The 72,089-nt window shown below is 42.6% G+C and overlaps 4 protein-coding genes and 2 long non-coding RNA genes across 7 annotated transcripts; 3 read left to right on the top strand and 3 right to left on the bottom strand.

Moving 5' to 3' along the window:
- Positions 1-4,175: 4,175 nt before the first annotated feature.
- Positions 4,176-5,299, bottom strand: LOC132451069 (nuclear apoptosis-inducing factor 1-like). Its single transcript, XM_060043348.1, has 3 exons — positions 4,781-5,299; positions 4,515-4,692; positions 4,176-4,432 (listed from the first exon to the last, which is right to left on the bottom strand). The coding sequence occupies exons 1-3, from the start codon at positions 5,006-5,008 to the stop codon at positions 4,191-4,193; spliced, it is 648 nt and encodes a 215-aa protein (XP_059899331.1). The 5' UTR covers positions 5,009-5,299; the 3' UTR covers positions 4,176-4,190.
- Positions 5,300-25,785: 20,486 nt separating this feature from the next.
- On the bottom strand, positions 25,786-28,177 carry LOC132451064 (uncharacterized). Its single transcript, XR_009523963.1, has 2 exons — positions 28,037-28,177; positions 25,786-26,683 (listed from the first exon to the last, which is right to left on the bottom strand). It is a non-coding gene; the product is annotated as an uncharacterized LOC132451064 (long non-coding RNA).
- Positions 28,178-37,722: 9,545 nt separating this feature from the next.
- hoxb9a (homeobox B9a) lies at positions 37,723-45,354 on the top strand. The gene is made up of 2 exons (XM_060043308.1): positions 37,723-38,740; positions 45,014-45,354. Exons 1-2 carry the CDS (start codon positions 38,140-38,142, stop codon positions 45,247-45,249), a joined length of 837 nt encoding a protein of 278 aa, XP_059899291.1. The 5' UTR covers positions 37,723-38,139; the 3' UTR covers positions 45,250-45,354.
- A 10,510-nt stretch (positions 45,355-55,864) lies between these two features.
- On the top strand, positions 55,865-60,806 carry hoxb8a (homeobox B8a). The gene is made up of 2 exons (XM_060043244.1): positions 55,865-56,934; positions 59,566-60,806. The coding sequence occupies exons 1-2, from the start codon at positions 56,502-56,504 to the stop codon at positions 59,946-59,948; spliced, it is 816 nt and encodes a 271-aa protein (XP_059899227.1). The 5' UTR covers positions 55,865-56,501; the 3' UTR covers positions 59,949-60,806.
- Positions 60,807-61,811: 1,005 nt separating this feature from the next.
- LOC132451056 (uncharacterized) lies at positions 61,812-66,244 on the bottom strand. The gene is made up of 3 exons (XR_009523959.1): positions 65,209-66,244; positions 65,078-65,132; positions 61,812-63,426 (listed from the first exon to the last, which is right to left on the bottom strand). It is a non-coding gene; the product is annotated as an uncharacterized LOC132451056 (long non-coding RNA).
- On the top strand, positions 63,322-69,788 carry hoxb7a (homeobox B7a). 2 transcript variants are annotated; one of them, XM_060043285.1, is made up of 3 exons: positions 63,322-63,463; positions 63,857-64,083; positions 68,612-69,788. In XM_060043285.1, the coding sequence occupies exons 1-3, from the start codon at positions 63,405-63,407 to the stop codon at positions 68,866-68,868; spliced, it is 543 nt and encodes a 180-aa protein (XP_059899268.1). In that variant the 5' UTR covers positions 63,322-63,404; the 3' UTR covers positions 68,869-69,788. The 2 variants fall into 2 exon arrangements, with proteins under 2 accessions (XP_059899268.1, XP_059899260.1); XM_060043277.1 differs by lacking the exon at positions 63,322-63,463 and having other exon boundaries at positions 63,472-64,083.
- The last annotated feature ends 2,301 nt before the right edge of the window (positions 69,789-72,089 follow it).

The raw sequence follows: 72,089 nt of genomic DNA, 5'->3' as shown, positions 1-72,089 counted from the left end.
ACACAGTCAACGTTTTTTCTTTGCGACTGGGTTGAATATTAATATCAAATCTGCGCGCGAAAAATCCCCCCCTCGACAAATGTCGATATTTATCTTATATCGATATTCTGCTTGAAGATATCGAGATATGACTTTTGGTCCATATCGCCCAGCCCTAACTCACACTAGGCCATCTGGCCGTGGCCGTGGCCGTTTTCACACCTAACCGTGCTCAAATCTGCCAGTGTGAGTGTGGCCAGTCTGGCCAGGCCAGGCCAACTTGGCCACTTGGGAGAGGTGTGCTGCTACGGTACGGGCCGCCACGGTACAGATGCTAATGAGCCGATACGCGCACACGCACAAGCTGGATGACGTATAGTCCATGCGACGACCATGGACATAATAAAGGCAACAAGCCTTCTTTCCCATTAAACGGTAAACATGGCGTCAAGCGGTTCAACGGTTCACGTTGGTCCCATAGAGAAGTCGAAAAAGTACTCGAACTGTGTTCTCTCTGTTGTTGTCCATTGTTGTTAAAACTCTGACTGGCGGCAGACTTTATTATGGTCCATGCAGCGGACGCTTGGTGATGACGTGTTACGACATGATGACGTATGTACAAGAGCCTACCGTGGCCAGGCCACAGTTGCGACGGCCAACGGCCAGATGGCCTAGTGTGAGTGCAGGCCAGAGAACAATGGGGCCAGTTGAGCACGGTTAGGTGTGAAAACGGCCAGATGGCCTAGTGTGATCGCACCCTAAGTTACTCAAAGTGTAACACACCCTTCTCCTCTCTACAGCAACAACCAGCAGCACAACAGATGCTGCTGCTTCCTTGGCCAGGAAGATAGAGACGCTGGTTGTGAGTGTAAAGAGACGCTCCCAGCGACTTTACAAAGACCAGGGGTCTCATTTATAACCGTTGCGTACGCACAAAACGGGGCTGAAAGTTGCGTACGTGACTTTTCACGCCAAGGTTGTGATCTATAAAAAACTAACTTGGCGGGAGAATGTGCGCAGCCCTAAGCAAACTCTGACCCATGCGTACGCATGGTTTGGAGGAAAAGGAGATTTGGCGACACAGATGGTGTGGTGGTGAACTGAAGTCAGACTGAAGAAATGTAGAGGGAGTAGAACGATTATGTTTTATCATCCCCCTTCATAAGTTGAATTTCAACCCGTATCATGTGTTAAATCATAGTAGGGCCTAATCAGAATAATTTTAGCCAACTGCGTTATTTCTCAGTTATAACTCCAGAAACATCTCCTTAGAATCTAAATTAAAATTAAAATTCTCTATAGGCCTATTTAATCCCGTCACTCCATACTGTCCACTCCTGGATCGCAGGAGGAGGAGAGGACGGCGTGACTGCATGGAATAAAGCATCTGTCCACATGGACGCTGGAAGTGGGGGGGCTGGGGGGGCTGCAGCCCCCCCTGGTGGCGAGAGGCTGAATGTGAAATGCAAAAACCCCCGTGGAAATAAATAAATACATAAATCTATCAGACTATTATTATACTATTGACATTTTATTTACATAACTCAAACAACATATTTGACTATAAATGTCACAAGCATGATTTGATTCACAAAATGTAGTACCACAAACACAGCATAACGACCGTTTAAAGTGTTCTACTCTGGACGTCATCAACTAGGCTAGCACTAGCATTTTGAACAGAGCTAAAAACAGAGCTAAAAAGTATGAGTCAGAAAAGAATTTCGGATTTTTTCAAAGATCCTGTGGGTCATGGTTCCACCAAAAGGCAAAACACTACGAATGTAGAATGTGTCAGTATTCAAGTGTCTTTACCAGCATTACCATCAAAGGATCACCCCCCAATCAGACCGGAGGAGGAGAGCTTGGATGAGCCGGCGATGCTAACTGCTGCGGCGCCGTCGGTGGATTCTGTTGCTGCTACTAGCGGGGAAGCTAGCACTAGCTACAGTCTGAGTGAGGAGCCTTTTCAGCCAAAAGATTTTTCGTTCCCAGCCAGGCGTTTTGCTAATGAAAACTTCTCCAGATAGCCTCATCTAGGCTATGTTACTTGTTCATAACACTGTCTAATGCATAATATCAGTACCTTGTGCGTGTATTTAAATATTTGAGGTCTTATGGTGCGTTTTAATATCCATCCGTCTCGGAGGTCCGAGGACGTTGCCTATCGACACGCACAAACACGCCCCTTTGACTTGACTTGAGGGCTATAGGCTATAGGCTATAGGCCAATATAAGTAGGCCTATAGCCTACTTATATTGGATCGCCTGGTCCTCTGCCAATGCTACCGCGACAACAGCTTTCCGGGTGGCGTCCATGTTTTCCTCCAACGACCGAGCGAAATAATAAAACGCTTGAAGTGTGGGCGTGGCATCAGATCCGAGATCCGAGTCGGTTCGCAGAGAATACTCGAACGCACCATTAATTAAAGACATATTCTGAGAAATACTTGCATTTCATGTGTGATTCAATGAAGCACATTCACAAGTTGGCCTTATGGTGTATTCCTAAAACCTCTGGTCTAATACAGGTTGTGATGACATCTCATTATAGCCTTTATCACATGATTACTAGGCATATAAATAACCAAGTGTAACACCCTATCGAGAACGTTATTTATTTATGTTTGACATTTCGCATTATGACGTCATCGGAACGTTTCTCAGCCCCCCCAACTGTGAATTACTTCCAGCGTCCCTGTCTGTCCAACATGTGTCAATAACATAATATTTTTATGTTACAAGGTAAACACATAATCAAAATCAAATGTCAATTAAATCCCAAGTGTGGAAAATCAAGCCACACCCTCATCACAATCGTTATATTATAGTCCGTTCCTCTTGATGCTTTTCATGACAAATCAGGCATTCAAAAGGGGTTATATTTAAGAACATTTTACGTGGGTGATTACAAACTGATTAACCAAGCTGTTCTCGGTCAGTCTTATTACTGTAACCCTATAAATACAGCGGTGAGCCCAGTGCGTAATGCTGCACCATGGCACTGCTGGCACTGCTGGAGGACCATGCAAATGGCATGATTCGGAGGGAGAGGGTCTTCAGGGACCATAACGATTTATTGGCCCATGATGATGACTGGCTAATGAGCCGTTTTAGATTCCCTAGAGCTATGCTCTTGGATCTATGTGCTGAACTGGGTCCAGCATTGGAAAGGGCAACACGTAGGAACCACGCAATCCCGGTGCAGACGCAGGTCCTCACCATTTTGGGGTTCCTGGCAACCGGCTGTTTCCAACGGGAATTGGCAGACAGGTAAGTGTTTCATATAGCTGCATCTTACAACCTGCTTTCACATTTAAGCATAATTGTGCTAATTTTGTTTGTTTTCCACCCTGTAGATCCGGTATATCACAGCCATCCCTCAGTTCCCTAATGCCCAGCGTTTTGAATGGCATCATACATATGGGCAGTCGATACATAAGGTTTCCCTACACAGTGGAAGAACAGGCCGAGATTAAAAGGCAATTTGCAGCAATGTCCGATTTCCCAAACGTAATCGGCGCAATTGACTGCACTCATATTGCTATAAGGGCTCCATCTGAACATGAGTTCGCTTACGTCAACCGCAAGCACATGCACACTATTAATGTTCAAGTTATATGTGATGCCCATATGAACTTGACAAACATAGTGACACGTTGGCCTGGTGCAACACATGATTCCTTTATTCTGACGCACAGTAGTGTAGGGAACAGACGACAGGCAGGCGCGGGGCGGGATGGCTGGCTTCTAGGTGAGTTTTTTTTTAAAGAGGAATGTAACATTGTGGTTCTTGACATACCTAATGATTTTCTGCATTGCAGGGGACAGTGGATACCCCCTGAGACGCTGGCTCCTCACCCCAGTTTTGAACGCGCAAAGCGCAGAGGAACAACGATATAATGAGGTCCATGGCCGTGCTCGTTCAGTGGTGGAGCGTGCCATCGGCCTCCTGAAGTGCCGGTGGCGCGCTCTGGATGCGTCGGGGGGGAGGCTTTTATACCAGCCTGCCAAAGTGTGCCGCATTATAAGGGCTTGCGGCGTGCTGCACAATTTGTCCCAGAGGAACGGCATCCCTCTCCCCCCCGACCTCCCTCCCCCCGAGCTTGACCCGGAGGCCCAGCCCCCTCCGAGGCAAGTCGGATTTCAACAGGGTGCAAGAGTACGTGCGGATGTCATGCGGTGTTTATGAAATGAAGACGACTCAAGGTTCATTTTTTCACAGTATCTTTTAATATTGTGGCAATTTCAGTGATAACATTTCGAATCTGCCTCATCTCCTCAGTCAAGTTGTTGACTGCATCTATCGTTTCCCTCTGTTGCTGCAGAACTGCGTCTGTGAGGACCCGACCAGCGGACTGACGCTTGGTGCTGGGGGTGGGGGCAGCCGGATGACCTGCGGCCGAGGGCCCCTCGCCGGCATCATCGTCCTTCTCCCCACCGACCGCTGACTCTGGAGGACGCACAAGCAAAATAGCTTGCACTAGGCCTACATGATCGATAATAAATCTATAAAAAACAGAAATCAGCTTTACCTTGTTCTTCTGTGTTGTCAGTGTCTCCTTCCCTTTCGGACACGATGCCACTCACGCTTGCGGTGCCAATTATGGATGCAACTTTCGTGTCAATTGGTGTTAGGTCAGGAGTCCTGGGTCCCCCTCCAGTTGCAGTCACGCTCTGGCGGTGTGAGGACAGCCTCTGCTTTGCACCCACCTGTAATTAATGATCTTCACTATACGACCAGTAACATTTGAGCAATTAATTATAAACATGTGCTGTGCGTGAGGAAATAAAAATGTACCTTTATGTCGGACCACTTCTTTTTCAATTCGGGTACTGTGCGCTCCGTACCACTGACAGCGTTCACTGCCGCAGCAACATGTTGCCACTCATTCTGTTTTTTAATGTTGGTGATCCCGATCCCGTGACCGCCGAACAAAATTTCTTTTCGGGCCTCCACCTCACCCACAAGTGTCTCCACCTCAACCTCCGTGAAGTTTCTTTTTTTGGCTTTTCTCTGTCCTGCCATTGTTTCCAACAAGACATAATACCGGCATCTGAGTCTGTTTTATATGCAGATCGCATTCATGAGGTCATTTGCATTGACCATTTATGGTTAAAAAGGGGCGTGTAGAGGGCGGAACGTGAAGCTGATTCAGCTGCGCACAATTGTAGTCAGTATGTGATTTATAAAGCAAAGATTGCGTACAGGTGTGCGTACGCAGTGTTTTATAAATCCGAATATTTTTTGGCGCACGCAAAACTTGGCTTCTGGGCGTACGCACATTTTTAGTAACGATCCCACGCACAGTTTTATAAATGAGACATTAGTATATAATAACACCTCTCTGGGTCAATTCATATTAATAACCACTTCCGGTTGGGGGGAGGGGGGTGGTGTGGTGTTTATGATGGGTCATAAACCATAAAACCCCCCTGCATTGTATGACTTGTATAATGTCTGTGTTGAACCAGTAGGGGGCGCTGGGGTGCGGGATCTGTATGGGACATTGTGTGTGTAATTAGTGCAGGGGGTGTGTGTTGTGTGTGTGTGTGTGGGTGTGTACCTCAAATAGTTTAAAAAGGGGTGAGACGATTGCTGTAGGGTCATAGCATTCAACAGGTTGTCGGCAGTGTTCTTTTCGTCCAACATGGACTGCTCATCAGAAGATACCCACGGATCAAACAGCGCTAATTGGATGTATAGGGACCCTCGCACCCTGTCGCCCCTGTCTTCTCCCGCCAAGGACTACTCTGCATCGAGCATTGTGGACGCTGAAAGCCAGTTGTCTGAGGGTACGTCCAGCTTTAGTACACCTGTGTCTAACTATGTCAATAGTTATGGAGATGCGGCACTGCTTAATCCTCCGCTCAAAAGAACGTGGCCTGTTTCAGGCTTGAGAGACCGGAGTGCTGGGGATTCATTCACACACGTTGGCGAATACGGCTTGGAGTACGTAATATCATGGGTCGATGGATGGGTCATTTTGAAAGTTAAAGATTGTGCTACAGAGTGGCAGTTGAACGTTCATGAGTGGAATTTTTTCTTTGAGATTTTATGCCCCATGCTAGACGGTGTCAGGGGCACTTGGCATGCAGGAACTAGGGCTGAACGATCTATCGTTTTCGACCGAAAATCGCGATCTCAAGCATTACGATTTTGGGATCGTCAAAGCTGCGGTTTTTCTTGGTGCATAATAATAGCCTAGGCCTAATAATTTCGTCAAAAAATTCCCATGCATGCTCAATGCCGGTGTAGAAAGGCTCTGTGTCAGCTACCAATCACAAAGCTGCAGGCTGCGCGTGACCAGGTGACGTTTGCTCCACTCCAATCAGTGTAGCTCGACATTCAACTTCAAGCATGGCTGAAGCGGGAGAAGGCGCAGAGCCGACAAAATTATTGTCAAAGAGAAACAGCACGTCGGTCATTTGGCAGTATTTTGGATTTGAGGCCACTGATGAACACCAGAAACAGGTGATTTGCCGAACATGTCGTGGAAAAGTGGCTACATCGGCTGGCAATACCACCAATTTATCTCGCCACTTAAAGTGTAATTCCGGCACAAATTGAACCCAGGATCTTTGTTTTGGCATTAAAACCCATCAAATAAGCCTCCCAGATACCTTTTTCATTGAAAATCGAGTATTATAGTTTGCCGGGCGCAATGTTTGGCGTCCATGTTGTTGACTTGGGGCATAGTGTTTCGCTTCTAAATCCGCATTTCTGAACCACTAAATAGCACCAAACCTCTGCAGTAGCATGACTAGGGTCACTACACATAAAACGAAGCACAAACAACTTAGTTTGCAAACCCGGAGTTTATTTTAAAAGACAGTTTAACAAGCATTACCGGGAGGTCCGTGTTTACAGGAAGTCCACACAAGTCGATTGCCGAATGCGCCGGAGTTCAGTTCAAGGAGGAACGTTTTGGAATTTATAATTTATATAATATATATTTATAAATAATATATAACAATTGTTGACACGTAAATTAAAGGAATTGCATGTGTAAGTTACAGTTACAAAATAATTGTTCGCTACAATCAAGCATGGCACGTTGTTGACGGAAGACGCACTGCACACGTGATTGACGCATAGAGTGAAGGACAGCTCAAGCACCGGAGAAGACGACCCATCCACAGCTTGAAGTCAAGAGAGAGATGGTTCGTGTTTGCGTCAAGAAACAAAGTTATAAGCCCTAACTTCATTCGAGGAAGTGAAAGATGATCTTGTGAGTTGTCCAGGTAGGTTAACCTCGATTTATTGTGTATAAGGATTTGTGGTGGGAATTTACGGACCACGTCAATCGTTTTCTGCGTCAACCGGGTAGAATAAAGTCATCAGAACGTTTAACAATTGCGGTCATATTTGTGTAAAAACGGTACAAGACCATACAACAAACAATAAAACAAACGTTGCAAGGAGAAGTCCATTATCAGCTTCAACTGATAGATTACCATTTTATTAACCAAATGGTAAGGTAGTATTGGGGGGCAATGCTGTCTTGGCAATGTGAATTCCTGGCTTTAGCCAATGCAATGGAGTTCTCCTTGCAACGTTTGTTTAATTGTTTGTTGTATGGTCTTGTACCTTTTTTACACAAATATGACCGCAATTGTTAAACGTTCTGATGACTTTATTCTACCCGGTTGACGCAGAAAACGATTGACGTGGTCCGTAAATTCCCACAACAAATCCTTATACACAATAAATCGAGGTTAACCTACCTGGACAACTCACAAGATCATCTTTCACTTCCTCGAATGAAGTTAGGGCTTATAACTTTGTTTCTTGACGCAAACACGAACCATCTCTCTCTTGACTTCAAGCTGTGGATGGGTCGTCTTCTCCGGTGCTTGAGCTGTCCTTCACTCTATGCGTCAATCACGTGTGCAGTGCGTCTTCCGTCAACAACGTGCCATGCTTGATTGTAGCGAACAATTATTTTGTAACTGTAACTTACATATGCAATTCCTTTAATTTACGTGTCAACACTTGCTATATATTATTTATGAATATATATTATATAAATTATAAATTCCAAAACTTTCCTCCTTGAACTGAACTCCGGCGCATTCGGCAATCGACTTGTGTGGACTTCCTGTAAACACGGACCTCCCGGTAATGCTTGTTAAACTGTCTTTTTAAATAAACTCTGGGTTTGCAAACTAAGTTGTTTGTGCTTCGTTTTATGTGTAGGGACCCTAGTCATGCTACTGCAGAGGTTTGGTGCTATTTAGTGGTTCAAAAATGCGGATTTAGAAGCGAAACACTATGCCCCAAGTCAACAACATGGACGCCAAACATTGCGCCCGGCAAACTATAATACTCGATTTTCAATGAAAAAGGTATCTGGGAGGCTTATTTGATGGGTTTTAATGCCAAAACAAAGATCCTGGGTTCAATTTGCGCCGGAATTACACTTTAACCAAGTCGCCATCCCACAGCTGTACGGAGAATGCAAGGCCAAAGTTGTAAATGAGCTGGAAAACATGGAGTTTTACGCGTCAACTACGGATATGTGGTCAAGCAGAACAACCGAGCCATACATGAGTTTGACGGTGCATTTCGTGAACGAAAACTTCGAGTTGTGTAACCGCTGCCTGCAGACAGCATACTTCCCCACTGACCATACCGGGGAGAACATTGCAGCGGGGCTTAAGGAGTGCTTGGCAAACTGGGGCCTGAAAGAGGAGGCCCAGACCTGCATTAAGGTACGGCCACACCAAACGCGTTACCTGCGTACCACGCATATAAAATCGGCAATTTTTCCATAGGGAAGCATTGGTTTACGCGCGTATGAGGTGCGTACACGCGTATCATGCGTACCAAGCAACATTTTACTCGCTGTAGGGGCGTATGAGGCGCGTACATATACGCGCGCACATATACGCGCGTACATGTACGCGAGGAGTTCAAAAAATTGAACTTTTTACGCTCATACGCGCCGCAATAGCCAATCAGCGTTGAGCTTGACCCGACGTCACTGGCAGAGAGTAGTGAGCTTGGACAGAAGCATACGGCCGACATCTTTCTTTATTCTGTGTGGAAATAGTAACATAGTTACGCCATTAAATGCTTTTATGGAAACATTTTTAGCGAGAAATGTGCATTTTACTTTCATAATGTTCGCTCGGTGAATGTGAAGGATGTTTGGTTTGATAGTTATGACGAAGAGGGAACGCTCCGTTCACTTGCATGGACAGAGTCTCTGGTTACTAAGCAACCTCAACGTCTTGGCGGACTATATATCTGCTGATCAACACTACGAATGCTGGAAACACACCAGACACACCATGTGAAGTTATTTAACCCCGATTATTGTTATTTATATCCGAGATTATTTAATCTAACCCGATCTAAACTCTATCACCCAAACACGGCGACGTTTGGGTTTCCTACCTCGGACTCCAGAGCAGCCATGTCCATGGCAGCCACGGCCGGCAACTTTCTTTATTCTGAGTGGAAATAGTAACATAGTTACGCCATTAAATGCGTTTATGGAAACATTTCTAGCGAGAAATGTGCATTTTACTCTCATAATGTTCGCTCGGTGAATGTGAAGGATGTTTGGTTTGATAGTTATGACGAAGAGTGAACGCTCCGTTCACTTGCATGGACAGAGTCTCTGATTGCTAAGCAACCTCAACGTCTTGGCGGACTATTTCTCTGCTGATCAACACTACGAATGCTGGAAACACACCAGACACACCATGTGAAGTTATTTAACCCGATTATTGTTATTTATATCCGAGATTATTTAATCTAACCCGATCTAAACTCTATCACCCAAACACGGCGACGTTTGGGTTTCCTACCTCGGACTCCAGAGCAGCCATGTCCATGGCAGCCACGGCCGGCAACTTTCTTTATTCTGAGTGGAAATAGTAACATAGTTACGCCATTAAATGCGTTTATGGAAACATTTCTAGCGAGAAATGTGCATTTTACTCTCATAATGTTCGCTCGGTGAATGTGAAGGATGTTTGGTTTGATAGTTATGACGAAGAGTGAACGCTCCGTTCACTTGCATGGACAGAGTCTCTGATTGCTAAGCAACCTCAACGTCTTGGCAGACTATTTCTCTGCTGATCAACACTACGAATGCTGGAAACACACCAGACACACCATGTGAAGTTATTAAACCCGATTATTGTTATTTATATCCGAGATTATTTAATCTAACCCGATCCAAGCTCTATCATCCATCCAAACCAGAGGTGTAGCCATGGTTTCAACATTGGGGGGGACAAATGCCTGGGGGCGGGGTCCGGCCCCCCCAGGCAAAGATTTTGAACATGCATTAATCTGGTGCACTCTGAGAGCAAAATCTCAATACCTAGCACCTAATTTTGAAGACCTTTCTAGGGATGGATGTTTAAAACACTTTAATACTGGATGTGACCAAGCAGTCTGGGAGTGTGGAAGACTTTAAATTGGGAAAAGGTTGACACACAAATACTTCAGAGCTCAGTTTTTCCTTTACTTTTTTAATTAAATATAACATTTTGTGCTCCTCAATATTTCAACCAATCCAGTCAGTTCCTTTTTTCCCCACATTCAATTCATTGATGTTTTGTCTTTTTTACAAAACACACACAAACAAACACCTGCACCACCACAACAAGGACACAAAATCCAGCCAGTACTTCCATTACATTTTTTATTGCATAACCATCACATTTGCCAATGTTGAGTAAAACCCACCCAGGTGCATCTATCTCATGGACCTAAATAGAAGTCACCCCAAAACTTTTGTTACCCCTCAGAAAACATAAGATTTTCAGATATTTTCAACCACTTGTTTAATAAGTACATAGATGAGTTTCATGAGAGAGCGCACTGAGCTAATCTCATGGTGAAACCATTAGCCGTAATGAATGATGCACTGTTAAAGAATTGGACAGGTCAAGGACATAACCTAAATGTTTTCTGATTAGTTATGGATTAATCTATGAATACATACATTATACAATGTTTTGTAACTTTGAATGACACTTGACTTAATAATTATTAGATTGCTATATTAGCAACTGCAACGCTGCTGTGTAAAGTTGTGTGTCAACTGAAGGAGGCGAGAAAAAAAAAAGAGATGAAGATGATGAAGACAGCGGTTTTAGTATCGATACTGTTGCACATAAGTATCTAATCCGTCATTATTTTTTTTATTTTAATCGATTAGTATCTGACTATACATTTTTTTGACAACCCTACACTATATACATGTGTGTTAACAGGATTCTGCTTGAATGTCATGATTCGGTCTTAACCTTTCATATTTACTCCTCTCTTAGGCGACTCACCTTTATGCCACCACTAGATTGACAAACTCTCCCTGTGCTTTCATCCTCCAAACTTTCTGTCTCTCCCGCTGGCTCACTAGCTCTAATCTGAACACAACAGAGGAAACATAGAAGGAATAATATCACAGATATCAGCAAACTATTTACCAGCAGACTACTGAAACAGGATTCTGCTCTAATGTCACAATTCGGTTAAAACCATTAATATTTACTCTTTGACAATCATTTTGCAGACGCTTTTAACCAAAGTAACTTACAAATTGCATTGAACATAGGAAAAGCCAAGGCTCTACTAGTTTCCAGAACTCCTCTCTAAAGGTGCGAACACACCAAGCGCGTACCTCGCGTACCATGTACGTGCGTAACGCAGCGAAAATGTTGCTTGACCATTTTGTGTCAAAAATGGTCAGATACGCGCGTATCTGACCATTTAAGGAGTCCGAGGATCAAGGAGTCCGAGGAAGGAAACCCAAACGCCGCCGTGTTTGGATGGATGATAGAGCTTGGATCGGGTTAGATTAAATAATCTCGGATATAAATAACAATAATCGGGTTAAATAACTTCACATGGTGTGTCTGGTGTGTTTCCAGCATTCGTAGTGTTGATCAGCAGAGAAATAGTCCGCCAAGACGTTGAGGTTGCTTAGCAATCAGAGACTCAGTCCATGCAAGTGAACGGAGCGTTCACTCTTCGTCATAACTATCAAACCAAACATCCTTCACATTCACCGAGCGAACATTATGAGAGTAAAATGCACATTTCTCGCTAGAAATGTTTCCATAAACGCATTTAATGGCGTAACTATGTTACTATTTCCACTCAGAATAAAGAAAGTTGCCGGCCGTGGCTGCCATGGACATGGCTGCTCTGGAGTCCGAGGTAGGAAACCCAAACGTCGCCGTGTTTGGGTGATAGAGTTTAGATCGGGTTAGATTAAATAATCTCGGATATAAATAACAATAATCGGGTTAAATAACTTCACATGGTGTGTCTGGTGTGTTTCCAGCATTCGTAGTGTTGATCAGCAGAGAAATAGTCCGCCAAGACGTTGAGGTTGCTTAGCAATCAGAGACTCTGTCCATGCAAGTGAACGGAGCGTTCACTCTTCGTCATAACTATCAAACCAAACATCCTTCACATTCACCGAGCGAACATTATGAGAGTAAAATGCACATTTCTCGCTAGAAATGTTTCCATAAACGCATTTAATGGCGTAACAATGTTACTATTTCCACTCAGAATAAAGAAAGTTGCCGGCCGTGGCTGCCATGGACATGGCTGCTCTGGAGTCCGAGGTAGGAAACCCAAACGTCGCCGTGTTTGGGTGATAGAGTTTAGATCGGGTTAGATTAAGTAATCTCGGATATAAATAACAATAATCGGGTTAAATAACTTCACATGGTGTGTCTGGTGTGTTTCCAGCATTCGTAGTGTTGATCAGCAGATATATAGTCCGCCAAGACGTTGAGGTTGCTTTAGTAACCAGAGACTCTGTCCATGCAAGTGAACGGAGCGTTCCCTCTTCGTCATAACTATCAAACCAAACATCCTTCACATTCACCGAGCGATCATTATGAAAGTAAAATGCACATTTCTCGCTAAAAATGTTTCCATAAAAGCATTTAATGGCGTAACTATGTTACTATTTCCACACAGAATAAAGAAAGATGTCGGCCGTATGCTTCTGTCCAAGCTCACTACTCTCTGCCAGTGACGTCGGGTCAAGCTCAACGCTGATTGGCTATTGCGGCGCGTATGAGCATAAAAAGTTCAATTTTTTGAACTCCTCGCGTACATGTACGCGCGTATATGTACGCGCGTATATGTGCGCACGTATATGTACGCGCGTATATGTACGCGCCTCATACGCCCCTACAGCGAGTAAAATGTTGCTTGGTACGCATGATACGCTGTACGCACCTCATACGCGCGTACACCAATGCTTCCCTATGGAAAAATTGCCGATTTTATACGCGTGGTACGCAGGTGACGCGTTTGGTGTGGCCGTACCTTAAGGATTCCCCCAAATACCACAACAGCAGTCGATGGATCAATTAACAGAAATGCTTTATTAATACAATTTCATAAAAACAAAGAGCACAAGTAAGTCAAATCTACCTATCACTTAATATGGGAGGGAGAAAGCCAGGGGGTAGGCTGGTACTCTGAATAACCGTAACCATACTTTCGTGAGCCAACCTCGACACACTACACCGCACACGTTGCACACCCTGCCCCCACTGCAAGCCTATAGACACAGCAAACGTTGAACTCTGCACACGCTGAACGCTACACACTGCACGCTACACACTGCACGCTACACACTGCGAACACTGAACGCTGAACGCTACACACAGCACACGTTGAACACACGTGAGGGGGACCAACCTCAAGAACACAGAAGGAAGGGCTCGCTGAACAATTCAGCCTGGTATCCAACAGGGCCTGCCGTAGCCACCCCCTGGTTTATAGGGGTCCCATACAAGGAGGACAGACTTGTTGATAAAATATCCCTATAACAGACAACAAACAGTAAAAGAGTATAAAATCGTTCGTTCCAACTCGCGCCAGACCAGTCCCTCAAACGGCGAGTTGGAAAAACAAAGCAAACCAAATAAACAGTGCTCTAGGATGTAGAGTGGAGATCCGTCCGCCGGCGCCGTCCCTCGCTGGTCACGGAGGCCGGAGCGGACCAGAAGACCTGCACCAGATCCTCTAGACAGAACAGACTCACGGAATCCGACTCACTCTCGCTTACGCTAGAGTACGTCCCTTTCTGACGGGACTCGCAGGCGTTGTAGGGAAACGACGGTACGTCCGAAAGGTCCTTCCTGGCTTGCGAAGTCTGGTCGCGTAGTCCTCCGGAGGTAGCGGGTAGTGATGAGCGGTCCGGGTAGTGATGAGCGGTCCGGGTTCAGTTGTCGGCGTCCAGGCATAAATCCTTGTGTCCTCGGGCTGAGGAACGCCTCGAACTCCATGTTTTCGCCCCTTTTATTTCCTGGTCTCTTCTTCTGTGTACAGGAAACACTGAAAACACAACGTACACCCCAACCCACAGTGCCCCTAGGGGCAGGGAATATCGGCTCTAGCCAGAGTCTATTGTTCGGGATCTGGGGGGGGAAAAGCAGTCTTTTTAGTTAATATACTGTTCCCCCCTTTAGTCGCCTTCCGCGACATAGGCATTGCCGCCCAGCGCAGCTAAACAGTCGGCTTGATGCGGGAGCGGATGTGCATCCTTAAGGGTGCGCGCGTTTAGCCACCTAAAATCTGTGCACAACCTCAAACTCCCATCTTTTTTCCAAACCAACACTAGCGGAGACGCATACTCACTAGTACACTTTTGGATAATCTCCTGCTCGACCCTCCTGCAGTAGGTCGAGGAACTGCTCACACTGCTTGGGTACACCGCCTTGGGACACCATGCGCCAGTAGTCATCGGTCGACTTCAGCTGGTGGGTAAGGTACCGGATAACGTTCGATCCGATTATCAACTCGTCACGCTGGCCTGGTACTAAAAGAATGGGCACTATGCATTTTACACCATAGAGTTCCATCTCTACCTCATACATGCGCTTCGCCGTAGTCTTTACTCCCCCACAGCCTACCAGCACTACCTCCTCTTTCATTGCAGTCTCCGCGGGCAGCAACTCGTTGACCAACATCTGCTGTTCCACTTGCTCACTGAGAGTACACGCCATGGAACCTGAGTCTAGCATACCCTTGACCTGATATTGGTTGATCCTGACTGGGGTATAAAACAGCTCATCATAAGGCCCAATCCTCTGTGTGTTCTGTGCGATAATGTGTGCACCCGCCGGAGCCCCGGCGCATGCCTCCAGGTAGTGCTGTCTAATATCATTGATGGGGTTCTCGCTGACACCACCCGCACCTGTACCCCCGAGGCACGGGCCTACTAGTTTAACTCAGCCGAGTCATGTTGAGGCAAGGTATTCTGACCGCGGCGAGGGGGACGGTTTGGGCAGTTTCGAATCAGGTGGTTTGGCTGAAAACACGACAAGCACAAGCGTTCTTTCCTGCAGTGCTCGGTGGTGGTATGCTCAGCGGACTTGCAGACTTTACATAACTGAGCCTGCATCTGATATGGGGCACCAGGTCCATGTGTCTGTGTGTTTATGGGCCTGTTGGTTTCTTGTTTGTTTTGAGAAAGAACTCGGTCTAAAATGTTGACCAGCATTTCCATACAGCCCTCATGACATCTCGACTTTTCCATCACCCCACTTTCCTTTTCCATGTTGCCGTTCCTGTCCTGCTGAGCATCCGAGCCATTGAACGCTGGTGCTTGGGTGTGAATCCCCACATGCCTAGTGTGTGGGGTCCCCATCTCAATGTGATGGCGGCCGAGGTGCTCTTGTATTTCACCGGCTGTCCATTGCTGGGGCGCTTTGAATTTATACACGGCGGAGAGCGCAGGGTCTGGGCAGTATTTAACAAACATCATTGGTAACTCCTGACATGGGTCGTGAGTACGTTGGCCCGATCGCTCAAGAGCCTCCGCGGCAGCATCAGCTGCTTTGTTCAACCTCAACCAGTAAGCCATTGGAGTTTCGCCGGCAACCGGAATTGTGTTGTAAAAATTGGCCATAGGCATAGCAGATGATGAGTACCCACCGAAATGTCGCATAAGCACATCAAAAATTTGCTTTGGGTCGCTTTGTGTTGTTAACCCCACGCTGCTCCACAGGGTTATTTTTACAACGTCTCTAGCTTTACCCATCAACCTGCACATTACTTCAGTGTGCTGCTCGGACAGGGGCACTGCTCGTCTCTGGAGATATACCTCCATCATCTCCTGCCAATCATCAACTGTGAATTTATCTGACCCATCTCCCCGGAACACGGGTGGTTCTTTCACATCCGCCTGCATGACCAACCGAGCACCAGTCAGGTTAACATAGGTGGGCTCACTGGCTGTTTGGTCCGCCCCATATTGTACCCGGGCGCCACTAGCTCCTCCCACCCCCGCACCGCTCAACTGGTCTCTGATTTCCTGGCCTACTTGCTGCGCAATATTTGAAATCAACACACCCATGGCCGGGTCTCCTGCGTTGGGAACACATGACAATGTTGGTGGATTGCTGATTGGCAACTGGCCTCTAGCGCGCGTTGAACAAAAAGCTGGTGTCCCAACATCACATGTAGACACGCCCCTACGACCCTGTGGAGCCCCACCACTCTCATCGAGCTCTCTGTCCCAGCCGAGATCACTTGAGCTACCGTTACCGTCCATGTCAATGAAAACACTCATTTGGATATATTCCACCAAGATCGATGATAATAATAAAATGAATAAACCATGTGAAAAACTGAATTTCAATAAAATAGATTATTCTTAAATCAGTATTTGAAATTGTCCACGCATCACAACAATGTTTTCTGAATGTTACCACACCTGGAGATCAAACAAAATTATATATAGTATCCCTTTAAGAGTCCTACTTCTTATCTGCGTTGTGTTCTTTTTTCTTCTATTGTACAACCTCCTGTGACCGAATGGCGTCAGTCCACCACTCTTGCGATGATGATGCTGAAGAGCAGCGACGATCCGGGTCACGGCACCACTGTAACCGGCCTCATTCAAGCAGCCTCCATTATGTGACGACGGAGAAGTAGGACACAGGGTTGATCTCCACACGAACACTTTTATTTTAGTGACCCACCTGTGTCACACAGAAACAGTAGGGGGCGCAACCGCCGTCAGATTCACTTGTGGAAACCAATTATCCGGTTGACGTCAGACCACCGCAAGCATTTATAATATAAACGTTTACAAAATCTCAATAAAAAACACAGAAATAAAACATACAAAGAAACCCCTAATGGGAAATGTACATACAGTGACCCACCTGTGTCACACAGAAACAGTAGGGGGCGCAACCGCCGTCAGATTCACTTGTGGAAACCTGAACACAACGTGGTCGGATGAGATATATCAACGGGCATCCCACACATCAGCTGACACTACCCCCCACCCTCGCAATGTACATTGTCATCCATCGTATAAAACACATTTCAATGACAGTATGGCGGCAATATGTACAATTAAACAGAATAATATCAACATATGACACAGGAGCCACGAGGAGCGCGACTTACCAATTATCCAGTTGACGTCAGACAACCGGACGTTGCGTCAACCGGCGTTACAGACACAGCGCGAACTTCCAAGACTTTTCAAAATAAAAACACAATACAATACAATAAATGAATTGGGGCGGAATCTATAACACAACATACAACACTTGTTACATAAATAAATAAATAAAAATTTAAAATACACAGTAAAACTTAAATACACAGTAAAGACTACCTACAGACAACAAACATCAGTGCAGATCTGAGTTCAGTATGTTGACAGCTTTGGGAAAGAAGCTGTTCCTGAGTCTATTTGTTCTGGCATATATGGACCTGAAGCGCCTGCCAGAGGGCAACCGGTTGAAGAGATGGTAGCCGGGGTGGGTGGTGTCCTTCAGGATGCCTCTGGCCCTGCTGAGACAGCGGGAGCCGTATATGGTGCTTAAGGAAGGCAGAGGGCAGCCAATGATTTTTTGCGCGACGTTTGCCACCCTCTGCAGTCTCTTCCTGTCGGCCTCCGTGCAGCTGGAGTGCCACACTGACACAGCGTAGGTCAGCAGGCTCTCGATGGTGGAACGGTAGAAGGTCACCAGCAGCTGTGCGTTTAGATGCTCCCTCCTGAGCACCCTCAGAAAGTGTAGCCGCTGCTGGGCCTTCTTGACCAGCGCTGAGGTGTTGACCGACCAGGAGAGATCAGCAGAGATGTGGACTCCGAGGAATTTGAATGACTGCACTCGCTCCACACCTTCACCGTTGATGTACAGGGGGGCAGGGGGGGCTCTGTTCCGTCGGAAGTCCAGGATGAGTTCCTTGGTCTTGGTGATGTTCAGTGCCAGGTTGTTAGAAACACACCACTCACCAAGTTTCAGGACCTCATCTCTGTAGGCCGCCTCGTTTCCCCCCGTTATAAGGCCCACCACCGTTTTGTCATCAGCGAATTTGACAAAGATGTTCTCTGGGTGGGTGGGACTGCAGTCGGATGTGTAGAGGGAGTAGAGTAGTGGGCTCAGCACACAGCCCTGGGGAGAGCCATTGCTGAGAGTGCGGGAGGAGGAGAGGTGAGGACCCAGTTTCACCTGCTGGGGTCGCTTGACCAGAAAGTCTTTAATCCAGGAGCAGGTGGGTGGTGGGAGCCCCAGGTTGATTAACTTGGGGATCAGAATGTCTGGTATTATGGTGTTAAAAGCTGAGCTGAAGTCAATGAAGAGCATCCTGACGTAGCTTCCCTCTTTCTCCAGGTGACTCAGCGCTGAGTGGAGAGTGATGGCTATTGCGTCGTCGGTGGATCTGTTAGTCCGGTATGCAAACTGGTGCGTGTCCAGGGTGGGGGGGAGACAGGCTTTGATGTGTCTCAAAACCAGTTTCTCAAAGCACCAGTTTCTCAAAAAGGTGATGACTGGGGTGAGTGCTACGGGGCGGAAGTCATTGAGGCTGGTAGTGGGTGACTTTTTAGGGATTGGGATGATTATGGCAGATTTCAAGCAGGATGGGATGACGGCTTGTTCCAGAGACAGGTTGAAAATGTCAGTGAAGACCTGTGATAGCTGGTTGGCACATGCCTTGAGCACCTTCCCTGGTACTCCATCTGGGCCTGCAGCCTTCCTGGGGTTAACTGCACTGAGCACCCGCCTCACGTCCTGTACCTCAAGAGTGAGTGGGGGGGTGCTGGAGGCTGATGGGGGTTGTAGTGGTGGTTGGAGTGATGTGGCTGAGTGCTGTGTTGGAGACTCAAAGCGGGCAAAGAAGCTGTTCAGCTCCTCTGCCAATGCCGCATCTGAGTCCCCGGGTGTCACAGCACAGCCTCTGTAATTGGTGATGGTCTGTATGCTCTGCCACACCTGCCGGGGGTTGTTGAGCTGTTCCTCTACCTCCTCTTGTATTCTACTTTGGCCCACCTAATGCCTCTCCTCAGGTCGGCGCGAGCGGCGCTGTACAATGCTCTGTCACCTGATCTGAAGGATGAGTCACGGGCCCGGAGGAGCGTGCGGACCTGGCTTGTCATCCATGGTTTCTGGTTTGGGAACACCCGGATGCACTTTTCCACAGTGACATTCCCAATGCAGTACTTGATGTAAGACAGTACTGTGTCTACGAATGTAGCCAGGTCTTCATGGTAGAAGGCTTCCCATTGTGTTTTTTCAAAGCAGTCCTGCAGTCGGGGGAGGGCATCCTCAGGCCAGGTGGTAATGGTCTTCTTTGTGGGCTTTGTTTGTCGACAGAGGGGGGTGTATGCGGGGGTGAGGAGCAGTGAGAGGTGGTCTGACCGGCCCAGGTGGGGGAGGGGTACGGCTCTGTATGCACGCTTGATGATGGAATACACATGATCCAGAGTGTTTTCTCCTCTTGTTGGGCATTTTACAAATGATAGAATTTTGGTAGAACAGTCTTGAGATTTGCTTTATTGAAGTCCCCTGCAATAATGTGGGCACCATTGGGGTGGGCGCGCTGGTGGTTATTGATGGCATTATGCAGCAGAGAGAGGGCCGTGTTTACATTAGCGTCCGGTGGTATGTAGACTGCAGTGACGACCACAGCAGCTAGTTCTCTAGGTAGAAAAAAGGGTCTGCATCTCACTGACATGAACTCCAGGTTAGGAGAACAGTGTTTGTCCAGAATAGTGCTGTTGTTACACCAACCTTCATTCACGTAGATGCAGAGTCCTCCTCCTCTGTTCTTTCCGGAGTCACTGTTCCTATCCCATCTGTGTAGCGTGCGTCCTGCTAGTTGTACCGTGGCATCAGGAATTTGTGTATGTAGCCATGTCTCTGTAATGATGAGCATGCAGCATTCGCGGACATAGCGATTTCCAGCCAGCTGTATTTCCAAATCGTCCGTTTTGTTTACCAGGGATATGGCGTTTGTAAGGTAGAGGCTCGGCAGTGGAGGTTTGAGAGGCTGTTTCCTTAGCCTAGCCAGTAGCCCAGCCCTGCAGCCCTGTCTTTGTTTTCTCTCACGTCGCCATCTGCGTCGCCTGCCAGACCCGATAACAATCCACGGAGATCCCGCTGGTCTCGCTATCTCTTCAGGAATGTTGTGAGGGTGATGAAAGTCACTGGAGATGGTCATCTTATCACCGATATCCAGTAAATCCAGATGACTGTAGTGTTTAGTAGAGAAAGTAAACGCTGTGTGCCTGCGCCGCCATGGCAACCAATTTGCAACAATTTGCAACTGTTTTACCGAAAAACGAAAAGACAAATGTGATAAATGTGACAAACCGACGGGCGCCCTGCAAAGGTCTGCTCCACAAACCGATATTCAGTAAGTCCAGACGACTGTAGCGTTCAGTAGAAAAAGTAAATGAACGAACAACACACGAAAAAAACACAAAAAAAGGCACAAGTAGGGAGAGCTGTGAGCCGCTGCGTCTGTGCGCGCCGCCATGGCAACTCATTATTTATCTATGGGAAGAAAATTAAAAAAAATTATAGCAAGGGCTATTCTAGCTGTAGTACCAATATACTGTATACGAAGTTAATGTAATATGTAAAAAAAAAATAACTTACCATAATTGATTGGGATTTTGAACCGAATAACTTCTTCTGTGAATTACTCGACGTCTACGGAAGGCCCGACCAATTGGGTCAAGATGTTGCAGGCAGCGTCGCACACGCCACCGCTGTATTCTAAGGTTGCGTGTTTGAAGGCTCGAACTGACATACCTTTCCCCTGAACCTGGAGTGGTTTGAAGGATCTCTCTGATGACGTTACACAAGGCCTCATCAGACATTGCTGTATAGCTGAGGGTACCAATTTGTAGCTGCTGTCTGTGACGATACAGTGTCCTCCTGCTGATTCCAAAGCATACAGCTATTCGTTCCCAATTCATGCCAAATGACAAACAGTAGGCTATTTGTTGATGGAGTATATTGTATGGAGGGCGACCAGGATGACCAGTTCTGATAGTAGGTAGTAGGTACTCCTAAGGTCAACATGTTCCTTCCCACTGACCTTGGGTTTTGATAGGAATTTTTGACATATTGAAAACATGCACGGAGCGCCTCCAGGTCACCAAAGCTCATGCTGCTGGTTAATCGAGAGCAATAAAGAGATTGTCTGAGTATAACCATCAAGCTCAGAAATCAATCTGTCCAAAATTACACTGTCATGTCCCAAACTGTCAGTTTCCCTGACAATTCTCTGAACACACTGCAGTGCGTCAGTTTACCATTTACCTCCACAAACAAAAAGTGGCCGTGGAAAATAAAGTAAATAAGAAGAAATACCACTGACATCTTTTTGCCACGGTTGTTTCTGCTGCTTGATTTAAATGTTCCTTGTTACTCTTGAGTTGGTGGTGCTAGCCTTACTTTCAAAGCAGCAAGCCCACTAGATAATATAGGCGGCGTGCGCGGAGCCACATAGGGACCAATGTGGGCCAGTGCCACTATGATTGACAGGCGGCCCACCCCATCAGGAACCGAGGAATCAAACTCACTTCCGTTTCATTCAAACTCACTTCCGTTTCATTCAAACTCACTTCCGTTTCATTCAAACTATTAAACTCCTTTTACATGTAAGTATGAGAGTGTATAGTCGTGTATGTGAGAGAGAATAGTAGTGTATGTGAGAGAGAATAGTAGTGTATGTGAGAGAGTATATAAGTGTATGTGAGAGAGTATAATAGTGTATGTGAGAGAGTATAATAGTGTATGTGAGAGAGTATAATAGTGTGTGTAAGACCAAGTATGAATTCTGTCCCAGGCGGCCCCTCATATTTTAGAACGCGGCGATTTAACTATTTCTCTTCAGCCAATCACAGCACAGAACAACTTGTGCGTCACGGTACTTGTACTTACTCCGTCCCGGTACCGTACTGTCCACTCCAGCATAGAAATATCCGATTGAAATATCCGATATCCGGAGAATGACAAAATACAGTAACTCTAGCCTACTCTCAAGCAAAATAAAAATAAAACGAATTGCCAACCTAACTAATCACAAACCTAACTAATCTACCTAACCTACGCAAATAATGCTGTTGCGGCTCTCAGCTGTGCCAGAGCGTTCACAGTTGCTAGGGAAACCACCTAGCGTCGCAGCCCGTTGCAGCGCGTTGCAGCCAGTGTGAACGGCCCAGTTTTAGAACGTCGCAGCCCGTCTCGTCGCAAGGAGTCGCAAGGAGTTGCGAGTTGCAAGCCGTTGCAAGGTGAATCTTTGATCTGAACTGGGCTTAAGGATTAGAGGGGGCGGTCGATAGCAACCACCATATTAACCATGACAGTCAAGTGACGTGGACGCAGCCCTGTTGAAAAAAAATAGAATACCACCCTACACACTCACGAGATTAATTATATTTAAATTATTATGACCATGGAGCCTTTATTTGCATGGGTTTACATTTCGTTCTGTGTAGCATGGAAATATCGGAGAAACACTCACATTCAGAATGCATTGGTTTACATTTCGTCCTATTTTTATTTATTTTCAGTTTTTGAGAAGGTGCTTCAAAAATGCAAAATGTTCTGCAATAATCCAAAATCCAATGGAAAAACCCGTCGGCTTGTTGTCAAGGGAACCCAGGGCGACGCTCACTTCCGGGTTGGCCAACATACTTCATCCCTCCGCCATATATACTGTGAAAACACATGTTCAAGTTGAATGATAATGCATGAATTTATTCTTTATTCTGCCATAGTATTTATTGAAAGGGGCGGGGGGGGCATAAAGTGGCATGGTGGTTAGTGAGGTCCCCCCTTCACTTTAGGCGTCTTTGAGTGTTATTAATTATTATTATTCTTCATGTTTAACCTCTGTTTTCCTTTTATTCCTAGTCTGTTTTACATAGTTTTGAATGATGACTATATGCTCTGTAAGGTGACCTTGGGTGTCTTGAAAGGCGCCTCTAAATTAAATGTATTATTATTATTATTATTTATAAAAGTCTTTGGGCCATGGATCCAGATCTGTTCCGGAGCATTTCAGCTCCTCGGGCAACAGCGCAGGGTTGCCAGGTCCTGCAAAAAACGTCCTGCCCACATGCCGTTCAAAATCCACCCAAAATGTCCTAGAAGCAGCCCAAATTAAAATGGGAATATTTTTTGTTGTTGTTTTAGCAGCGAAATGCATTGTGTGTGTGTGTGTGTGCGTGTGCGTGTGTGTGTGTGTGTATGTGTGTCCACTGCATAACCCCGCCCATACTCTGGTGTTTAATAGTTATGACTGTGTTTTCATAAAGATTAAACAATACATATTACACCCCAACTGTTTCTGCGGTGGGTTTTGAAAATAGCCTAGAAAACCGTGACCCGCGCGTTTGAGGTTTATGCCTCGTTTCCACATACGTATGTTTTTCGTATCCGTGCTTCCGTAAATTTACGGAAGGAGTCGCTAGTGTTTTACGAGTCCGGTACTTTGGAACATGAGGATCGACATATACAGAGATAAAAACAAAACCAACCAGGCTTGGAAAGAGATCGGCGAGGAGTTTGGCCTGCCAGGTACTTACATGTTTTGTGAAAAACATCAAAACTTTCATACGGTATCTCCGTAAAACGACAGCGAAAGTTAAATTTTTTGAACGTATATTACGGACATACCGGACAGAAATTCATCGCTGGTGACGTCGGTATGCGTATAAAGTGATGCGTGGTATGTGGACGCATCTGCCCTCCACATAAGTTAATGCTGGGTTTTGAGTATCATATGCACGCGAAATTGTCATTTGGCGAATGTACTGCACGCATTTTGAAAGTGTCAAACCGTGCGATCTGTACGCATATTGATGTGACTGGGTTGGTTTTGAAATACCCAAGAAAAGACAGACACACAGCAATAAAGGCCCTCAGGGGCCTTTATTGCTGGCCAGCACACATGGAGGTCATTTCAACAGCCTGTCTTCCCCTAAAACCCTTAAATGGCTTTAACAGCGGGCCGAGCTAGACCAGACACAAACTAAACAGGCGCATGAGTGTGATTGCACACGTCCAATGGCACACAGGAGTATTTCAGGATACACACACGCAACCAGCCGAGCTCAAGGGGAACGTATAACAACGGGGATTACAACTCCGGCAATTGAATTACACATTGGGAGACATGAGCAGGACTGAATGCATATATGTCCGCTGTGCTTAAACCTTCTGTCAAACTCAAACGCTGGTGAAGCCATGGTTGGAATATGGTAAGTTCAAGTAATACCTTGGCTTTTTTTTATTGCTATTTTTGTGAGTTTGGTGTGTTTAAGTCTGACCTTCAATAGGAAAGCTCTGTGTTGTTTTTGTTGATGGATTGATTTAAATGTAAAATATGAACTTGTGAGTGAGCTATGCAACACAATGTTAAACAAAGCAGTTTGTTAAACTTGTAAGTTGAAAGTGAGTCTAATTAATGCGTGCTACATCCTACTACGTCAATTTAAGGCAGTGACCTCAAATACAACACATTCAAGTTATAGGGTAGGGCACAAATTTCAAAGATTTTTTAATTCGGCTTCCCCTAAATGTAGGAAACGTATAGGAAAGAAATTAACAGAATATAATTTTCCACAAATCGTTCTATGCAATTCAATGAATCATATCAATAAATAATATAGGATTATAAGTACAATATAAGTAAATCAAAGCCTATACGTTGAAATTATTCAGTAATTATTTTAACAATTAAAGTGTAACTCTCAAGGACGGACATTTTAAATTTAAACGAAAGGCATCATGACAACATATGTACCCGCATATGTCCATGCGGGTACATCCCCTCTGCCATGGCATCCAAAATGTACAGAAGTATATGCGACGATGCGAACTATATTTGATGACTTTTGGCCCACTTATTTATTTTGGTATGTTACTATCCTCACCCGTAGCAATGCATGTTATTGTATTTAGCCAAGCCATATTTTTTAAAAGTGATCATCAGTTAATAAATATGCTACAGGCTTTTGCATAAAGTTTGAGAACCAAGATAGTAATACACTTAATTATAAAGAAATGGGCCTATTATTTTATTTTATTATTTACTTAATTCAAGAGATGTCCCACCCTTTAAAGCCTTTAAACAAAGTCCATTACAAATAGCTTTCATGATTTGACTTAAGGAGAATATTTCCTGTTTACGAAGAAAAAACATTGCATTAATAATAGGCATTAAACCACTAAATATATAAGAATATTGAATAGAATTTGAGAATTTACAAAAATACAAATTGCAATAAATATTCTTTTAACAATTTGTAGCCTATAAGTCTATGACATTTATTTATTCATGAATTTATATAATTATATGTTTAACCCTATAAATATTCTACTTTTATAAAATAAAATAAAAATGTCGGCTATTAATCTTTCCCTGTGTTTCATCGAGTGAGTGCGTTTGCGTTTGTGCGTGTGTGAGGAAATATTTCGTGATATCCTCCTCGACATTTCTTTAAGTTTGCACGTTTGCATTTGTAAGTGTGTGTCCGTGTGTGTGTGTGTGTGTGTGTGTGTGTGTGTGTGTGTGTGTGTGTGTGTGTGTGTGTGTGTGTGTGTGTGTGTGTGTGTGTGTGTGTGTGTGTGTGTGTGTGTGTGTGATTACAGCTAGCAAATCTGTATGTTTTAATTCAGGTTAGGTTATTTATTATGCCTTATAGTAATTTCCATTATTTTTTATTCCAGATCTATGATATTGTTATTGTGTTCCTTGTAAAATGTTCGTTACCTACATCATTTGGCTCTCATAAACAAATGTAATGTTGGACGTCTCTAGGCTAGACCCCTTTTTAGAAGAGGCGGTAGGACTATTCTTTAGCCCGTGAAGTTTCAACCTTCAAGTTATTCGGTCATAAAAGAATAATACGCATTTACTTAAAATAAAGTGACCTATAATCCATACGATTATGGCTTTGTCATTCCTGTTTTACCACGAAATAGAGATATAAGCCACAACTACAGATAGGCCTAACTACATTATTTTGGAAACAAAATAGGGTAGCCTAACTTAAATTCTGCTACAAAACGTCCACATCATCACATGAAGATAAATTGACCATAATCATTTAAAATAATGATGCAGATACCGTTGGAAAATAGCTTGAAGTTTACTGTGTTAAGGCCTACGTAAATAAATTATTCTTTGTCGTGGAGGTGCAGTTTTTGTTACAGTTTCTTAGAAGTGGCCGAAGTAACCCATCTCTTGGCAACATAATATGACTTAAGAGGACTATAGATAATTTATAGCATAGATAGGTCGGATGAGCACATAATCCTGGGTGGAAATTCCATCGCGAGCTCCTTCGTTGACCTGCGCCTTAATTGGATGCAGAGATGGAATTCACAGCAGTTTTCAGACTTTCCGATGAGCTCTCTTTTTTCTGGGACCTCTGTCGTTCTCAGGAGGCAGAAGAAGATGGATATCGTGTTTATAGGTACTTTTCCGCAATTTCTTTCATTTCCAACTGATGGAATAAAGAATGCGCCCATCAAAAGCATCCACTTAGGCATTCTAAATTGTATTATCCATTAAATGGAAAGATGTTAGAAAGACGCATGGATAAAGAAGACTGTCATTTTCGAATAGGCCTAAATACAAATAAATAGTCTAGGAAAGAATGAAAAAGTGAACCAATTTTTTTTTATCAAAACAAAACCCGAGAGGCGGGGTCTGCCCGTGAACCCCAGACTGCAAGCAGGAAGCAGCTCGCTCCCCACTGCTCTCTCTCCTCCAATTATGGAACACAGGGTCCATTCTCTTCGACTTTCGTCAAAATATTCCCTCCTCTTATTCAATATGTCCATTTGCCAATTTCAAAAAATAGGCTATAAAGAGTTGGCCGATGCCTATACGAACAAAAAGTTAGTTTTCAAGACGTCCAATTTAATGGAAAATATTTTGGACTGCGATACAACCATGCATCCAATAGCCATTTCATTCGTGGACTGAATACCCTCTGCACCGCCGAATAACTCAATAAAACTCCAGCAAATTCTTTCTAAGACCGATTTTTATTTGGCATGCCGACGAGAATGATGCAGATGCACGCATCTTCGGCAGCTTATTTGTCTCGCCCCGTTCCGCCTGATGTCATTTCGTTTTACCAACGAAAGAAGCCAAAATCCATCGTCCATTGGAAACCGGTTGCAGCGATCCAAACATTGGTTCGTTGGCAAAACTTATCACCGCAGGAAACCAAAGGGCAGGTGCCTCATTCATGGCTGAACGATCTTCCAACGGCAGAGACTCGTCCTTATCGTGCGTAATCCTGGAATCGAACCCCATCACGGACCAACACCGGCGCCACCTCTTCTCGATCAAATTGGACTCGTACAAGTAGGACATAACTTGGTCATTGCAAGTGATGGAGCAAAAACAACGCTGCCGATTCTGGGATCATTTCTCCAACATCATCCCGGTGTAAATGTCCAACAGTCGGGTCGTGTCGGCTTTTCCTCACAACCAGCGTGTCCCGACAACCAAACAAGGAATCGCCTTGAAGCTGATCGATACGTTAAAGTCGCTCCCATTAACGCACTCGGCGTTAGCGGTGACGAGTATATAAAGTATGGAGATATTTTACGCACTGACAGCCCCGGTGCCACGACAAGCATCGCTCGCAGCCCGCTGACTTTTTACGCACCCCAGCCCAGCAAACGAACATCTCCTTTGCAGACAACTCACGACATCACAAGCACACACACGACCCGGAATTTGCCGCGCGACGGCACGAAAGGGGTCAATTAGTACCTTTAGACTCCATTGACGCATGCAAAACCCAGTGTGTTTGGTTTTACAGCGTGGACGAGATTGACGATGAGAGCAGATGGAGGCTATTAATTCTTGACGACAGCGGGTTCGAAGAATTTGTAGACGACACAGGTGACAGAGAATTTCCCTCGTCGTTTCAAGTCAGTCGACGCGAGACTGGCTTTATCGGCCAAACATCACAGGCGGGCGTCCAGCAGAGCAAAGCAAAGGCAGGCGGACCGACTGTTCACGGAGAGGACAACCTAACGGAGAGATTACCGAGTCATTATTTAGGTGGGTAAAAAGCGGTCGAAGCTAGAGGTAGAAAGAATAATATAAACGCATTGCACGTTTAATTAACCAGTTCGAATAGAAGGAAGACAGCAGGGATTAGTGAATGATGTGGTGATAGGCCGGCCACAACACAAACACATTCGAAATAATGGTCAAGGAATGAGTTGGCAACCGTGGCGTCCAAATTATGAAGCGTCTTACAAGAGACAAGGTGACTGTCTTTTCCTTTGTTTTCCCCAATTTTCTACTTTTTTTTGCGCTGCGTTGTTAAAAATGGAAGCTCCATGGTAGCGCCATGACAAAGCAAGTCGCTTTGTCCCTTTGAAATAAATGTATTGCGCCCAATCAAAGTGCCCTCCGCCTAGGCTGAATACCACTTTTCCTATGTCCTAGGAGTTTTCAATTTTTTTTGTTGCCTCACAGCCAGGCATGCGGAAGAGACTTTGCTCGGGGGACGGGAGAAAATACGTGCAGTGTAGGCGTGCCATTGATGGTGGGTCTGGGGCTGTGAGGCCTGCTTTGTTGCTGCGCGTCTGGCTCCAGCAGCTCATAAAAGTGCAAGGCCAAGCCATCACCAGTTCGTCATCGTTGGCATGTACCAACTCAAAGCACAAATGTGTCTGCCTTTCTTCACTTATGTTAGCCATATGAAATCTTATTTTGTTGCCAAGTTATTTATTACATCCATGAAATGTGTTCGTTTCTGGTGTGTTTCGGACAAGACAGTGGCATCTATGGAATTTCTTTTTTTAAGTGCAACTGAACACACATGGAACATCCCAACGCATATGACCCACTTCATGATCATGAGCTCAAGACAACGTAGTCGTAATAATAGGATAGGCTACATATTACACAAGGACTAATACATATTTACACATCTACATTTTTGTAGACAGTATTTTTTTGTGTCTGACGTTCTCTGTTAATATTAATACGGATCGTTCTTTGTTATAGGTTACAAGAAGCCACCTGGCCTGACTGAGGGAAACAACGGTTGGCTGGCTGTCTGCTAAAGCCGGTAGCAGGAAACGCAGCCCTTACACTAAGCACCAAACTCTGGAGCTGGAGAAGGAGTTCCTGTACAACATGTATTTATCGAAACAGCGCCGCCTAGAGATCAGCCAAAACCTTGACCTAACAGACAGGCAGTTCAAAAGCTGGTTCCAGAATCGCAGAATGAAGATGAAGAAGCAACACCGAAGTTCCAGGGATACTGTGAATAACAAAAACAGTGAAAACTGATTAAACCAAGGACATAGAAGACTGACCCTCTGATTCATTGACTGAATGACAAAATCATTTAAGTTTTCAAAGCATGCATACACACACACACACACACACACACACACACACACACACACACACACACACACACACACACACACACACACACACACACACACGCACACACACACTCGGATACAAAGATATACAATCAAACACTTAATAACACACGTTTAATTCTGTTCCGTGTCACTTGTCCGTTTCATCATTGTTATATGGAAATTCCATTTATAATGTACTTTATATCCTGTGGGAGCTAGAATTCAATTTTTAATTAATACGTTTATTAGCTTGTCTTTTTGATGCCCACTTTGAATTAGCGCGCAATTGGTCACCTTTTTGCTTATAGTATTTAGTAAGGCTCCACATCTAGTACATTCAGCACTTTTAAAATAGTCTTGAACATTGCGTTTCTACGTCTCCAATGAAGTCAGAGGGGAGCTTTTTGGATTCCACTGCGTAAAGACATTAGAACAAATATAGTAATCCCTTGCTGACCCAGCACTTGTGTTACATATTGGTACTTGTTGCATCGGAATAGCATTGTTTTGCATGTGTTTAACTTACACCCAATATGTGGCACACATTTGATATATGGATATATTGCCTGATAGAATGCCGGATAGATTGATAACACATTCAATTCGGCTTTCCAATTTAATGATTAAAATCTTCCAACGCTTTTTTCCTCGAAGGAATGTATTAATAAAGGAACGCCTATTCAAAGTTCAGAAAGTGGAGACTTATTGCACACACTACTTTGCAAACTGATGCACAGTGCTATCCAGCTATTCATTAAAAATGTAAAGTAGGACACTGATATTCCGTTCGCTAAATGAAGTGTACCGGATATTAAACTTTCATATTCAGATCCAGAGGCCACACTGACCAAATATTCAATAATGAGAGTCTTGATTAGAGAGAGCCTCATTGACGTCTATCTTCAGGTAATATTCAAGCTCATTTATTTTTTATTTATAGTTTTAATTTAACCAACTTGAGTGTAAAGATTGCATTGCCAAATCATAGGTTTGATCTTATTGTGGTGCCGTATTCCTCACGGAGAAGCAGTAGAATTGTATTGAAAGTGCGGCATTAAAAAATATAGCATCGGCATACCATTCTAAGATTACAAATGGGTATTATTCTTTAGGACGGATTCAGCCCGATCTATCGTGGTCCAAATGAAGTATCTATGTAAAGGCATATTAAACATGGGTTATTATTATTATTATTGTTATTATTAATAGGAGAAGTAGTAGCCTAGTAGTATACAGTAGAAGTATTATTAGTGGTAGAAGAGGTATTAGTATTATTATATAAACTGTTGTAGTAATACACCTATTACGTACTGGATGATATCGTACTTTTAAAACAAATAGTATTATAACAAAGAAACTTCATTATTCATTTGATCAATGTAGCCTACTTAGCTACCAGCCCAATCGATACATTTAATTAAAGGAAACAACTAAATAAATACTTTATTCACACATTGAATTATGTAAAATTTAGGTGAGAGGCTTGGTTTGACCTAGCCTTTTAGTTTTTTTTTTTTTTTTTTTGTTTGAGTGTATTTCGGGAAAGCCTACTTCTTCGGACTTCTATAGCGAAATTCCATGGACATCCTGAAGACGCGTGAAGTTGAAAAGCCAAGGTGCAGATGGCTCACGAGACATCCGCTTTCCGTGTCTCTGTTTGTGCGAGCGAGAGTAATAAAAAAAACCTTAGGTCCACAGCCACAAAAACACACGCCCATAAACATATTCACACATTCTTTCTCTTGTTGTCTGCTTTTTGTAATTGTTTGTAGCCTACCTGGAAGTCCAAAAGCAGACTCTGGAATTATTCATACGATTTCATAAATTATTGAGAATGCCCGAAAGGGGAAGAGCTTCGTTTTTGGATGGAGTAAATTTATTTCCAGTTATTGATTTAATACGTGGTTGAGTGTCAGTGGTAAGAGTGCGTTTTATGAATTATTAACCATTCATAATCATGGCATGATCCCATTTTTTCGCCGAAAGCCTATATTGGGTTGGCTCGACATTTTTTTTTTTACCTTATAACCAAATAACTCTATCGTTATATTTTACAGACGACCCCGCATGTGCTACGACTTGATCCAGCCATCCGTTTGCACTCAGCCCCTGTTTCATCTTTAGGCTGCGCTCAGCACGTTGGATTAAGTGCGTTGGTTTGTTGCATGAGAAGTGGTCTGCTGTAGATGCTGCAGGGTTCACATGTGAATGTTTGATCAGGAACACATGGCTGAACTTCCTCTGCGCTTCTGAGGCCTCCAGCTGCTGCCCGTTTGTTTGGAGCGGAGACTCAGGGAAGCTAGGAGGACACATCAGAGTTATTTGGAAAATAATGAGTGGAAATGGTACACTACTACAGGTTATTAGAAAAAAGAAGATTGAAAGCGGTTATTTGGCTAGAACATCGAGGGGGATGGGGGGGCGGGATAAGCTAAGAAACAAGGTCAAATAAGTAGTTTAGTGGTATGGCTATTGGGTAGAGAAAATACAATTTGGTCGTGGTATAAGTCAAGATCTGGATATTTCCAGGTTCCCACGCTTTTCTTGTGGTCTTTTATATCCATAGACGCAATTATATATTAATGCTGCTCTGTCAGGTGACTTTTTGCAACAATTTGTGTCTTTGTGTTTCCATGCATCGTTGTCAAGGCTCGCTCGTCCTGTCCCCTCCCTCGAGCTGGCATCATGTTTGGTCAGCAGAGAGCAATTGATAAACTGCTCTATTTGATACTGGAGGAAGTAAGCGTATAAAGTGCGGATTTTCATGGGATATATATTGCTATATGGTGTGCTTTTATGGCTACCTTATTGCCCCACTATTGGTGGACAACAAAAGACTCTGAAAAGGAATGTTGGCACTTCCTGGGACGTCTGTTGTCTCGGACGGCAATAGTTTTTACTTGGGTCCCGTTAACGGCGCCTCAGTGGGCAAAATGGCAGATGGGATTCAGCTGGGGTACTATAAAGGGACCATAAGTCATATTTATTATGAAGTACATAATTATTTGATGTTACATGTCGGTCTTTACTTCATATTACCTTACATAAATGTCATCCACGTGCGACTCGATTGATATGTCTAGGCGATGGCTTCGTGGGCCAAAAGGCCAACATATTTGATCAGGAATTTCGTTTCTTTTCGTTGAGTGTCTCTAGTACAAAACGCATCGGGTCATTCTCTGCACTGCCAGACCTTTGCCGCATGAGGAGAATCACGTTCAAGTGGTAGACAGGCTGGCAGACAGGCTCGCCACACAATTAACTGGTGTCTGCTCTGCTCTGAAGTATGAGCATCACGTGGAGAAAATTGGACGGGTTTAATTGGGAACCCTCGAATGCAGTGAAGTGAAGGAATCTGACGTGTGACGTCGAAGTCCATTTGGAGAGCCATCCACGGATCCCTCAACACCGAGCATACTGTAAGGTGTACAGTAGTAACTAGATGAAAGGACTACTCTACCATGGACTTGTTAATTCACAGAAACGTGAAACTGTGTGCATCACTACAGCATTATAGACAACAGCATGAAAATACAGTAGCCTAATCCAGTAATCTCTTTAATGCGTAAATACAGATTTATTCATGCGCTATGTAATATTTTCTTACAGTTTAGTGTATGCAATTTGACTGTGTAGGCTGTACGGCTTGAGGCTGCTATACGGCGTGTTGCAATGTGATTTAAGTCTTAGACCTACAATTAGTCATTCAAGCCACATAATTATGACACCCAGCCCATTGTGAATGGAAATACTATAGCTCAAATTTGATACCAGTCTAATTGTTACTTACAAACTGCTCAATATACAGTTATATGCACGTGCAAGTTTGCGCGTCATTGATTCGATGCGTGAAAATAAATTAGGATAAAGTTCGCTTTGATGTTTTTCACTGTCAAATGCCAACTCACTGCATAAACACTTGATGTTGTTTGTGTGGGTGTAGCGTACCTCAGCCAGGGGACGTGGGTAGACAGAGTAAGAGGGAGGGTAGAGATGGCTATGAGGCCTTAGCCCTGTCTCGAATACACACGGGGTATGATGAACGCTGTTTGAGCCCGTCATTCGCTCATTTTCAAACATAATACGTTTCATGAACTACAGCATGCCACCACGATGTTATGAATCTCCCACACTCTCACACACACACACACACACACACACACACACACACACACACACACACACACACACACACACACACACACACACACACACACACACACACACACACACACACACACACACACACACATTAACACACGCACACAATATACACACACATAGACAAACACACACACACACACACACACACACACACACACACACACACACACACACACACACACACACACACACACACACACACACACACACACACACACACACACACCCCACTCTCAGATGCTCTATTCCTCTCTCAGAGATATACAGGTCCTGTTTTCATAACGCATGTGTCAGTGGCGGAAGGTTTTCGTATAATTTGCAGTCCATTTAATAGCACATTAACATTTACCGGCCACGGGCCCCACTCTGTCTTTTTTCTTGTGTCAACTTTGGCGCCTGCACAAAAGTGGCTCGCTTCCCGGTTCTCAGGCAGATTTGTGTGAGTGAGTGATCATTATTTTGATTGGTGTTGGTAAACTAAAAATCAAGTGTTATTTATGGAAATGAACAGCACATTTAGAAATAGTAGACTATAGTAGTACAGTGGACATTGGTATTCTTTCGGCATTGGACAAGAGAGATTGTTCAGGATGCATGTCACCCAGCTTTTCTGTTTGTAATAGGTGTGTATTACGTTGAGATAATTTAGCTCTCAATATTTAATATGGGGAGTCAGCTGCTCACAAGCAATCTTAATAATTAATACATTAATTGAGCAATGTTTAATGCTTCACATACACTGACAGATGAAAAAAGGCTACTGGCACAACAAAGTGAAACAAGATACCGAACAAAAATACATTTAAGAGAAAATGTCAGCTTTATTTTAGTGATTTGACGATAGGGTGTAGGCTACCCAATGTACAATACAAAACACAATTGCGACATTCCTTTCAGCCGAACAGACATCGATGACAAAATGACAACATAGACCAACCGACATTTCATGGTTCACAATATATTTTTGTTTACAAAAATGTTAACGTGTGATCCTCATCATTTACTTGTGCCTTTCATTTAAAGGCAGAACATCGTGCCTTAAATTCGTTTTGCTTTTATAAATAGATGTATAATTTGATATGGCACGAAAATAATTTGTAGACCTCGATAACTGAATAAGCCTACGTTGTACGGCATTGATGAAGTTAATCTAAGGTTTTTTTTCCAAATATTAAACTGCATTACTTTGCGTCTCTAGAGTAGAACTTGTTTTCACGAGTTCATTTGCATGACATTGCATCCAATACAATAAAACAGTAAGGATGAGTTAGCTTATAGGCCCACACCTGTTTTTTGACCAGTTAGGCTACAATAAATGCCATATAAATAATGAATTACACAACAATACATGTACACATATATGTACGTGTCAATACACGTGACTATCCTCTCAGGTTTGTTTAGATATCATTGCAACGTTTGATAGATACGCACGACGTAGGCCTATACAAACCATATTTCAAGCAATATATTTTCCAGCAGTCCTGTCAACATAAAAATAATTATCATGATTACATGACTTTTATTTATATTTTTTGCTCTTTATGCTGCTCTATGATACCTTCGAAATCATTATCCTCATGATTAACACAAGTTGTTAAATCGGTAAAGAAAATAGCTAAATCCTCGATAGTGATAGTAAATGTGCGTGTGTGTGTGTGTGTGTGTGTGTGTGTGTGTGTGTGTGTGTGTGTGTGTGTGTGTGTGTGTGTGTGTGTGTGTGTGTGCGTGTGTGCGTGTGTGTGTGTGTGTGTGTGTGTGTGTGTGTGTGTGTGTGTGTGTGTGTGTGTGTGTGTGTGTGTGTGTGTGTGTGTGTGTGGGAGCTAAGAACAGGAAGTGAACGAAGGGCATGCCATGACTCGAGCTATGTAGGAAATTAAGGCGAGTTTACTGCGGGGAGTATATAATGTTTCCAATCTTTTACTGCTGAAATGCCACCAACTTTACCTTTGGATTGATTGCTGCAAAATCTACATGGTGGAGTCCTCAAAAACCATTACTGCTAGGTTGGAACCATTGCTGCTGTCTGGGGAAGAAATGTTGTTCAAGAATGAAAAATCTGCGTAAAATACAGTTTGCTTAGGCCTATCCCAATTTTGGGCAGGAACCTAATATCATCAAGTTTATTCAACTGCTAAAAAGCTATTGTTCTGTATAGGTCTGGACGGGTTTTTGTCGTTGATTATAAATGCAAAGTAATTTTTTGAGCGCCTCTGTTTGTAGCATCTTTTCGCACAGCTTGTTGTACGACCTTTAAATTATCGACAATGCATGACATGATCATAACAATCAACAACAACTTAAAATAAGACATGGTGATCTAAAAAAATAGTATAGAAGAAGGCCTTTCTCAAAAAACATGTTCGTTGGCCTAAGAAATTCTCTGCTGCCATATTTGAAGGCCACGTTTGTGTCCATCGAAACACAGCGACACCTTAACATGAGGCTTCATCAACAAATATGAATTCCTCGTGTCCATAATAGCGTTCAATCGACAATTTCTGACGTCACTCTATATAGACAAAAAGTAAAAGAATAAACCTGATGTCACCAAATTGTTATTACATTTTAGGAAGGTTCATGTCTAGCAAGCTATCTTTGAACGCTATTTACCATTGAACCAATCTGTAGAAAGTTATTGGCAAATTGAATCATTGTGTGAAACATAAACAAATCCAAATCTTGAATCTAGATATCCCATGGTAGCCTATCCCATGGCTCATAGTTCATAGCCCGAATTACAGAAAAATCATTATTGTTTATCTCAACACACAAAGAAGACATTTGTGGCACTAAGGTAACATTTGTGACAATGTGTCTAGACCTGCACAAAAAGTAGATTTTGGGTAGGCCTATTTAAATAACTATGACCATATTCGTTTAGATTTTCTGTGAAACAGGATCGACATGTGTTGACTGGCAAGTTAACGTGTTCTGCTCCGTGTAGCCTTATTTACATACTTAGATGGACTGGAGGCCTACTCACACATTGTGCGCTGTTTCAGAAAAAAAAAAACGAACATCCCATGTAATTTAAAAGAAGAAAACGGACGGAGAGGGGGTATTCCTATATATTCGGCGTAGGCCAGTCCACACTTTGTTGACTTTTGGCGTCCGACTATCAAGTGAGAGTATATATTTGGAAGCGGAGGAAGAATGCAACAGCCTGGCCTCGCCTCAATTTCGTTTACGGTCCGCACTGCTACAGGCCATATATCAGCCCTATAAAATCACAGCAACCTGATGTAGTACTTTATTATGGTATTAAACGGTCCCAAAAAGTAGTTCAAATAGTTTTAACCATAAAGACAAGGGGCATAGTCTCGTAGGGTTAGATTTTAATAGCGCTCGTTAACAAAATGACCATTAATCTGCCAATAAAACCTGTTGGGCGTCTATCCAAGCCATTCTGGTGGGCATAAGATCATCATGTTAAATATCCATCTATATGCATCCCTAAATAAATGCTTGGCCCCTACACATATTTGGAAGAATTGTATTCCGTAACATTATATTCCTTTATTTGAGAAAAAATACTCGTTTTTTCAGGCAATTTGAGCAACCATATCAAGCAGCCTAAATATAGCTGGAAATAAAGTAGCCCGAATAGACTACTACTACTACTACTCCATTGCTATAGTGTTTCTAGTATCAGATAAATAGATATAGCCTCGGATGGGCTCTGTAGTTTGCATATTGCATAAACAAGTCGAGGCAATTTATTTAGACGCACGCAGATTAATCGAGGGGAAGGGTGTCCAGGCGCAGCCTTGATTTACGTTCCATTGAGGCTGTATCAGTTTAGAAGAAAGAGAATCCGGCCAATCAGTTGGCTCCTCTGGCTGAGACCTAACAACCCTGCGCGGTCTACACTTTGTTTCGAGAGTGTGTTGAAAGGATTGGGGTAAGCGCAGGCAAGAGGGCGAGCGAGTGCGAGCGAGAGAGAGAGAGAGAGAGAGAGAGAGAGAGAGAGAGAGAGAGAGAGAGAGAGAGAGAGAGAGAGAGAGAGAGAGAGAGAGAGAGAGAGAGAGAGAGAGAGAGAGAGAGAGAGAGAGAGAGAGAGAGAAAGAGAGAGGGGAGGGGGCGATAGAGCGGGTAGAGAGCGAGAGTGCGTGTGAGGGAACGGGGGTGAGAGCGAGCGGGAGAGAGAGAGGAGAGAGAGAGAGAGAGAGGGGAGAGAGAAAAAGAGAGGAGGCGAGTAAGCGTACTAGAGCTCGTGAAAGAAAGAGAAGCAAAGATAGAGGTGGAACGAAAGAAAAAAAGTAGCTATGTTATACAACATGTTTTCCTTTGAATGAAATCATCGTTTCATATATAATGTCAATTTCTGGAACTTTGAGCAACTATTACGTAGACTCTATCATAAGTCACGAGAGCGATGAACTCTCGACCTCGGGACGGTTCTCCAATGTTCAGTATTCCAGCTCGAGCTCAGTTGGAGGCGGGAGGCAACCGGGCGGTGGGACGCACGCAGAGCATCCCCATCACGACTCCTACCCGTCCTGTAGTTTCCAACCCAAACCTCCCGTGTTCTCTTCTTCGTGGAGTCCTTTCAGTCCGCATCACGCCTCAAACGGCTTACCGGCGGTTTACCATCCATACATACCGAGTCAACATGTGTCCTCCGACACTAGGTACCTCCGCTCCTGGTTGGATTGCACCCCGCGTAACGCCGAGTCGGTGCCGGGTCTGGGGCAACCCGGACAGGTCAAACTTGAGCCGCTGCTTGGCCATCTCGGCGGGGAGATGCCCCCGAAAATCAGTGGACAGCATCCGCACGAGGCGGCCACGTACATTTTGGAGCCGTCCCCGGTAACTCGCGAGATGAGCCACCTTCCTGCCGCCATCCCCGGCACCGGATTCGAGGAAAATAAAGACATTTGTGAAGGTAGCGAGGACAAAGACGGTCCAGATCAAAGTAAGTTGTTTAAGCAGGAAGTAGCGCTCACTAGAGAGAGAGAAGAGGGAGCTTGTAAAGTATTTTAATGCGGTCATAAAACAAGAACAAAGACCTAGGACCCATTTACAGAGGCTACAGTAACACCCGGACTACAGCTCTCTTGTAGCAAAAAGTTTACTCCAGTGTTGTTAAGTTTTCATTGAGACCCATAGGCGGCTTTAATTGTAATTTATATATATGTTAACACTTGAATAAGAAGAAGAGGCTACTGCAGCTTTAAATAGGTTTTACATATTCCATAATTGCGGATTTTAGTGTGTCTTTTGGGACAAAGGTGGTGGGGATTTTACACTCCCCTTGCTTTAAAAGACACCACTTGTGCTTTATTTTGCTATGGGTTTATACGTTGCCGCAGTTAGTTTTGACGGGAGGGACACACAAAAACACACACCCACACACACACACACACACACACACACACACACACACACACACACACACACACACACACACACACACACACACACACACACAGCAGATTATCTGCGCTCGATTTCGTTTTAAGACCACTGATGTCTGTCAAGGCTGGTTGTTTGGCTTGTATTGCCAATGAAATAAAAATCTGCCGCAAAGAAGGACTTGGGGATTCAGTTTGAGGACAGTGAGCTAAGGTTCATGTCACAATGGCAAGAATGTGGTCCATGATACAAATTTGGATAATTCCTCTTTTGGGTGCCAATAGTACATATATTTCACATTCCTTGCTACTTATTTGATTGACACAGCCACATTTAATGATAACTGTCGGGGTTGTCTGTCTGTAAGCTTGTTGTATGAATGGAATGTATGTATATATGCATGTATGTATGCTTGTGTGTGTGTTTGTGTGTGCATGTGTCAGTATGTATGCGTGTGTGTGCGTATATGCCTTGATAAATATAAAGATATAGTTATATAGACAGATAGATCATTGATATATATATATATATATATATATATATATATATATATATATATATATATATATATGGATTGATTTGCTCTAATGTATGTCTTATTACTAAAACAATATTAGTTTCCAAGACATATTATAACAGTCCAGATATAACCTCTTAGTTTGTATACACTTGTTTGCACTTTACCAATTTTCTGATTTATTAGAATAAGGCATACTGTGTTAATTGTCATGATATTCTTGCAATCTGTCGTACTTTTTCCCACTGTTCGACAGGAGAAATGTAAGCATGTTACAAATTGAGTGTGTGTGCATGTGTGTGTGTCTGTGTGTGTTTATATGTGTCTGTGTGTGTCTGAGTGTGTGCGCGCATGTCTCTGTGTTTGTGTTTGTAAGTGTATTTGTGCGTGTGTATGTGTGTATGTGTGTGTGTGTGTGTGTGTGTGTGTGTGTGTGTGTGTGTGTGTGTGTGTGTGTGTGTGTGTGTGTGTGTGTGTGTGTGTGTGTGTGTGTGTGTGTGTGTGTGTGTGTGTGTGTGTGTGTAAAAGACAAGAAACAGACAGAGAGCGTGAGAGAGACAGGGCTTTTATATACAATCTGGCCTTTAAATAGAATTACAAAATAGATGCGTACATGCAAAAACCTAATGACTGCGCACACATACACACACACACACGCACGCACGCACGCACGCACACACACACACACACACACACACACACACACACACACACACACACACACACACACACACACACACACACACACACACACACACACACACACACACATACAACTGCCTTATTACAACATCTGACCTGGCCATCAATCACAGTAGTGGGGCCGGTATGAGGCGTTGAACCCATTCATATGAGCAAGCTGGCTGGGTCCGCCGACGCAGCCCCCCGTCTGAATTACGAGACTCTAAACAACACAGGGCCCAGTCTGCTCTACATCGGTAGTCTATGTAACAGATTTCGGAGCCACAGCATGGGAAACCTGGAATGAATAATATGGTGGGTTCGAGATAGCGTACTCATTTTCAAACAGAAATGCGTAACATTTTTATTCGTTATTCATGCGAGACATTTGTCCGAAAAATGCGATTTGTTCTCGCTTCTCTACCTGATTTGTAGCCTACATACAATACTGATGTGGGACTGCAATAAATTTAGTAGGCTACATTTACAACCCATCATTTGTGTTCAGTATTTCATCAAAAAGTTATCAGAGGCGAATGGTGAACATTCATTATACATTTTAGTGATGCTCGTTTGAGATGGTTGTCGCTGTGGATGAAGGTTATATATAAGGAGAAATGGAATCAAAAACGTAACAGGAAAATAACGGGCTCGTGGATATACGAGAGGTCAGCTTCTGGCACAATTACGGTGAAATTGTGAGGGGAGGGAATGGAGAATATTGGCCTGTAACCGTTTCAGTGATTCGAGGCGACATTCTTCGCAGACAACCCATACACATGCACGCTCATGTGCACGCGCGCAAATGTCCGTGCCGCCGGCTGTCGCTGGACGTTTTTAACGGGAATATCAATCTTTTTTCCCGAGGCCTGTTCATTGCCTCTTCTCGCATTATTACTCCCTCGTCATCCTTTCATGATTATAGAAATGCTTGCGTCAGAAGATTGAGTGACACGGTAGACATTTGATGTGTCTGCGGTAGGTAGCCCATGGGCCGATAGAATTTCTCCAGCAGACATAGGTTACACGTAGGCTATGTAGCCTGGAGAGAAATGCTCTCTCGGAAAATTCAATGGGCTGAGGCCATAAGTCTCGTCTTTTCTCCCCTTCTCTCTGCTCTGCTTCTCCGCCCTGTATTGCCTTCCACTCCGCAGGGGAAAAGGAGATATAACGTCTTACATTGGGACGACTAGAGCTCCGCCAGGGGATACTGGGCCCGCAATCCAAGCTCCTCTCAAATCGGTTTGTCATTCTGCGTGACAGGCGAAGCCAGGGCTTCGCTCTGGAGCTAATAAATGGTCTTGGAGGTGAATATACACTTGGGAAATGCGAAGCACCCACTTTAAGCGTGACAAAACCGCATCGCCTTACCTTTCGCTGGCATCTGACCTATTTTGAGCCCGGCATTATTTGCGTTGAGGTGAAATCGATCTACTTGTTTAAAAGTTGGGGGAAAAATTGATTTCAGACGCTAGTATGGACGTATGGGCTGATGATAGTCACTAACCGTGTGAATTACAGGCCATAGGCTCCCTGTGAATAACATGCCCTGGTTCTATCAGAGCCACCAGGCACAGTGTTGCAAATCTTCAGTGACAGCACCAAAGTGGCCCCATATCTCGATATAGGTCTTAATAACATAAGATGCGCTTTGTTCACTGCAGCAAAACACCAAAGTATTTCTACCACTAGTAAGGTGGCAAACACAATGCCATATAACAAAACACATGAGTATAGAGAGCATGGAATCATAAAGAGATGAGCACTGAGACAATATGCCTCCCTTCTCTCTCTCATGCGCACACGCCATGCGTACACGCACCCACCCTTACCCTTACACACACACACAGACACACACACACACACACACACACACACACACACACACACACACACACACACACACACACACACACAACACACACACACACACACACACACACACACACACACACACACACACACACACACACACACACACACACACAAACACACATGCACACACACACAAACACACATGCACACACACACACACTTTGTTTGTTAAGACAGGCAGGTCTGGCTTTCCCCTTTACTTTTAAGTGATAAGATCATCACTGGTCCATCCTAAATCAATTGACCAAGGTTACTTTGGCACAGGATGTAAACAATCTGATTTAAATTATTATTGTGCAGACCTGAGACTATGCCAATGGTGCCTCCAAAGTATCAGTTCACTAAATGTTCCTTTCTGGGTAAAGACGCTGCCTTGAACCTAAGGTGTTTTCATCAGTAACTGAACTCTGCCCAAAAGGTGGGATCCGGTTTGGTTGAAGCTTCTTCAAGCAATGTTTTTATTCTACCTATGCAATAATAGCAACCCGCTGTCAGGTTTTGTATGGCTTATCTTTCACTATGCGTTGTCCCTTGCCACTGAATATATATATATATTCATTAGCTAGAGCAACCAACCATCAAAACGGTTCCCCGCTCTAAAATATGGAGTTCACACTCCAATGTAATAGCTCCAGAGGAAAACAGAGTTATTTGGCCATAATCTGGCATGCATACCGTGTGAAGCAAAAACTCTGTCATAGCTAAAAGGCCTTTCTTTGCGATTCACAGAGTGAACACCAAATAGCTTTTAGCCCATTACCAGACGCATGCATTCCCAAGAACTGTATTCCACTAATTACATTGCTCCTAATCCCCTAGAGACAAGGGTGGAGTCAGGTCAGAGAGAGAAGCAGAGAGGGAGTGAGAGATAGATAGATTGAGAGAGAGAGAGAGAGAGAGAGAGAGAGAGAGAGAGAGAGAGAGAGAGAGAGAGAGAGAGAGAGAGAGAGAGAGAGAGAGAGAGAGAGAGAGAGAGAGAGAGAGGAGAGAGCGAGAGAGAGAGAGAGAGAGAGAGAGAGAGAGAGAGAGAGAGAGAGAGAGAGAGAGAGAGAGGGGGGGAGAGAAAGAGAGAAATCCATACAGAGATAGTGAGATAGAAGAATACAAGGGAAATAGAAACAAATTGGCCTTAGCATTCTATAGCCTACAACTTAAGAAAATGAACAGGCTCATAGTCTCACCACGCTATGATGTGGCCCTAAGCAACATTGTTGTTCTTCTCCTTCATATATTATCGACCTCGTATTGTAGAATACAATAATGTTGTATTGTATACAATAAGAATACAATTATTGTTGGGAAACACCTTAATGCATTTGCTGCTTTTGTCATTAAGATATGAGACGGAAATGCATAGTTCAATGTTTTTCCCGCACTTCACTTTCAAAGGACTTTTAACATATTCCTCTTTTCATGGACATTGTCTGCAATTAACGATTCAAAAAATGAATGTGACACGAATGTTTGATATCTGTTGAGTAACTTCCTGTTATATTCGATTGCAAATGCAGAATAAAATCATGATGCTTTATTTTCTTGGTTTCCTCGATTGCCTTCTAATTCAGACAAGGCTGCTACATGTTTAATCCACTACACATCTATTACAAATATAATCTTGTATAATACAATCTATGTCTGCACTCTGCCAAGTTATTTTTCTGAAACTAGCTACGACAGCAGCACTATAAAACATTTTTGTCGCTACTCCAATTTCATAATTGTCATTTATCAAACGCTGCCATCCATAGTTACTTACTTAGGCTGATTACTGTCAGCCTGACTTGTAAGTCAGTTCTGATACAAGTGACTGTTGAATGATTATGTTACTTTGGAGTCAGATCTGCCCTCATAGAAGGCGTAGACAGCTTTCTCCAGAAGGTGGCCTTTATATGCTTCGAGCCTCTAGGTCTACACATGGCAGCAACTTCACAAACAACAATGTTTTCTGTATTTGAACCTCTGATTAAACATGTTATCACCCAGGTAACACCTGAAAAGGTTGTGTGGGAAGCTTAGCATAAAACGTTTGTATCCAACCAGACCGTGTTCACAGACTCTTCATTTATACTTTTGAAGTAATTTCCTTTCCCAAATTTTTCTTACAATAGCCTATAGTTATTGACTTTAATTTTTTCATAAATGGTTTCCTTGAAATCCCCAACGTCCTAATTGCCATAATGATTCACGCATTTATACTCAGGACGTCATAAATAATTTTGATTTTGTAAGGCAAAGTATTCTTCCTGTGCGCAACATATCTAATAATCTCACCCCACAATGTGGCTGTTGGAATACAAACCCATGATATAAATCCAAGTTGCTCCAATCACTGAGGTGGTTGAAGATCTGTGTAGACAGAGAATTTGTTTTTTAAACATATTGTTGTTTAATTGACTCCCATTTACTTGAAGGACCACAGTTTAGTAACATAACTATGACTACCGGATGCTAGCACAAACCTAATTAGGATTATAAAATGGGGACTTTCTTCGGATGGAAACATTCAAATGAACTTGCAGAACTCATATGTGATGCTGGTTATGAACAATGCATCACATATTGTCTATGCTTCAAATCATGATAATAAGTAATAATTCTGCAGTGCAGATTGATTGAAACAAATGCCACAAATGGATACACAAATTGCTGTCCAAATGTGCAGTGTGCCTCATGGTTTAAATTTTAGGGTTGAGGATTCATATATGTTTGTATACACATGCGTCACGCTGAGCTCTGCTGATCTCCCTCTCTGTTCCCTAGACGATCCCTCTGCCAACTGGCTGCACGCACGCTCCTCCAGGAAGAAGCGGTGTCCCTACACGAAGTACCAGACCCTGGAGCTGGAGAAGGAGTTCCTCTTCAACATGTACCTCACCAGAGACCGCAGGAACGAGGTGGCGCGGGCTCTGAACCTCACGGAGCGGCAGGTGAAGATCTGGTTCCAGAACAGGAGAATGAAGATGAAGAAACAGAGCAAGGACCAGCCGAAAGACTAGCGCTTCATACACACATATAAGCACGTAGGGCTACATACATACATGCATTCATAGAGGCATGCATATATGCATACATATATGCATACATACATGCATAAATACATGCATGCACACATACATGCATACATAAATGCATACATACATTCATTCATACATACGTGCATACAAAGATCTATACATACATACATACACACATACAAACTTACATGCCAAGAAGCACGTACATTTATACATACATACATGTATAAGTTCATACACACATACAGGCACGTATATACAAGCGCAAACATGTATACATTTGTATATACATGTTGACATGAATACACACAAAGACACAAACACCCATACACACAAACAAATAAACGAAGATATGTACTTATGCGCACGCTTATACACACGCACGTTTATTTGCAATAGTTATCTGATGATAAAGTGTGGTTATAGGTTTTATTATATTTGCAGAGATGGCCAGGTAATGTCCACTATTCTGGGCCATACGCTAAAAACTAAAGTTATTGAACTAGGCTATAGGCCTATACTCGTATTCTGCTATGCCATATGAATCTAATTTTCTCTCAAATTATTTTAAACAGACGGAAATCGAAATGAAACAAAGATAGACCGAAGATACGTCCTTGACTCCCTCACCCTTGATTTGACCTCATAATGTCCTCTTCAACATCATAATGTGTCTGTGTATATGAGCAGGGTAACCCAGAGCGCTTCGAATTTCATGTCTTTCTTTTTTTTTGTATATCTGTTTTTGTTATTCTATGTACAGACTACCGCTTTTGGAAACAACACATGAGATGGGGCGAAGTGGGACGGCCGCGGCCCGAGGAGAGGGTAGTGGTGATCGGGGTGGGGTATCGGAAGCGGGGGGCGGGGGGGGGGGGGGTTCGAGCGCTTCTAGTATTAGTTATTTATTGCTCTGCCGCATTGACACCGGTGCTTCGTCAGGGAGGCGCTTGAAGGTGCTGAAACCGAGTTTTCACGCGGTCATTAATAAACACGAGGAACGGGAGAGCAGGCAGTTCGGTGAGGCGTGCAGTTAATTCTTCTCATTTTTTTGATTGCGCTTGCTCGCTCCCACTCTCCTCGACTCTGATTAGAAAGACGTCGGGTGGCTGAAGTTGACATTCTAGCAAAAAGGCTCCCGTTCGTTTGTTCATTCGTTTGTTTGTTTCCACGTAATTAGACACCGCCAAAGCATCAGTATAACGCCGCATCACCTGCTTCGTTGGGTGGATGAGTCCCACTCGATGACGGTAATCTTACTCTCGCTCCCTGTTATCTACCACAACGCGCTGCGGTCTACTCTGCTGGAGACCGATAGCGGTAAACATGACCACCTGAACATGCTGTAGTCCTACACCAACAACACCGCAAGGACTTGATAGGAGCCGCTTAATAGACCTATAGCCTTGGGCTGACGTTGATGTTTTTTTTATTCTTGGGTCCTTTTAAGCCATCACCTGCGATTTTGAATTACAATAATTACGCAGCTCCTTGCGTATTTCTTGGAAATAGTAGGTCTATGAATATATACTATAGCCTATCTTTTTGTGAAACGCCTGTAACTAAAAGTCCAACAAGACTTATTTTTTGTCTTTTCTAGAATAGGCCTACTCCACGGCTACATAGGCTACATGGACGGATACGACTATTTTACGTGCACTATTATACAAATACTATAACTATTAAAATGTTCATATTACCAAGAAGTGTTAATTTCAATTCATTTACAAATGGTAAAATTTATTTACAAATGGAGCTACGTAAATGCAGCATTGAATTGGTGTAGAAACAAGCACGCTGTGTCGCGAGGCCCGAAGCGAAGGCTCAGCGTCGTGCAGCCCAACGCAGTTTTATAGCCGCTTCATAAACTAATGATACTTTGGACTAATGACGCTATTTGAATGCGTGTGTGCTTGTGTGTGTGTGCTTGTGTGTGTGCGCGCGCGCGCGCGCGCGTGTGTGTGTGTGTGTGTGTGTGTGTGTGTGTGTGTGTGTGTGTGTGTGTGTGTGTGTGTGTGTGTGTGTGTGTGTGTGTGTGTGTGTGTGTGTGTGCGTGTGTGTGTTTGGGGGGGTGGGGGGGACATGAGGGAGGAAGGAGAAACACACACAGAGACAGAACTCACGTCTGTGTAAAGTGTGAAAGGAGGGCACCGCAGAAACAGCGCGTGTTACAACGCGTGTTCCCAGTTTCACCGAGCACCTGTCTTGACCTGGCACACACTACCGGCTGACCTTATTATTTGTGAAGCACGTTTCTACTTATCTGGGTTGGTTTTACAACAATCAGCCATATAGCCTAGCCTTTATGCTATAAAACTTCGAAGTATTTTCTCAGTCTTAAAAGCGACATAGGTATTTTTCCTATGGACAAACAACCACCAAATCTGTATGAGATGTTTACATGGACTGCGCATGCCACAGTTTAACCGTTATTTCTTCTGTAACTCTTTGGGTATTAAATACATTTGAGGGGAATGCTTACTGACATAGAACATATTTCTAATTTATTGTATATAAAGTGAGTAACCTCATTAATTTCTTTAGGTATGACATATATGTTGTTGTTTTCTACAGTAACTGGAATTTTACTGTACTATAGTATTTTTCTATCATGTATTAGTCTAGATAATGTTTACATGTGTCTGTGCTGTTGCAACATCACTCCAATAACTAGTTTTGTTATATAATCACAAAATATAGACCATATTGAAACTAAGAATAATGAAAATTAGTGAAAGAAAAGTATGTAACTCCCTAATTCTCTCAAATATACAAATAAATACATAAAATTATACAAGAAGCCGATAAAAAACGATGACATTGGAATTTGGTCCACGAATGACACCTCAACAACTTTCAGTTATCTTCCATTGTAATATATTGTGAGTATGCGTGTCTGTATGAAATGTCATCCAAGTAAGATTGGACACCATTAATTATCTGTGCCTCATTGTACTTTTTGTTTTTCATGTTTCTATGTGTCCTCTTCTGTGTTGTTTCTCTGTGCTACGGCACTGATGATGCTGGATTCGTATTAAAACGCAGTTTACAGAACGACCATGTCTTGGTTTCATGTCATGTTGTCCTGCGTGCTGTTGTTTTAATGAATTGCTCATCCTCCACGAATCCCCATGGTAAAGCACATGCACACAGTAGATTAAAATGTCACATGACCGCGTTCCAATTGCGGGCTCTATGCTCGAATCCAGTTGCCTCAGGATTGGCGCCGGGGAGTGCGAGGCAGGCATAATGGACTTCATTTTCTCTGCTGTCATTGCTATCTTATTTCTCAATATAATTTAATCCCAGTGGAGACAGGGTGTTAGATATCCCTGAATGTGTTCAAACCGACACAGAGGTATTTGTCTGCATTATACAATGATGGTTAAAGGAAATGGCGTCTGTTTGGCTGCAGGACCAAAATAGTGTCCTCGGCACTCACGCGCACGCGCAGTCGGATACCGTGTTTTTCTCTTGAGTGCATTTATTAAAAGCTTCGTCGTCGCCCATCAATTGACGCCATCTCGACGTTTGAGCATCCTTCGGCTACACTTACTTTGGACACTTTAATTTGGGCTAATTTGTTCTGGATGCCCTTCTACAATCCTTATTTTTTCTTAAATATCTTCTGCTATCCCACAGAAAGCAACAGTAAAGGCCTATTTTGTGAAAGCATACAAAGTAGGTCCGAAACTGTGAATGTGTTTGGTAGCTGAAGGCACAGACATGTAATACTGATTCCAAGTAGCTGTAGGCCTAAAACGCATAATTATCAACGAATAATAGTAAATATTGATTATTGGGATTATTCATAAAAATAAATACAATGTGTTAAATTATTAGTAGTACATTGTATTATATTTGTTCATTGATTTTGTTTAAAATAGTAGGCCTTTTTGCAATTATAAAGTATATGAAGTAACAAGTATTAATCTAGTAGCCTATATATTAGACTGGCTGAAAGATACTAAAACTCAACACATGTACTCCAGTATCCCCTGCCCAAACACCAAAGAATGCAGTGATACAGTTGAACATTTACATTATTAAGAGTGTCTAGCCGAAGTCGCTGAAGTGGCTCATTGCTCACATGGCTGCTTGGGTTGAATGCAGAGATCCCGTAGTTGTATTGTATGTCCATAAATGAAGTTTATTCTTCTCCTTCTTCTTCTATTGCTTTATGATATTGACGCCCTATCTGGGGATTAAAATTGTATCCCTGTGGCCGGTCATTGATATTATAATATTTGACCCTACTTCAGACCCTGTTCTCCCTTAGGTTAAAGGACTATTAAAAAGTACTCTACATGGAACAATTTTGTGACATCTGGAAACAATTGTGGACCTTTGGTAATAGTCCACTGAAAATATTTTCTGTACAAATTGTTTTCTTTCTTTCATCATGAATCAGACAGCATAGGCTATATGGAAGAGAATCCCGGATACCCGTTATGTTACGCAAATATCCCTATCTGTTCTTGTGGTTACCTCAACATAAAACAGATCAAAGAGCTGGAGGATTTAAAAAAAAGTTTAATTAGTTGTGTTCTTGTTTATATTGTCAATCCAAAAAAGCAAAAAGCCACTTCAATGTCAAAATCTTTCGAATAGTTCCTGGTCGATCTCATAGCAACAACCCCCCCCCCCCCCCCCCCCCCCCACACACACACACACACACACACACACACACACACACACACACACACACACACACACACACACACACACACACACACACACACACACACACACACACACACACACACGCATACATATAGACACGCACGCATAAAGCAAACTTTTACTGTCACCTATTCACTTTTCAATTATTCTGCGTGTGGTGCAACTGAAGGAATCTTTCTATAAACAATTACGGCAAGCATCAAGGTGGAGCAGATTAATTCGATGGATTGGTTATGGAAAAGTGGTGGTGTTAGTGTTTTCAAATCCGAAACCAGAGTCTTCCTTTGGTTTGGACATGCATGCGTAAATGTTTCAGATTATTCCCATATCTTTAGATATGCCTAAATATCTTTCACTGTTTTAATATCCTATCCACTCAAGCTAACATGTGTACTATACATTTTACATAGGCTACACTATTGATAAAAAAGAAACTGAAAAATTGAAATGCACTTCGCTAAAGGCTATTCCAGAAGGTCTGTGAAACTGTAATGTCAGAGAGGACTTAAGTGAAGGAATTCGCAGCCTGTGAGACTGTGGTCTAGAAGTGTCTGTATATAGATCTACCATTCTGGACTAATTAACTGTTGTATTTTGAAGCACGCGCCAAGGACTGTTTGCTGCGCAGCAGATGTTGCTCTGACGCAGATAGCGAATCCTTCGTCCCCTTTCTCATGCGTGTCAAAAAGCAAAAAAAAAACATAGGGCCTGATAGATGTCTGTAATATAAGCATTATAGGCGCTTCAACCCTTTAACACCTGATCCACGCCGACTATAAGGCCCAATGCTAAGAAACACTATTTCAATATGATTAACTAATAACCTTTTGTTACTAAAACCTACATTGAAATTCGCTGGCAAAAAAAAAGTATTTTGCCAACATTAACGATGATGAAATATTTTCTTTAGCAAATACAAAAACAGTAGTCACCTACCTTAAAGACTATTACAATTAAGTGACAGTTGAAAGATTATTTGTCTTATCCAGGCACCAAGGCAATATTAACATCATAATTATATATTATTAGTTATCAGTTAGTTATTAGTTATTTTAATATCTTGCCATGGCAGGATGCAATTAAACATCAATATGTTAAGCAAACCTTATTTGTTAAACAATGACAATTGTAGATAAAGTAGATAGTCAGCTTCGTCTCCTCACTTTAATAATGGTATTTACCTTTTTGGTTAATTTTTTGTTAGCCTTTCTTGTAAGCAATGACGTTTAATATTTTTGTACGATTCAAATAGTATACGCGTGGGAGACTTTGGGTTCACCTGTTTTTCTTTGCCGACTTCCTATTTTCAAAGAAGGAAGCAAACAGCACGAGATCAGAGGAAGTGATGTGTGCGCCCTGGGGGTGCATGGACCTCTGCCGCTCGCTGGTGAGAAAAGACGCATGTGGAAGAGCTGACTGTTGTAAAAAAAAAAGGAAAAGAAAAGAAAAGAAAGGGGGAAGATCCAATGCAGTGCGGTGCAATAAAGGAATATGACGGCTATAAAAGTTTATAGGGTATACATTTTTGAAGGTTAAGAACTAAACGCCTGTAAAGCAAACACGCAGAAGAAGAGGGAGGAGGAAGTATAGTGGGAATATTAGAAAAGTTTTAAATCCCACGATAGCCTAAATATTATCTTTATTTGAAGGTCCTCAATGTGGGATGAAATTATATGCCTTCCGACCTAACCAACATTTCGCATCAATTTCATTAAATGTCAAAATGTAGGGGTGCCTAAAATTCTTGATTATCCAATTTAATCAGCTTATGTCAAAATACATATATTAAGAATAATTGGAAAAGTATGGCTATGGCATGAGTTGCTATTGCAGTTCAGGCGTTGATGATAAACCATGAAAAGCCTTTACTTCTTTAGGTTTACGTTGGCGGTTCCCGTCGGGAGATCTGGAGCGCAATTTATGGTTTTGTGGCAACGTTTGCTGTCCGACCACCACTGTCTCCCCCACCCACACCTGCCTTGCCCTGTTCCTGTGTGTGTGTGTGTGTGTGTGTGTGTGTGTGTGTGTGTGTGTGTGTGTGTGTGTGTGTGTGTGTGTGTGTGTGTGTGTGTGTGTGTGTGTGTGTGCGCGCGCGTGAGTGAGAGAGAGAGAGAGAGTGAGAGTGTGTGTGTGTGTGTGTGTGTGTGTGTGTGTGTGTGTGTGTGTGTGTGTGTGTGTGTGTGTGTGTGTGTGTGTGTGTGTGTGTGCGCGTGTGTGTGTGTGTGTGTGTGTGTGTGTGTGTGTGTCACTGATTTCGAAAAGAGAGGCAAACCCCAGTGTTGTTATAGGTCCTTCCTAGCCTCCCTTTGTCTCACTTCCGAAACGGTGCATCCTAACAGCGGGGCCATAAAACGTAACAACAAAACACATCAGCGAGCCGCCAGACGTCTGAGATAGTCGACTCCTAATGTCATTTTTACAACCCAATGGCCATGGTGCTGTAGGGCGCAATGAGTTGGGCTTCATTGGGTATTTTCGCCTAATTCACATGGCCCTATGGCACAAAAAATTCAAAAAAATCTTTATTGGCCTAGGCCTATATTATTTAAAACAATATATATAACAATGTAAACTAACTGCCACCAATGAGATCGTGTGCTTATAATCATGAATTGTTTGGTTATTTCCTTGTATTTAATCTCTGTAGTAATAATTGTAGGTGGATTTTTCTAAATTTTACATCAGTTTTCTGTATTTTTCTACTTATTTATTTTGCTGTATTAAGCTACCCAAGACTACTTTACGTTATATTTCATAGATATCTTTAAAGGCACCCAGTGCAACTTTATGTAAACATTCAATGAAAAATAAACATTCAATTTCTAGTCTTTTTTACACGTAGTAAGTTTCAATAACTCCATACCATTACATATCGACATTCAAGGAGCAAAGATGAGACGTCGTTGTGTGGTGAGAACTGATAGAAAATCGTAAACAACAACGATCGCCGGTGGGGAGAAGCCATTTTTCCATTGACTGGAAGCCTGCTTTATTTATTGTAGGTTACAAAAAATAAAGAAAATGGCGGCATTGTTGTTGTTATCGATTTTGTATCAGTTCTCACCACACAACGACGTCTCATCTTTGCTGCTTAAATGTCGGTATGTAATGGTATGGAGTTATTGAAACTTACTACGTGTAAAAAAGACTAGAAATTGAATGTTTATTTTTAAGCCTCGAAAGTTGCACTGGGTGCCTTTAATAGCAGTTTCTAATTGTTTTCATAAAATTATAAAAAAATGTATTGTGTTCTTTTAGTTTCAACATTATATGAATAGGATATATATTAATAACATATTATATTGTATCAAGTAATAAAGAGTAATACGTATTATTAATGTCATTGTATTACTACTACTACTACTACTACTACTTATACTACTGGTTTTGCTGTAAATTGTTCTTTAAAGGAAATTCAACTATTCAAATATCAGTATTCAATTATTCCTTTTTCATTCTTAAAAAGGCCGAAAATAGGATACTTATTAAGTTTTTATTGTTTGACAAGCACACTACAGCCAAACGTGCATCTTATTATTTAAATGTATTCCAAGACGGTTGATCTGTGCTATTAATGGTCCTACTTATATGCATGAATTTTATGTTAAGAGCTGTTATTACAATTTTGATTGAACGAGATCGTATTTGTTGCCACAAAACAATGCAATTTATTTCCTTTATTTGTTATGTACAATGGCCACTTGGTGGCACTCTTGCTCCATCAAACATTGGTTGACCCTCTCAAAATGAGACCGCACTTCCATGCTCACTTTCAAATAGGAGCGACTTTGAATAAGCTATTACAGCATAGGGATAGCCGCATCTTATTGTGACAATAGGGTACTTGAGGTATATATCTTAAAGGATTTCTAAACTTCTAAATAAATAAATAAATAATGTGATTAGTTAACAATTATACAATAGTGCCCGCATAATTGACAATTTACAGAGATTTAGAGTATATTCATTTATATTTACATAATTTCATTTATTAAATCCATGCACAATAATGATCAGAGCAAAGCTGCATATCAATTGAAGTTGTTTTTTTAATGGGGCCCATCTAGGCCTACGATAGGGGTTGCAGAGACTGAACAACTGAATAATATGCGAGCCAGGGTATTGCAGTGTGTATGTGGCGATACGTTTCACTCAGTATACAGTGGGAAGATGCTTTGTTTACTGGGAAGTTGTGAAGCGAGGGTCGTGACAGATGAAGACACGAAGACGTTTGTTGTGGTGAAAGCGATTTGAAATGCCTTTTCTCAGTGTGCTTGTCCATTATCGAGATGCAAACCCTAGGAATAAGGCTTATCAGATTACTAGAAAATTGCCATAGGCCTATGGTTTTATTGGTTTAATCACAAGATTCTCTCGATTTAGTGGAGGACCTATAGTCAGGGAAAAGAAAATGTAATTATGAAAACAAAATGTATGACACAAAACTCGGAATACGTTATTTAACTACAAAATAACATGTATCATGTTGCTCCTGTTAATCTGTCAGGCTTATCTGGTTGGTTGTCGTCCCGGAATCTGTGCTGTTACATTCAAACACCGCAATTCATTGATGCTAAAATGACCAAAGTGAACTAAAATTGTCCCTTTAACCTCAAATATTTGCCATCAACAAAAATAACATCTACGATGCATTGTTGCAACCATTGTACACCTGCTATGACAAGACCAATAGGGACATATTTAGGTAGGCTACAGGATTGTTCATATCGGGTCCGTGAGGGCCTCTGATGGCATACAGCCCATTTGCAGTAGGCCTGCTTTACATTCACTAGTAAGCCGTTGCAAAAGGTTCAAGTGAAAAATTTTACAACGTTGATTTTGCTTTGGTTGTTACAGAACGTCTAACCTTTCCCCAACTTAACATCTCGTTAACCGGGTCAAAGATATATTACAACAATTGTCTTTACTGATCCCAGGGTTCGAACCTCTGGCCCTTCATAATGAAGAGAGGCCGTATGGAAAACACAACTAAAATGACAATTAAATTCGTAGATATTTCCGAGCGGCTGAAATGAGCTTCGAGTGAGGCGTTTACTGCCTTCGGTCGAGGCACCTCGTAAAAACCTAACTGCTTTTTTGATGCACGACGTAAACAACCAAACACTGCCCCGGCGTTTATGGCATTTTATAGTTTGTTAAGCCATTTACAGACACTTTCTCCATTACCATCAGCGGCGATACAAGAGCAGCCCACACAACTACAACATCCTCCACGAATCCGGCTCCATCCCCGTATAACGCTGATATTTATAAAATGATCAAAATGTTACATCGAGCCACGGCCATTCATTTCTCGAACTGAACGCTGGACCTCATGCGCGGGAAAGGAGGCTTTGACAGCAAGTTTTAAAACCTCCATCATTTTTAATAGTGGCCGACTTGTTAAAAGCGACACCAATTAGAATCGCCGGATCTCTCTTTCGCTGTTTGTATTCTCCCCCTCTCGCACGCACGCACACACACACACACACACACACACACACACACACACACACACACACACACACACACACACACACACACACACACACACACACACACACACACACACACACACACACACACACACACACACACACACACAAACAGTGCGGGATGCGTTAATTCTCAGGGATCTGAAGTTTTAAGTGAAAAAAGATGCTCACATGTTAATGCGAGCAATCCACAGTTCTAACCTTCTTCTGATTAGCCACTGCTAAAGAAAACACAATGTCTTTTTTTCTCTTGAAGGAGTCCTTCAGGAGAGGAGTGTGGGCTTAGTTGGTGAACAGGGAGGGGGGGGGGTGTGGGGGAGGGCGGGAGTCGGGGGGGCTTGATCGGATGCAAAGCGGCAGAATTCTCATTAAGTTTCTCCCCCCTCGCTTGAATATATTAATCCTGCACATATTCTCACCCCCTCCCTCCCCATCATTCTCCCTTCTGCACCCCTTGCATCCCTACTCTCCGCGGCCCCTCGTTTCTCCCCCACTCAGTGTTTCTCTCCCCTCTTTCTCTTTTCACCTCTCTTTTCTCGTTCTCTCGCTCTTCGCATCACAGACGCTCAGAGCGCAGTGTGGAGACCGAGAGATTCGTCGCGAGGGGGAACACTGTGTGGGAAAGCCAATGGGATGAAGAGTTGATAATAGATGCAAATTATCCCTGAAACAGACACCGGCAAAAATATGAAACAACTCATTTGCAGAGGAGTAAATCACGGAAAAAACGTTTGAGAGCTTGGCAGGCATCCGCGCCATACCGGAATTGTGATGCGCACGAACCCTTCCTCTTCTTCTTCGCTGGAGATTTTATGGAATCGGAGTGATTGTTGTGGCTGGCTACCGTTATTCACTTCACTACCGGCTTGTTTGTTGTGGTCGGGAAAAACACAACAGTGAAACACACCAGTGGCTGTCTTTCTTTTTGTATGCTGTTTGTCTCTCTTCCTCTGCTGAAAAGTCACGACCAAAAAAATTGTATCACAATCCTACTAATTCTTACTTCTCAATCTTCTAACAATCCAAAAAATAACGACTCCTGCCAACAAATCAACGATGAGTTCCTATTTCGTCAACTCGCTGTTCTCTAAATACAAAAGTGGGGACTCGTTACGTCCGAACTACTACGAGTGCGGCTTCGCACAGGACCTCGCTGGCAGCCGACCCACCGTGGTTTACGGCCCCGGCTCGGGGGCAACTTTTCAGCACCCTCCGCAAATCCAGGACTTTTACCACCATGGGGCCTCCACCCTACCCAGCAATCCGTACCCGCAGAGCCCATGCGCGGTCACATGCCACGGCGAGCCCGGTAACTTCTACGGATACGACGCCCTCCAACGCCAGACGCTTTTCGGGGCTCAAGACGCGGACCTGGTGCAGTATAGCGACTGTAAACTCAGCGGAGCGCCCGGACTAGGTGGAGATGACGCGGAAGGCACCGAGCAGAGCCCTTCGCCGACCCAGCTCTTCCCATGGATGAGGCCACAAGGTGAGGACATTTGCTTCAATATTAACATATTATCAGGTAGGCTACAAACTTCACCAAGCTAGAGCGTGTAAAAAAGTGTATTTGCCTCCTGAGCGAACGCATCGGGGGAGCGCCCATAGAGACCCTTCTTTGCCTCTCCACTCCGGCTCACAGAGTGGGGCAGGGGTAGAAATTTCAGAAAATGTGTAAACCAGCTATGCCAGAACAGCAATTCGACTTCTGGCTTTTACAGCGATTCGCAAGTGAGACAATACGTGTTTATGGTTTTATTGGGAGCTCCACAACTTGCGAATGAGTTTAGTGTTTAATTACCCCTGCCATAGGGTTCAGGCAACACGCTACAGGATTGAGACCCACTGACACACACAGGGCAGATGTAAAGAAGGGGGGGGGGGGGGTGGAGTGCCAGAGGAACTTTCATGTCTTAAGTTGAACATACTAACAATATACAAAAGGTTGAACAGCTGTTTTACTTCGTATATCTCACGGAGGGCCATATCGAAATAATCAATGAAGTAGCACACTCAAACGCAAAACTATTGAATCAAGGGAGAAAGAAGTGCGTCTTTCAAGTGCCCTCTTTGCTGGACACATTTACACACCTCGGAGCTGGTTAACACAAGGGCAAAAGTTTTACCGTTTTATTTGTACGACTTTACTGTGGGTCCGTGGACGTCAACGTTCCCCACAACGTGGCTGTTTCGACCAGATAGCTGCTGTAAGCCTGTCCGTGTCATTGTAGCCTTTAAATCTTATCACATCTAGGTGTGGGGTCGAATGTGAACAGTTTTTTCTTTGAACTCCACTAATCTATACACGGGGTAGTCTGTTTTACGACGATGGCGGCGCAGATCCATGTGTACAAATAAACCACTTTTAGAATATAGTAGTCTATAGGTTATGAGTGGACCATTATTGTTTTATCACGTTTCCAAATCCTTTTCTGTGTTCACGGGAACTCTGGGGGTATGGTGAGTAGTATAGACATTCAACATTAGTATAAATGTGGAATGTTGCAGATAGTCCAACGAAACGCCCTATTAAAAACAAACCATCGTCCGAGATGATATGGGTGGCCATGGCTATAATTGAAAGAGTCATCGTTATGGATTGATTATGCTGGCTGAGATTTACGTGAGTAAGAATATAGGAAAAGGGATATGGAGAAAGGAAAGGAAACCGGAATGGGTTGACGTGTGTGCCACAGTAAGCTAGAGGCTAGCAGTCCATTTTCTTAGATGGATGTTTTGCGGCGTGTGCTTGTATTCTGCTTTGTAAATGCATGGAATATAATTGATGAGAGCAGCCCGTTTTCTTCGGATAAGGTTTACAGTAAGCTATAGTTTACTGATGTGGCATTCTTGGATAACCTTGCTCATCTCTTGTGCAGGGCCTTATTGTTTGATAGACCTACATCACACTCATTATAAAAGTTCTGATTATTTTCTGCATTTTCTTGCTAAAACTATACTCCAAGCTCACCAGCATGTATCGTTCACCAGCTCACCAGCTCACCAGCATGTATCGTTAATTGCTGTATGGCAAGCGAAATGTAATCTTCAAATAGAAAATACAAACCAATAAAGGTTGTTGCAGACTTTCAATAAACTTTAACTGTTTAAGGCTGATATTGATGTTCAATTAATATAATATACGCATACAATTTAATATAACAATGCCTGGATATAGGCCATATATGATTGCTTGTAGGCTATATGTAAGGCGCTTCCTCTTTCCGTAGTTTGTTGTTGCTTCTCTTTTTACCAATTTCATACAGCTCATTTGCCTTTGTAGGATTGTTTATGCAATTAGTGTTTGCTTTCTGTCGTAGCTTGGCTCCAAATATGTCGAAGTTCACTGGAAGTACCTCGTATTTGTTGTCTATGATAAATAAACCAACGTGTATTAGGTAAATCTCCAATATGCTTCGGCCCGTTCATAGGTTAATCTCGCTGATTATAGACTCTAAAATGACATGGGCCTACGTCAACATGACTCGAGTGCCCAAACAAGATGGTTTGTGTAGGCCTACTTCACAAAAGTTACACTTGATCCAAACATGTATGGTCTATCTCTCAATAAAAGTAGGGCAGTTCCAGGTAGTTCAAACGTTGCTCCGTGAAGTGTAAAAATAAGTAGGCCTAGTAACATTTACCGCCAGGGCAATACTCCCACACTCGTCTATTATATTTATGTGTGCAATACAGTACTACGCTGAAATTGCATAATTATTTATCAATCTATGTTCTTACTTTCTCGCCGAGCGTGGATTAACATATAGGCCTAGGCATATTCGCACACTATTTTTTTCGACAACAAGAACAATTACGGAAAACTACTTAATGAGTTTTGAATACTATATTATTTCTGTCTAGTGTTTAATTAAAGAAATATTAGATAATTGATTAAAGAAATATAAATGTTAAACCATATATGACTTCATAACTTCAAACTTCATTATATGAATAATAATAATAATGCATTTGTCTTGTCTGTTACCTTACTTTATTGACATTTTTTGTGATTTAAATTGCAAAGTAGCGCCAACATTGTCCAATGACTATTTTGTTAGGCGGATATTTTACTAATCATGTTACACGCTCTCCCCATATTTCTCTTTCTGCCTCGTAGCTGCTGGCAGGAGGCGAGGCCGACAGACCTACAGCCGTTATCAGACCCTCGAGCTGGAGAAGGAATTCCTATTCAACCCCTATTTGACCCGTAAGCGCCGCATTGAGGTTTCCCATGCCCTGGCACTAACGGAGAGGCAGGTGAAAATATGGTTCCAGAACCGGCGGATGAAGTGGAAGAAGGAAAACAACAAGGACAAGTTCCCCAGCAGCAAGAGCGAACAAGAAGAGGTGGAGAGGGAAAAGAGGGAGAAGGAACTCAGGGAGGGTGGGAGTGCTGGGGGAGGAGGGGGAGCGGGGGGTGCGGGCAGCGTCGCCGGGACGGCCGGGTCGCAGTCTTCCGCCAGCGACGAATGCTGTGACAAGGACAGCAAACAAATGTAGAATTGAAAAAAAACGTAGGGAGAGTAGGAGCGGTGAAATATCATGGAGTTTGTGAGTGTATAAATCACGGACTGTATCGTTGAAGGAACTGATGGCGGAACCGATATTTTTGTCATACAGTGTGAGGCCGTTGGACTAATCAAGTCAACGTTTCAAGAACTTTATGAACTTAAGTCTCCAGAAAGGCGACTTTGCTGGACATGACTGTAGGCTATAGGACCGCTTGCTGGGAGACGTTAAAACCATCTTGACTTTGGGAATTAATGAAACTGGGAATGAAGTATTTGTACTTTTGGACAATTCGTGTAAAGGTGTAGGGCGCCGAGTCAAACACACACACAAACAAATATAGTCTCTAGTGTCTAATACAAACAAAACAAAACAAAAAACTAAGAAAAATGATAGTTTTCTTTCATTGTCGAACAATTATCGTGAAAACATTTCTATATTGTTAGAAAACGACCATTAACAATTTTATCTTTGGCAGCTGTATAGTTTTTAAGTTAAGATGATGATGGTGCACTTTTTACTGTTCTTCTCACTTATGTGGTTGTTGTTGTTTTGAAGGTGATAGATGACGACTATATTATGACGACTTAGCAACTTATGAAAATTCCAACAACATGAAACTGCCTATTTATGCCGTTTTAGTAGCCTAAGTCTTATCTCTTTTTTACTCTTGATGCCCTTACTTGTTTTTTGTTCGTTTTTTGATCGATTGTGTTTGTTTATGTTCTCTTACTTTTCTCTGTTTGGGTAAAAAGCATGCGCACAGTGCAAATAAAGACTATTCCTAAAAATTAAAAAAAAAAAAGAGGATAACTGTAATAAAAATGTCAAAGTCCATTATCAATTTAACTTGACGCATTTATTTCCCGCACCTCTATTAACACAATCGTTTTCGGAACGTGACGATGCTGTAAATTGTCTAATGGCATTAGGTCGGTGTTTTGCTTGCAGATTTAATTAATCAGGTAGGCCTAATTGATAAAAATAAAAAAAAATAGGCCTATAGGCCTATAAAGCAAAAAAGTAAGATAAATAGAAGGAAGTAAGGGAAAGGGAATTCCCTTTTGCTTTCTTCTTAGCCTTGTGGTAGCTTCTCAGTTACTACAGGCGTGCTCTAATCTGTCAGCACGCAGACTGATAAAAACGTTCAGTTCACGAGGCCAAACATTAAGTCCCGACTCGGAAATTGGCTCTTTAAACAACAGACGGCAAATCTCCGGAGCCAGCCTTCTCATCAAAACATTGGCTTATTTATGACGTGTTCTTCTAGGCCCATCACTTCAGCCGTTGGAAAGTCGCGTCTTCCATCATCATAATGCAGATGAGGACGCAAGGTCAGTGTATTTGTGCCGTCAAATAGTTTCCATATGGCTGAAAGTTATAGGGAATATCACGTTTTTCTTTCTTTTAATAAGCCTCCGGACTGCCAACAGGCAAGATGCATTAGGGTGGGCCGTCAGAATGCCTCCTATGAAGCTTTATCACTGAAACACTTCAAAGATTTTAATCTAGACTGCTGGCGATGAACAAGTAACAAAGATTGCGTCAAATATAACCTTGGTATTCTGTTAAAAAGGAAGAAAATTAGAGTTAAAACTTTAAGGATTCATGGGAAGGTTTCTCACATCTTCCATCATTTCCTAGTGAGAACGCGAGATCATTTCTACAACCAATTGTAAGTGCAGTGATGGATTCAGAACTTACTGTTCAGCGTTTTACATTCAGGCCTACACAAATATAGGCCATAATATGATGATCCATGAATGGTGAAGTGCTTATGCCAGACTCACATTTCGAATCCTTTGTTTTATGAAACACATTATACGTAACCAAGGAAAATACGTAACAGCATACTTAATTCAAAGCAGTGTTTAATGCAAAAAGTATCAGCCCTTTTAACAGTAGGCTATGGCCCCATGCTTTAAGATAAATGAAACTTGATGGTTGACAATTTCCTATTGGTTGAAGAAACGTGTAGCTGCCTAAATTGATAAACAGATCCATTTTAGCGTGTAAAGAAATGAATAGGGCAAAAATTAGATAAGAATGATATGGCTTTCCGTCATGCGTTGATACGCTGATATAACCATTCCGAAGGTTGTATATCACACACCCACCTCCTAAAAGTTACGTCAAAGGACAACCCTAAACCCTGTTCGCTCAACACTCACAGACACGTTCTGGTATATGCAAGACTAATTCTACAAACAAATACTTGGAATTTTATATTTAACTCCAGATTAGTAGGGTAATACAAACGATCTAACGTAAAATACATGACTCAATGTGAGTTTTCTCTGAGTGGATATGTAATCAGTAAAGTACAGGGACAAAGTTGAAATAGCCTTTTACCCTACCTATACGATCTTAATGTGTGCCTTAGTCTAACTAATGTTGCCAAGGGGTTCAGTTAACTGATTCAGTGGTTGTACTCACAGCTCATATTGTTGACCTCATTGAGGAGAAGTATACGGAAACAGATGGTTTTGTCCTACCTAACCAGGTACGCCGATTAGATTCTCAGGCCTATCATTTATCAGTAGGACTATGGCGTCTTACATCGTCATACAACAAATATCAGATATTGAATACAATTGAGTAGGCTATGATTGCACAAACAACCAAGATCAGATAAATACTATTACATTTAATGAAACATGCATATAGGTCAATGGAATTGTCTTGGTGAAATTCATAAATTATTAAAATAATGAGTCACTGTGAGCAACAATGGAACATATGCAGGCTGTTCACGACAAGAGTCCATATAGGCTATGATCCACTTTTCCAATAATCAGCTGTCAGAAGTAGACATAACATTGGCTACGCTATATAGTGGGGTCAGTATAAAGAGAAAACATTGACCAAAACAAAAGTGTCTTTCTTAAGTTCCCATACCCCCGCTAGCGTGTTCCGTTCTGCTGTATCTATGTGACTAATGCTGCCGGGGGAATTGCCATCTCCTACTCTCTCTCTATAGGCTATCTGTACATCTGTCAGTTGGACTTACTTTTAATTTATTTAAAAGTTCGCTTTGGATAAAATCGTCCCCTAAATGCCCTGAATGTAAATGTATTCATAATGTTCAGTTATGTACCATATGATTTATTCACACGCGTTGATTTTGGTTATTTTCCAATTACTAAAATAAGTAGGCTTGAACGTTTTCCATATTCTTCCAGATGAGTTGATCACCTCGAGGTTTTGGATGAATATTTGGAGGTATCGGGCAGTTACCAAAATAACGTATTGTACCGATGCAGATACTACCCTACGTTTGCTGTGCCGTAAATTGGCTGACTGGACCGACCTTCAGTTTACGGACTGTCCTGGTCTACTTTGCTCATTGGCGCATTCAAGCGGACACTCGGTGCTGTGTATCGCTCATTCCCCCTCAGGCCCGAGCCATTCTCAAACCAAATCGGCCATTGGACATCTTGACATCACATGGAACTCCGTCACGTGGCTCCTGAGGAAAGACATCAAGGGGAGGGGGGAAGGAATGGGTGAGTTTTTTTTGTGGAAATGTAGACAGTAATACCCAGCCAATAATTCACACCACCTCGTAAAAAGTCGACATTTAACCACCCCAGGCCTACAAATCATCGGCACGAAATTATGAGTTCGCTGTACTACGCCAACGCGTTGTTTTCCAAATACCAACAAGCCGCAGCAAGTTGCTCCGTGGTGTTCCCAAACACACTGAGCGGCGGCACCTTTCCAGACTCTTGTCCAACTTCATCGTGCACTCTCGCTTCCAACTCCTCTCGAAGTGGCTATCATCATGTCACCAATGGAGGAAACGGCAGAGAGTTTCCTCCTTGCTCATCGTCATTAGTTTCATTTTCTAGACTGCACGGAGGCAACGGGAACAGTTTACCATCAATTCTTTCTCCCAGTCCAGAAATGTATTCAAGCGGAGCCGAGGCTGTGTCTTACGGGCTGGGATCCGGTTCGCTGAGCTCACTTCACGGATCTCTGTTTGACCGGCACTCCGACAGCCAACATCTGGGCTCCAGAATCGCATCTAACTCAGACTCTGGCTTCGGAAAGCAAACATCCTCCGAAGACCACCATTCACTTACCGAAGAGAGTCTACGCATTTACCCCTGGATGCGAAGCTCAGGTAAGGGGAGTTAAACAAGACATCGAAATAACCCACGGGTGGATTCAGAAATATTTAAAGTTAGAATGGCAATAATCGACGAGAATAGCATGTTAAGGGTTTGTTGAACGCGGAGGAGAGCTTGGTTGGCGATGTGCGCGTTAGCTCAACCCGATAATTACGTTAAACGGTCCTTAAACTGTTGCTCCCGTTGCGGAGCGGCCGAGGCCGGCAGTTGAAGCATGCCAGTCTGGTTTTACGACCACTCCTTCCTCTCCCTCCCTGGTTCCGTTATCTCTCCCTTCTTTCGCTCCCTCTCTGCCGTCCAGCAGATCTTTTATGAATCTCAACCCCTATAAAGCCGTATAATAGGGCTTGGTGAATATTCATCAGACAACATTGTATTTTGGAGAATTTTTTTTTATAGGAATAGCAATCCGAATTTCAACCTCAAAGTGTATATGTCCATGGCATGGTTGAACTTAAGAAACATTGAGCATAAGCTTCTGATTTTCACAGATTTTGTGAAATAGTTTTGTCAAATTCTACTTAACTTCTGAACCTTTGGTACGTACCATCCAGTTAATGGCCTGTTGTATCATTGCACTGTCAGAGCGTCCCCTTAGCACTATAAATTCTTGCATAGGTTTGATGTCTGAGCTTTGATAATGAAAGCGTCATTGTTTCGATGGTAACAGTCTGAACATTGAATGGAGGGCTGCATTGCGATATGGTCCTTGGAGCAACGCCCCCGACCACAACAAACCAACACCAACAACAACAACATCCTTCATGGCCTCTGAGGCTTGCCTGGCATATACCAAAAATACGCACAAATAATGTTTTGCTGTGGTCTATAGCTAATTGAAGTAGCCAGTGTTTTCTTTTCAAACATTCATGCTTTAAAGTCGGATTGTGAGCATAGTAAAAGCCTGTGTCTGTGTGTGGGGGGAGGAGGGGTGATGCGTATGTGTATGTGCGTGTGGGTATGTGTGGGTGTTACTGTGTTTATTACCTTTGTTTACGCATCCTTTTGTCGTTACGTATGTGTGCTATTACCACCATATTTGCTGAAAATAAAAATGTCAACGTATAAAATCTTGAAAATATCAATCGTAATATTCTTTATAATACACAAACCCTCACCACTTCGTCCCCAATCAGTAACTGCGTTATCCAGTCGGTGAAGACTACATCATGACAGCCAGGCATGCCCCTATCTCTTGACTTTGCATCAATGAAGGGCTACTGTTGCCCATAGTTTTAAGCCATCCACTGCTGCTCTGTTTTATGCCTGCGAAACACACCCGTCTATAGGCGTGTGTCTGTGTTTGTCTACCTGTGGGCGTGGGTGTATGCGTGATCGTGCGTGGGTTTATAAGTGCGTGTGTGCGTGTGCGTGAGTGGGTGCGCGTGTGTGTGTTTTGGGGTGCCCGCGTGTTTGTGTGTGTGCGCTAGGGTGCGCGTATAAGTTTCTCCTTTTGTGAACCTAGGTGTAAGAAAAGGCTTAGCAAATACAATAACTGAACAGCCGAGGCGATTTTGTGTTCTTTGGACACAAAATAATTAATGAGTAGGGCTATAATAAGGTAAATAAATTCTCAATCAGAAAATTGATAGTGATTAACTTAGGTTATTCACTTTAAACGTGGGTGTACAAACATATATTAACAGGGGCGGACAAAATAAATGAACACAGGTGTCGCCAAGATTTATATGTTATCCTTCCTTTTCCTCGCTTGCCTGCATGTTGAGATGTGCGTGAGGTTGCGCTCGTATGCCCGTGCAGCGCGGAAACTGGCTCTCGCGACAGCCACCATAATGAATTTACTGATTTTAATTTAGATCAAATTCCAGGCCCGGCGTTCAATAGAAATTGAAGGAATGTCTAGAATGTAAAGGAGTGATTTGAGAGTCCGGAGTATAGCCGTTAATCTTTGTGGGTGAGAATGATCGGTTGATGAAATAGGTACACGCATCTCACCTCTAAGTCAAATAAATAATCACTTGTCGAAAAATAATGTGGATATTTTTTTCTACCCACACCTACCAATATATATTCTCTAGTTTTTGTTACGGCTATCTTTCTTTCCAGAGAGAATCTATACCCGTGTGCGAGGTACACAGGAGTGGATGAGTAAGCACAATGCCTTGTTTTAATCGGCCTCTTCATGCGAAGAAACAGAGTTCCTCCAAAGCACAAGCTATTTCTGTTGCTTCGAATAAATCTTTGTTGACAGCGTGAGTGCAGCAAACCCAACATAGATGAAAAATGATTTCATTTTAATCGGTCTCTCTTTCTGCGTATGCGTTTTCTCGTTTTTTTCAACTAAAGTGAAAAAACGGATACGTCGCTCTGCAGTCAAGAGGAAATGGCAATTACGCACTCACACACACACACACACACACACACACACACACACACACACACACACACACACACACACACACACACACACACACACACACACACACACACACACACAAACACGTATACACGCGCGCAAGCAGACGCGCGCGCTAACAAAGGTCAGACTTGCAAACACTCACTCACTCATTCACACATTATGCCTACTGCTTTTAATAAAAATTGAATGTGCGAGCGAACACACACTCGCTCACAGGATATACTTAAACGCGCATGCGCGCTCCACACCCACTCACGATCATAATCATTCCAACCCGTACAAGTAGAAAATAGAAGAAACCAGCTGCTGAGATCCCTGAACGGAAATAGTTTTAAACTCACCGATCGAACGGGGACGCCTGCTGAGAAAAAATGTCTTTCAGAAAGCTGAAGTGTTCCCACTATATAGTTTTAACTTTGAATAAGAATATTGTTAAGAAAGAGTACAATACGATCTTGAATGATGATTTGCCATGTGAAAACGCGTCTGTTCTGCTGAAGAGGAAGCAGTAGCCATTGAATGACAATATCTTGATAGCTTCTTTAGGGATCAAGGAATAAAATAGACTTATCAACCTTGGCAGGCATACACCTATTTGTATGAAATCCTAATTTCTTCTCTACTTTAGGTGTACTATTCCAACATCTCACTTTAATCCTATACTTATAATAAAGTACGTGTGGATTTGAAACAAATCTTTCTTATAGTATACACTGGCCTTCTATATTATCTGTTTAAACAAGAACAGATGAGCATCCTGGAAACAAACCCAACCAAACGCTCATATTTACATATTTATCCCAGCATTTTATTGAATTATACTGTAACGTGATTTCATCACTAATTTCATCCACGTAGGCACACACCCACACACACTGACACACACAGTGAAACACACAGTGAAACACACTGACACACAGTGAAACACACTGACACAAACACCCCCCCCCCCACACACACACACACACACACACACACACACACACACACACACACACACACACACACACACACACACACACACACACACACACACCAAGGGTAGACAGAGTGTCAAATATTTCAAATGTTTTTCTCATTTTCGATCCAGTTGTCGGCTGTTAGCGGTACTGCTCCTCCTCAAATGACATATCCTGTTAAAAATAAGAAAAAAATAACACAGAACATGGCTCAAGTTCGATAATAAGGGTTTATATTTCAAATGTGTTGGCCACAGTTTGAGTGCCTTTCCAAATGAGGTCTAATCAATATGAATATGCAATGAAAACGTTGTCGTATTTTTCTAATAGGCCTAAAGTCTCATTGGGTTATTTACTGTATGATTACAACTGAATACACTATAATCACCGAAAACCAAACAGGCTCTGGAAAATAAATAAATATTTATATATATATTTTGGTCTGAAAAATGTTTTATTGGTATTTCCTTTGAATTAAATGAATCCTACCCGACATAGCCCCGAACCTTTATAGGACTTCGAACAACATTTCACACACACGCACACACACACACACACACACACACGTACACACACACACACACACACACACACACACACACACACACACACACACACACACACACACACACGCTCACAAATATATTTACGTGGCCTTCCGACGTCAACAGTGGACGCACACATGGGATGTCCCAATGTCACTTGTATCGCAACATTTTTGCCTGAATTACACACACCAAGCCAAGGGCAAATGGCTGAACCAAATAAATGGTTACTGGCTGGTGTTACAAGGCTGTTAACTGCGTTTACTAGACCGTAATAACCTCGGTGATGGGAGGTGGTAAACACACAACCAATGTTCATGCACCGCAACTTTCGACGCCATAGGTAGAAGCTCACATTATCTCATAAATCTACATTTACACACGCTGCAATACGACTTATTGTATGACGGTGGTTTTTAGTCAGGGTAATCCGTTACTTGTATTCAGACTAATATTTCAGGTGAGAAAATAAGTTAATATCCTTCCTTCCTTTCGCTCTCCCATGTATTTTTCTATCTCTTGCTCGATACTGTTGGTCAGCTACATTTGATATCAGTCTTGTTTTATTGTTTGAACCCTTATTACTGTTCTTTGTCCTGTCCGCGTGAAAACGTGTGTTTTTACATCACTTGGACAGGTGCAGATAGAAGGCGAGGACGACAGACGTACACCCGCTACCAGACGCTGGAGCTGGAGAAAGAGTTCCACTTCAACCGCTATCTCACGAGGCGGCGGAGGATAGAAATAGCCCACGCGCTCTGCCTCACCGAGAGGCAAATCAAAATCTGGTTTCAGAACCGGAGGATGAAGTGGAAGAAAGAGAACAAGACGAGCGGAGCGAGCTCCCCCATCACGGTTGAGCTTGCAGTCGGCGAAGAGGGGGAAGAGAACTAGAGCTTTAGGGAAACGTACCTATTGAGAACTTCATGTTTATACTTGTTGTATGAAGAAGTAGCCGTAGAAGGCTCGGCACTTACAGAGCTCCCCTTTTTTTTTAAACAGTATTATTGTTATTTAGTCATTTTATTCATGCATGTTTTTTGACGACAACATGGTTCGGTATATGTTCACATAACCGTTTCCATAGGGGCCAGTCCATAGTTTCAGGCAACATGATTTGTTCATCCTCTGAAGGTCCATACTACCTTTCACAAACATATGTTTGGATGTCAACTAAAAGGACAAACTGCACTCAGAATCTTTGGAAAATTGTTTATATAAATGTGTTGGCCTGTTAACATTCAACATATTGCTTAGATTTAAGTCGCCTCTTTTGATTGAGGACCATGCACCTTCAACAATAAAAACATGATGCACATGCATGGACTTCTTTTCAGAAAGGCGTTAGTTTGATGTGTATTGAAATATGGATATACATGTTACCTTTATTTTTTTTATATTTTTTTATGTTCAGCATGTTTCTACACTGGGAAAACGAAACAGTACACTACCTATGATTTGTATGCGTACGTTTTATTATGATGAAGCGGATGTGATTTGATTATTAAAGAACAAAAAACTGAACTTGGTTCAACTGAATATGCTAATAACTCCACAATAACTAAATGTAGTGTGGTTGCAAAAAAAAAAAAAAAATTGCAATTTAATATGTAGACAACAACTGGTTTATTTTTTTTTAGTTTCAAGGATGATCCTAAGTATCCAATGAGCGTTGTGCTGTGTCTAGCATAGCACTGTAGCACGTTGCGATCTTCTACAGTAACGGCCAGCAAAAACGAGGATGGTCCTTAAATGTTGTGTTGGTTTTTTTTATGAAGAAGTAGCCTAATTGAAATAAAAGATTATTCAAGTGATAGGCCTATATGTGCAGTGTTCTCAAACAGCAGCCACATAATAGCCTAACGGCTACTGGTTTCGTTCATTTATTAATTTGTGTGGATTGAAACAATGTTTGAATTTGAGGTAATCTACGCTACGATGTTCCATACTTTGCATATAAGCCTATAGCTTAGACTAAATAATATATTTAGTTGTAAAAAATGAATTGGCCAACCTATAGTAGGCCATTAAACATCAGGCCTACTGATAAATATCTATAATTACTTTGGATAACTTTCAGGATTTACCGAGAAAATAGAAACCCGTATAGGCGAATGTGAATTTGTGGTTAAATTGGCCTTCATATTTAGCTACAAAATAAAAATAGGTAGGCCTAGTGTTCAACCAAAATGTATCCGTAGCCCTTCACGATCTTAGCTACCTTGATGTTTGAGTACCTAGTGTTTTACATCGTTTGTAGTGATTATCTATTAAACCAATAGGAACCCTTATAAAACCTGCCCTCACGTTTAACGACAGGTAAGCACTTTTGATGCAAAACAAAATCCAATTAAATAGCATTTTCAATATTCCAAATTGTTTTTGTTCTACTTACTTTTTTTTTGCTTTTGGGATGTTACATTCATACGTCGTTTCTAAGTCAGGAATCTTTTTACGTTGGGCCGAATTTAGATTACAAGTTGGATAACAGATCTCTCAGAACACTATGCTAACTAGCATTCCATTTTACTTGCACTTTCTTGACTACAATACATCCGTTAAACTACAATTATCTCCCATTTACCTGAACGTATAACCTCAATCTTTCGAGCATGTTCATGGGACAAAGTAACTTCATCTTGTGTCCGACTCTAGGTCGGATATAACAGTGTGTGAGAATAGCCATCCTTTACCGACTCTTGTGAACGAATAGTGCGCTGCTATTTCCAGGGTGTGTGGGAGCCTGGTCTAACGCCTTTTATTGCATGTATGAATAGGCCGGAAACTGCCATAAAAACACAAACCCAAAAAGAGCCCAAACAGATCGGCAGAACAGACGGTTGGGAAGGCTATCCATTGGCGAGCCTGCGCTTTATTGTGACAATTCAGATTAGCTGCAGTTGTTTGCTCTGTTATTTTCCTTTAATTCCTAACATTCTACACAGAGGAGACACCAGATCCATGGGATGCATCCTATACACGAATTAGGCTCAACTGTCAGCAATTCAATTTCAAACCGAAATATAGTCCTACGTGTAATTATTAAGATGGCTAGTAGGATTATAGGCCGCTCTGAGAGGTAGCATCGAGGACTTAAGCTTTTTAGGTTTGTGTGGTATGTAGGTGGTTTTTAAATCGAAAATTGTCTTGGAAACAATTTAAACGAATTCATTTTTTCAAGAATAAATGGGCCATACATGCCGACTACTGGCTGTGTCACAATAAGTAATCCAATATGTTATCTACTTAATGATCAGGGCTACAATCCTGACCCTTTTGGATTACTAAACGGAAAGTTGGAGTAGAATAACTTTATTTCCTATGGATTTGTTATAGATATATTGCTATAGTTAGATAGGCCTATTGGTTTTTAGATATGATTATTGGGAATCTACGTACGGTTTGCAAACGTTTGGTCTGACATTACTTGCAGGTGTGACCCAACTAACTTTCTGCAGCATCCTCGGCATCTTTAAAATATTGGCCGGTGGGTGACGCGAATGCCGCATTGCGAAAACACTAGTACGGTCAGATTATCCATTGCGCATTGGCGTCTATTGGTCTTTTAAATATATAAGGTTTGGTATGGTCAAGTGAGAGTTGTCTTACAACCAGATATACTTCAACTACTGTTTGTTACATACTATTTTCCGGTTTTTATATTAATGTCCCTCAGTTACACGGGGCGGCCCTAATTTACCTGGACGTGATTGGAAACCTTATTTTGGTACTTGAAGTTGGACACTTTAGGGGCATACTTTTCTACCTTAAGGTTCTCTGTGGAGGGCCCTAATAACACTGGTTGGTAAAATGGACGGATATGGTTTGTAAGGACCTCGTATAGCTCTGTTAAAAAATGTAGCATATATGGTCATGTTGGATTTTGCGGAGGCCTTTTTAATTTATTTCAAAGGCTTTCCATACAATTATAATTTTTCATTCAATGCTCTCTGAAACGTAGGCCTAATAGTCTGTATTTTGTAAATGTCGAAATAACGCAGACAGATTTGGTGTGAAATGTATTTCTAAACCTTATAATGTTACTATATAATGTTGTGGAATAATATAATGTGGAATTTTAGCATTTTTGATTGTTCAAACGTTTTGTGGATAGA

Source organism: Gadus macrocephalus, chromosome 2 (assembly GCF_031168955.1).
Source record: "Gadus macrocephalus chromosome 2, ASM3116895v1".
Lineage (NCBI taxonomy): Eukaryota > Metazoa > Chordata > Actinopteri > Gadiformes > Gadidae > Gadus > Gadus macrocephalus.
This window is presented reverse-complemented; position numbering and strand designations above follow the sequence as displayed.

Bases quoted from the DNA above. Each gene is read 5' to 3' on its own strand.
- LOC132451069 (XM_060043348.1), bottom strand. From the start codon at position 5,008: ATGGCAGGACAGAGAAAAGCCAAAAAAAGAAACTTCACGGAGGTTGAG. The intron at 4,693-4,780 runs GTACATTTTTAT...CATTAATTACAG, and splicing joins AGAAGTGGTCCGACATAAAG to GTGGGTGCAAAGCAGAGGCT. The intron at 4,433-4,514 runs GTAAAGCTGATT...TGCGTCCTCCAG, and splicing joins TGACAACACAGAAGAACAAG to AGTCAGCGGTCGGTGGGGAG.
- hoxb9a (XM_060043308.1), top strand. From the start codon at position 38,140: ATGTCAATTTCTGGAACTTTGAGCAACTATTACGTAGACTCTATCATA. The intron at 38,741-45,013 runs GTAAGTTGTTTA...TCTGTTCCCTAG, and splicing joins CAAAGACGGTCCAGATCAAA to ACGATCCCTCTGCCAACTGG.
- hoxb8a (XM_060043244.1), top strand. From the start codon at position 56,502: ATGAGTTCCTATTTCGTCAACTCGCTGTTCTCTAAATACAAAAGTGGG. The intron at 56,935-59,565 runs GTGAGGACATTT...TCTGCCTCGTAG, and splicing joins CCCATGGATGAGGCCACAAG to CTGCTGGCAGGAGGCGAGGC.
- hoxb7a (XM_060043277.1), top strand. From the start codon at position 63,576: ATGAGTTCGCTGTACTACGCCAACGCGTTGTTTTCCAAATACCAACAA. The intron at 64,084-68,611 runs GTAAGGGGAGTT...TCACTTGGACAG, and splicing joins CCCCTGGATGCGAAGCTCAG to GTGCAGATAGAAGGCGAGGA.